At 40.5% G+C, this 72,089-nt stretch overlaps 1 protein-coding gene across 2 annotated transcripts; it reads left to right on the plus strand.

The window, feature by feature from the left end:
* The first annotated feature begins 775 nt into the window (after positions 1–775).
* On the plus strand, positions 776–40,680 carry PUM3 (pumilio RNA binding family member 3). 2 transcript variants are annotated; one of them, XM_068974371.1, is made up of 18 exons: positions 776–796; positions 4,987–5,078; positions 5,824–6,042; positions 9,136–9,271; positions 9,845–9,920; positions 14,022–14,115; positions 14,367–14,433; positions 15,586–15,760; positions 16,701–16,804; positions 17,732–17,810; positions 20,019–20,117; positions 21,218–21,271; positions 24,051–24,131; positions 32,207–32,349; positions 32,970–33,192; positions 35,409–35,496; positions 37,774–37,864; positions 40,467–40,680. In XM_068974371.1, exons 2-18 carry the CDS (start codon positions 4,997–4,999, stop codon positions 40,597–40,599), a joined length of 1,944 nt encoding a protein of 647 aa, XP_068830472.1. In that variant the 5' UTR covers positions 776–796; positions 4,987–4,996; the 3' UTR covers positions 40,600–40,680. The 2 variants fall into 2 exon arrangements, with proteins under 2 accessions (XP_068830472.1, XP_068830473.1); XM_068974372.1 differs by having other exon boundaries at positions 777–871.
* The last annotated feature ends 31,409 nt before the right edge of the window (positions 40,681–72,089 follow it).

The raw sequence follows: 72,089 nt of genomic DNA on the forward strand, positions 1-72,089 counted from the left end.
TCTGATTTCCTAAAGCCTTAAGTGGGGTAAATACCGTCTGGAGGAACTCGCAGCGGTTTAAAATGGCAAGCATTTCTTGAACGGTTGCTCACATCATTTATTGTGCCAGGCGCTTTCCATGTATGACTTAGCCATCTATAATTTATTGATCAGGAAACCAAGGCTCAGAGAAATTGAGTGATTTGCCCAAAGCCATCCAGCTAAGAAACGGAAACCAGATCGCAATCCTAGCCAACTACCGAGATGTCCCTTTAATGCTCCCTGCTACCCTGATGGTGGGGAAGAGTGAAGGCAAAAGGAGAAGGGGACGACAGAGGATGAGATGCTTAGATAGCATCACCGACTCAACTGAACAAACTCCAGGAGATCGCGGAGGACAGAGGAGCCTGGCGTGCTGCAGTTCATGGTATCACAGTCAGACACGGCTTAGCGACTGAAGAACAAGGAGAAGCCCGGCCAACCAAACTTCCACTTCCACAATCGGTCAGCGTCCACCAGAAGCCGCCAGCTCTGCGGCCGGGGAGGGAAAGGGTTAATTACGTCACTTTGAGTAGCCACCATTACGTCACTGACCCACGGATACTTTCTAGGGCCAAAACTCCCGTGGCGCCGCACTCGCGCCTCTAGATGACGTATGACTAGACGCGGACCAGTAGAAATGCCGCATTTCCGTTTTTAACTTAACTCTAGCTCGGCTGAGGAGGAAGAGAAAAGGCTAGGGGGCGGAGCAAGGCGGGGAAGCGGAAGCAGCAGCGGCGGAGCCGGGACCCGCGCCTGCCAGGGCCACACGTGTGCGGTGAGCGAGGGGGACTCCGGCTGCTTCTGGAGGGCCTTGCTCCCTGCCCGGTGCTGGAGTCGGAGGGTTTCTGAGGTAGAGGTTTCGCCCTTGTCACCCGCCGGGCTGCTTTCTGTGGCCGTCTATGTTGTGGGATTTTGGGGATTGACGGGAGCCCGAGGACAAGGGCGGGTGTACAGCTCCTCTCTCTACCGCGCTGCCTAGAGAGTGCTGGGTTAGCTTTTATTACCTTCAGCCTCTAAAGTCCGGGTCCGGGCTAGTTCGCTTTCAGCCTTTCTGTTGTATGTTTGCCACTCACTCACTCTGCGCCCGGTCAGGGCCAGGTGCCCAGTTTGCAATCTGAATATACAGTTGAAAATTGTTAGCGTTAGGAAGAAACGAACTAGGTGCCGAGATAGAGGATAGGGGAGTCCAAAGAACTGATCTTAAGCCGAGACGCAGAGCGTGGCTAGGGGCATCCCTGAAATCTGGAGGCCCAGGGAAAACTACGTTCAGCCAGAGGCAGTGACTTGAGCACTGCAGTGTGGGAGACCTGGGTTCAATCCCTGGGATGGAAAGATCGCCTGGAGGAGGGCATGGCAACCCACTCCAGTATTCGTGGCTGGAGAATCCCCATGGACAGAGGAGCCTGGCGGGCTACAGTCTGTCGGGTCCCAAAGAGTCGGACACAGCTGAGCGACTAAGCACAGCACACAGACTGAGTTTGAAGTTTTTCCTGTAAGCAGTGGGAAACTTCTGAAGGTGTTGGAGCAGGTAAATAACATGGAATAGATGTAATATTGGAAGATTAATCAGGCAGCAGGGAGTGGAATCATAGCAGATTGACTCTAACGGCAGAAAACAATCTGAACAAGAGATGAAGTGTCTGAATAGAGTAATGCAAGGGAAAAAGAGGAGATGATTCCAAGACACTGGAATGTGATGGTTGGGTGTTATGGTACCGGGTCTACAAGCAAATACATTTTGTTACATGAAAGAAGCAAGACCCCAAAGGCCTCTACTGTCTGATTCCATTTATATAACATTTTTGAAAAGTCACAAAGCTAGAGGGTAGAAAGAAAGATCAGGTGTTGCCAAGAGAGCCAGAAGAGGATGATTGCAAAGGGGCTCCACAGGGAACCTCTAGGAGTTGTGGGACAGTTCTGTAAGGTGCTGTGGTGGAGGATACCTGACTGTGGGTTTGTCAAAATCAGCACTGTACACCAAAAAAAATCTTGACCCTAGGCGAATGAAAAGAAAGTCAACTGACATGCCTGGAAATGGAATGCAGACCTAAACAAAATGAATCTAACTAGTACAGATGTATATCCAGTGGTTAAGACTCCAAGCTTCCAATGCAAGGGGGTGCTGAGTTCAGAGTACTGAGTTCCCACATGCTATGCATCGCCTGCTTCCGCCCCCCGCCACCCCGTCCCACCCCTCCAGTGACCTCACTGAAGGAGTGAAGGGAAAAGATTTAACCTAACTAACTTTGAAAAGCAGTGTTTTGAATGGATACTGTTGGGGAAATGACAAACTGTAAATAAACATATTGTAGTTGATAAATTTGGTTTTACCAACTATAACCCTGTGGCACATGTTTAGTGTTCAAGACAGTGGTGTGAACTTAATGATACAGAGATGCAGGTTTCTTTGTACACAAAAGACTAAGGTACATACATATATTACCTAGCCTTGTCTAGTCAAAAGACCAAGAAGCAGTGACACCACAGTGTCAAGCATACCTAGCCCTCAGATCTCAGTAAGAGGAATCAGGGTTCCTTGAAGAATGACTGACTTTAGGACTTGTGCAGGGATAAGGAAAGGTAAACTTGAAAGAAGTGCCAGAAATTAAAGACATGCTAAGAAGAAAAAAGGATGGACCATGGTAAAAGGACACAGAAACTTAGAGATGTCAGAACTGGAATAATTTAACAATAAAATAAAGATACTTTGAGTCCATAACCCAACTAATAAAATGCCTGTGAGACTATACTGATGTAAATAAATGATTAAATAAATGGAGAGAAGGAATAAAGTTTACATACAGAAGAATTCAAAATAATAAAGGTAAAAGTAAGTAGGAAAATAGTCACCATTAAAATACCACAATAATTGCTGCAGGCAGGATCCAGTGGAGAGTGTTAAAAAAAAATCAGTGGAAGATACAGGATATTTGCATGCTCTCAAAATGTATCATCCAAAATATTTATTAATTGCTATGGAGATTTTACTGTATTATTGATTCAAATTCTTTAATACTCCCCACTCTTGGAAGTGGAGCTTAATTCCCCTCCTGTTCAGCTTGGGCTGAATTTAGTAACCTGCTTTTAATAAACAGTATAGAAATGGAAGCAGTAATATTACCATGGAGACACCTGGCAAACCCTACCCTTAACCGAATGATCAAGGTTACTAACACTAGTCACGTCGACATCATGCTTCCCCTAATGTGATGGGCTGAGAAGGGTGCTTCTTTATGGTATTCTTCCCTCAAATCCGTAATATCAGTAGATTCATGGGAAGATGTCAGACCCGCCCCCAGTGTGGGATATTCATTCTGGACAGTGCCAGTCTTGGTCATGAGAAACAAGTGAAAACTGATAAACTGTCACAGATTAGTGGAAATTACAAGAAGACTCAACTCAATGCAAGGTATGGGCTTCCCAGGTGACTCAGTGGTAGACAGTCTATCTGCCAAGCAGGAAAGTAAAGTTCAATCCCTGGGTCAGGAAGATCCCCTGGAGAAGGAAATGCAACCCACTCCAGTATTCATGCCTGGAAAAATCCCATGGACAGAGGAAGCGGGCCCCAGTCCATGGGGTCAAAAAAGAGACGAGTTAGCGATCGAACAACAACGAATTCTGGAATATTAGTGAATTTAGCATTATATTAAGGTTGTTTCTTAGTTTTGGTTAATGCATCATGGTAAGTTGTTCACATTAGGGGTATACTGTAACTTTCTTTGTATCTTTCCCAACTCTTCTTTAAAACTAAACATATCAAAATAGAAAGTTCCTGCATAGAGGAGCTGAGGGATGCAGAAGTGGTTATGAAGGCTTCAGCCAAGTGGCTGGAACCGTGCAGTTACAAATGACTGAAGGAAACTAAGTCAGAGGCCATTCATTTTCCAGAGTGTTCTTTGGGACCCTGCTGGTCCCTTGTGATGTTCCAGGAAAAAGTGGATCAACGTGGTTGGAAAATCATGCTTACTTTAGCTTGTGCTTGGTGATTAATGGCTTAAATTAGCAAATTAAAAGAATCTAAGAATCTGATTTTCCTTAAAGAAGCCTCATTAATTATTTTCATTTAAGTGTTTCCCAAATGCCTTTCACTCCAGAACCTTTCTTCGTGTACCTGTTAATATTTTGAGAAATGTGTTGTTCTTTAATGGACAATTCTTGTCTAGAAATATCTGGAATTGTCAGGGATTCCTAACATCTACCCTAGAGGATCAGCTTTAGATATTTTGAAATGAGTTGAACATGCAACTTTGGAAGGTACAGAAATAGACAAATAACACATAGTAACTTTTGTTCTTGATATATTCTGCTTTCAGGAGCATTGGGCAGCTGAAGGGTTATCTGTTATTTGCCCTGTGCACAGTGGGGTCTCAATCCAGAAATAACCTGCTAGCCAGTTTCCTTTAAAATGAAATATTCCCTATGTCAACAGTCTTATCTTGGAGGTCTTTGAAAATCATCTGTTGCCTCTTAACAAACATTTGAAGTTGCTTTTTGTTTTAGCTACATTGGGTTACATAGGGAACTTTTAGATAATATTTTGTATTATTTCATTAAATTTGAATGTGATTAAGTGTAGTGTATTGTTTGTTCCTGGCTGGGGAAATGGTAATATTGTCAGTTTCTTGTCACAGAAATCCTCGCACTGTTATAAGAAATGCAAACACTGACAGTTGCAGCATGCTTAGTGTAAATAATGATTTATTTGTAACCTTTACTGTCACTATAATGTTGCCTCCAAAACATCACTCACTAGTCAAGGTGTGTGTTCTTAGTTTCTGTATGGGTGTCTAGTTTTACTTTTTCAGTCTTAGAAATAGTGATTGTGTAGTTCCTGGACTCCTCATGGACACAGATAATTTGTCTAGCATCTGTGGTCAAGGAGTAAATGGGGCAGTGACGACTAAGGACCTTTATTGGATGAGAGCAATTTAGTGATCATTTCTGGATTTTGTTTTTGTTTTCCAGAGTTGCTATAATGGAAGTCAAAGGGAAAAAAAAATTAACAGGTAAAGGTACAAAGACATCACAAGAAAAAAGCAAATTTCATAAAAACAATGGTAAGATACTCAAAACATGCTTCCCTTGTGGTGGTTTTGTCTCTTGGAGGGAGGGTTTGGTGGGATGAGAGGGGATGTAGCAGATTCCAATCTATTCATGGGTTTGAGTTAGGATTACAATAGTGGACCAAGTGTCACTGTGTATGAGTGATGAATATGTTTACTGGCAAGCCAGATCTTCAGGGTTACTAATTGTGATGTCTTCACTATTCCATCAGGTGTCAGTATTGCAAACTAGAAAAGTCAGGGACTAATTTCCTAAGCAGTCTTTACGTTTTTTTTCTTTCAGCTAGAAAATTTGAGATATAAACCCTTTGAATTTGTCTATATGATGTACTTTCTAAGTTCTAAATGTTCATTTTATTCTTAGACTCCTATTATGTCATTGACCCCCAAAATACACACACACGAAGACATAAATAATATTTCATCTTGTGATTTGTGCTTAAAACAGAAATACACCTAACTGACAGTAGTGGGTTATCTCTAGAATTATGAGTAGTTTATACTATGTATTTCTATACTTTGCAGGTTTTCTATAGTGAACCTATTTTATAATTTTATAATCAGAGGAAGTTTTTAAATTTTGTTGTAATTTTTTAAGTCCTTCTTTGCTCCATTTTGGGAGAAGGACAAAGTATGTTTCACTAAAAAATGTGTAATTTTCTGTAACAAATACAGCCCAGTGGATAAAAGATCCAGGCCCAGGATCATTGAACTAATAACTGTTTATTATTGTCACTAGATTCAGGTTCTTCAAAGACATTCCCCAAAAAAGTTGTTAAGGAAGGTGGCCCTAAAATCACATCTAAGAACTTTGAGAAAACGGCCACAAAACCTGGGAAAAAAGGTGTGAAGCAGTTCAAGAATAAGCAGCAAGGGGATAGAATACCAAAGAACAAATTCCAGCAGGCAAATAAATTCAACCAGAAGAGGAAATTCCAGCCAGACAGTAAAAGTGATGGTAAGCACTGATTTCTTCAGCGTGGTTTTTGCAGAAGCCTCGGCCTACCTGATGTGAAGGCCTGACTCATTTGAACAGACCCTGATGCTGGGAAAGATTGAGAGCAGGAGGAGAAGGGGATGACAGAGGATGAGATGGTTGGATGGCATCACCGACTCAATGGACATGAGTTTGGGTCGGCTCTGAGAGTTGGTGACAGACAGGGATGCCTGGCATGCTGCAGTTCATGTGGTCGCAGAGTTGGACACAACTGAGTGACTGACCTGAACTGACCTGAACGAACCATTGTGCACAGGGACTCATGAAGTCTGTTAGAGACCTCCTGTTCTTGTTCCGTGACAGGCAGTATCTCTGGTGGAGATGGGAAGGTGGTAGATGGGATTAAATAAACAACAGAAAGCATCTTCTCTATTTTCCAGAGTTGCTACTGGTGTCTTCATTTTTATTTTCCAGAGTTGCTGTTAGTGTCTTATTTATTTTTACAAACTTTTCCTCTAGTGCTTAGAATTTCTAAGCCCTTTCTAAATTCCCCTGGCTGTGGAGTTAGGCTAAGTAGTAATGGGCTTTATACATTGGAATCTCAATGAAGCATTCCTTTCTGTAGGCTAACATTAATGAACTCATTCATTTAGCAAACAAATACTTGACTTTTCTGCACACTGTCATCAAGAGACAGTGAAAAGAAATTAATAACCAGTGAGGGTACAAGCCCCAGGTAATCAGTATGGAAGCCAGCCTTAAATAACCAGTGTCCTGGTGAACGAGAAGCATGTAGATACTGCTCTCACAGAGCTTAGGCCATTCTAAGAGTATCAGCTTATCATATGGCTCAGACCTGGTAAACCGTTCCAGAGAAGGTATATAATATACGTGATAGATTTGACTTGAACTGGTGCAGGCTAGGTTGGTAACTGATTAGAAGTGTTGGCCAGGCTCTTCTTTGTCTGTTGAAAAAAACTACTACTCTCTTCATCATGATGATGTTCAAGGGGTGGTCTCTAACTCAGAGCGTTGCTGTCTGTTGTACAACCTGCCCTTGCTGTGCGTCTTGCTGACCTGCAGGTGCCTTCTGTGCAGCGTCAGGAGACTTTCTCTGCTGTCTTTCATTCCCTTTCTGACACTGCCCTTTTGCTGCCAACTGAGACCACTGCCGAAGGGCCTTCTTAGTCCAGTCCTTAAGCCCTGGTCCTTGCTCTCCACTCTGCCTAGGGTTGCTCACTGGAGGGACAGCAGCCTTAAGACAGAGACGTAGGGAGAGAGGAGAGGAGGGAAATTTTCATTATTTCTCATGAGGCCTGAAGGATTTTTTCGTTGTCTACCCCTTTTCTCTTTTCCGCTTTTCTTCCAGTTTCTGTTGCTTATCTACTCTTACCTTGCTTCTCTCATAGATCCTAATTCTTCCTTTCCACACTGGTATTCTTTTTTTTTTTTGAAATTTTCTAATTTTTTGGCTGTGCTGGGTCTTTATTGTGATGTGCGGGCTTCTCTTGCTGCAGCCCACATTCTAGAGAGCATGAGCTATCCAGTTACAGCTCACAGGCTTAGTTGCCCAACAGCACGTGGGATTCCCTGACCAGGGATCGAACCCATGTTCCTTTCATCAGAAGGAGGATTCTTAACCACTGGACCACCAGGGACGTCCCTACACTGACATTCTTGATAGCTGCATTTTAAGTACACACACATTAAAGAGTGGCTCTTGTTCCTTTTACTATAGGAGATAAGTTCCCCGCATCTCAAAGTGGAACTCTGATTTTCTCATTTTAATACCAGCAACTGAGGGGGACTGGATGCTAGTCATTCCCCAAATTGGTTATATCTACTGCAGCCCAACACGGCATATGTCAAGGGTGCCCAGCTATTTTTACAATTAAATGATCTGTGGATCAGTTACTGTCCTCTGCTGTATAGTACGTGATGTCCTAATATTAATAGTAAATATACCTCTGTTGCCTGTAATCCTCTGTTACTAGATTGGGAATAAGTAAGTGAGCAGTAAGGGGAGTAAAATGCATTGTAGTATATGATATGCCATTAAAAATTACATTCTTGAGGAATATTTAGTTTCATGGAAGAATAGAGTATAATAATGTTTAAGTAAAGATATCAAGGAAATTAATATAAAATATGTGTGGGGGGAGAAGACAAGAAGGAAATGAAATTTTAGTCTCTAGGTTTTAAGATAATAGGAGAATTTTGTTTTTTGAATATATTTTCTAATCAGAGAAGGGGCAATATCTAGAAATAACTAATTCTCCTAAGGGTTCTTTGCAGGGTACTCATGTAAATAATACCCATCTTATTAAGTTGTTCTTTGTTTGGTCTCACTGGGATTTTTTAAAAAATTTAATAAGTTGCTTAGATTGTGAAGATAAAAAAATAAGCAGTAGAAAGATACTTTTATAGCATGACCCTAATTGTAGAGAACTTAGAAAATTTCGCTGTGCATTGTCATGAGTAACAGACAGCAGAGAATAAAGTTTCAGAGCCATATCTGGGTTTACATCCTGTCTCTGCCACTTAGGAGTTACGTGACCTTGGATAGGGAGCTTATCTGCCCAGTATCTTTCTTTCCCTGACATGAGAGGGAATAATAACAATACCCACCTCACAGAGCTGTTGTAAAAATTACTTAATATGTAACAGCACTCAGAATAGTGAATTTGTGACACTACTGTTTTTCCTATGTTAACTTCGACTAATTTCTGTTTTCATTGAGAACTGACTATACCTAACGTCCAGTGATCTTTATGTTCTAGAGTAAAATTTTATTTTTACAATGGAAAAAGATGCTTAAAAATTTTTAATTGCTTTTATAATCCTTTTAGTTTCCTTTTTTTTTTTTTCCTTAATAGGTGTCCTATTAAGAATCAATTTGTTGAGTGAATTAACAGTTGGTGTCAACCAAATTTAAAATGTGTAAACTGCTCGGAAAATGAAATAAAGTTTGAGTTGATAGGGAATGATTTTCCCCCTTCTAGTTCCCACAATGAGTATTGATCTTGATTACTAATTGCCATAGGTACAATTTGCTCTGTGTTTAAGGCACTGAGAATGTTAAGTGTAATTGAAAATAATTTCTGTAATGACTAGAGTCAGCAGCCAAGAAACCCAAATGGGATGAATTCAAAAAAAAGAAGAAAGAACTAAAGCAGAGCAGGCAACTCAGTGATAAAACCAACTATGACATCGTCATTCGGGCAAAGCAGATCTGGGAGATCTTAAGAAGGTAATGACGTCTTTATTGAGCCCTTGGAGATGATGGAGGAGTAACAGTGTACTTTGTAAATAGTGAGATGTCCTAAAATAAATGACATAGCACTTCGGTTATTTAGGGAGTTTTCATAACACTCCAGGAAAGGCATCACTGTCTGGATGTGTGCCCTTTATGGAAATCCGTGGAATCATTAGGATGGCATCAAGATCTGCTTAGGAAACTGTATGAGAGTTAAAATGGATTTGATGTCCTTCCCGAGAAATTTCTGAGAAAATGGAGGATAGTTCTTTTTGTCTAGGTTTTGAAATACTTGAGTATTTGGACTTGTTTTATTATTTGCTTTGCTTTGAAGTTCTGGCTAAGATTTAGATGATGCATGAAATTATACCTTTTGAAATGAGTTTCTGCCTTTGAGAAAATTACTTTTCTCTAGCTGCTCTGGAATAGTAATTTTAACGTCAAAGATTTGCTTTCTTTGAAGGGAAGATCATACTGAACTGTGTGAACGTACCCTGGTATGATTTTTAGTTTTGTGTGTTTAAAATAATGTCTTTACTTAGGCTATGTTCCCTGCCTCTTTTATAGAAAAGATTGTGACAAAGAGAAACGAGTGAAGTTAATGAGTGATTTGCAGAAGTTGATTCAAGGGAAGATTAAAGCTGTAAGTAGGGCGTACTCATAGTTGCAATTTTAAGAACTAAATTGACTCACTCTCAGTAAAGGGTAGTTGATTATTTGTTACAGATGAAATTGTTTCTGTTTTTAATGTATTTGGGTTCAGTTTTCAAATACCTTTTATAATCTCTCTGAAAAATTTAATAGAGACCTTACTGCTGGGAAATTGCAAAAAGACTATCAAATATTTGGCTGTTCATTTTAAAATAATTTATGTAAAATAAATCAGTGTTCTCTTGGCTTGGCTGTTAAAGAATCTGCCTGCAATGCCGGGGACCTGGGTTTGATTTCCTGGATTGGGAAGATCCCCTGGAGAAGGGAAAGGCTACCCACTCCGATATTCTGGCCTGGAGAATTCCCTGGACTATATAGTCCATGGCATCTCCAAGAGTCAGACACAACTGAGTGACTTTCACTCACTCAGTGTTCTTTTAAAGTTATCTCAGGGAATTTATTAGTTCAACAGTGTTTGTTAGAATCTCTTGCTGTGAACTCTGTAAGTTCTAAATGCTGGCTATTTTGAGTGTGCAAAGCAAATATATTACTTTCTTCCTTGCTTTTATAAGCATTGTGCAAAGGATCTTTAAAATATAGTAGATTTGGGAGTTTTAAAGTGATTTTCATTATTGCTGTTTAATCCTATTTTAGAGTAAACTTCTATTGATTCTTGTGTATTTGGATAAATACTTAGTGATATTTGGGCTTCCCTGATGGCTCTCAGACGGTAAAGAATCCAACCTGCCAATGCAGGAGATATGGTTTCAATCCCAGGAGAAGGGAACAGCTACCCACTCCAGTATTCTTGCCTGGAGAAATCCATGGAATGAGGAACTTGATGGGCAGCAGTCCATGGGGTTGCCGAGTTGGAGACGACCAGATGGCTAACACTTTTACACTTTTAGTGATACTCACTTGTAAGCCAACAGACTCAGTATCTTTGGAGACCCTGAGGGCCTGCCTTTGTCATACCATGTACATAGGTCTAAACAAATGGTGTATTGAAATTTGAGGGACTGTCTTCCAATAGCAAGTTTCCAGCTGCTGCTTTCTTAAAGCCAGCAAGATCTTTTTAGGATAGAACTACTCATCTCTAACAGTAACCTCTTATGCTAAATTTATAAATAATGCACGCTTAAGATCCTTCTCATTTACCCTTAGGTTATTGTTGCTACTGATGCCCATGGATTTGGGAGTTAATCTGTGCCTTTAGATAAGACAGCCCATTTCTTCTTTACTGTGGGCCAGCAGTTATGGTAACCAGTGCATACTTTGTATCCTTTAGCTTAGTCTTCATCCCTATTAGACAAGGGATTAGAACTTGTAAACAGTGTACCTGAAGAACTATGGATGGAGGTCCGTAATATTGTACAGGAGGCAGCGAACAAAACCATCCCAAAGCAAAAGAAAAGCAAGACGGCAAAGTGGTCATCTGAGGAGGCCTTACAAATAGCTAAAGAAAGAAGAGAAGCGAGAAGCAAGGGAGAAAGGAAATAGCATATCCAGCTAAACACAGATTTCCAAAAAACAGCACAGAGAGACAAGAACGCCGTCTTCAATGAACCGTACTTGAAACTGGAAGAAAGCAACAGAAGGGGAAAGGCTAGAGATCTCTTCAGGAAAACTGGAAATATCAAAGGAATATTTTGCCCAAAGATGGGCACAATAAACGACAGAAACGGTGGAGACCTAGTAGACATTGAAGAGATCAAGAAGAGATGGAAAGAATACACGGAAGAACGGTACAAAAAGATCTAAGTGAACCAGATTGCTGTGATGATGTGTTCAGTCACCCAGAGCCAGACATTCTGGAGAGCAAAGTCAAGTGGGCCTTAGGAAGCACTGCTGTTAGTAAAGCTAGTGAATATGATGGAATGCCAGTAAAACTATTCAAAACCCTAAAGGATGATGCCATCAAAGTGTTACATTCAATATGTCAGCAAATCTGGAAGACCCAGCAGTGGCCACAGGACTGGAAAAGGTCAATCCTCATCCCAATTCCCAAGAGGATTAATACTTCAGAATGTCCTAACATCAGACAATTGCACTCATCTCCCATGCTAGTAAGGTCATGCTTAAAATCTTGCATGCTAGGCTTCAGCATTATGCGGACCAAGAATTTCCAGATGTCCAAGCAGGGTTTAGAAAAGGAAGAAGAATCAGAGACAAAATTGCCAACATTTGCTGGATCATAGAGATTGGGAATTCCAGAAAAACATCTACCTCTGTTTCATTGACTACGCTGAAGCCTTTGACTGTGTGGGTCATAACAAACTGGAAAGCTCTTAAAGAGATGGGAATACCAGACCATCCTACCTGTCTCCTGAGAGACGTGTATGCAGTATGGAACAAGAAGCAAGTATGGAACAACTAATTGGTTCAAGATTATGAAAGGAGTATGACAGGGCTGTCTGCTGTCACATCATGAGATGTGATATACGCTGAGCACATCATGAGAAATGGCAGGCTGGATGAGTTACAGGCTGGAATCAAGATAGGCGGGAGAAACATCAACAACCTCAGATATGTGGATGATACCACTCTAATGGCAGAAAGCCAGGAGAAGCTAAAGAGCCTCTTGATGAAGGTGAAGGAGGAGAGTGAAAGAACCGGCTTAAAACTAAATATTAAAAAAACTAAGATCGTGGCATCTGGCCCCATTACTGCATGGCAAATGGTGGGGTGGGCAGGGAGTGGAGAACAACAGCATCTGGGCTCAAAGATATTCATTCCAGAGTCGTAAGGATAGCAAGTTTCTTAATTTCACATAAAGTTACTTTAATCTATAAATATCTAATAACACCAACTCACTTTTAAATCCACATCGGAAAAATAATTTAAACCACATACATTGGTTGCATAGTAGGTAGTCAATATATGCACAGAACAGCCTAATTTAAAAAACTAATAAATCTATTTATTTATTTGTTTATGGCTGCACTGGGGTTGCTGTACCTGAGCTTTCTCTAGTTGGGACACACGGGCTACTCTAGTGGTGGGGCAAAGGCTTCTCGTTGCAGTGACTGCTCTCGTTGCAGAGCACAGGCTCTAGGCACATGGGCTTCAGTAGTAGCCCCTCTCAGCTCTAGGACACAGGCTTGGTAGTTATCACACACGGGCCTAGTTGTCCCACAGTGCGTGGGATCTTCCCGGGCCGGGTATTGAACCCATGTCACCTGCATTGGCAAGTGGATTCTTAGCCACTGGACCACCAGGGAAACCTCAGACTGATTTTTAAAAATTATTTTTAAATTTTTTCAAAAATGTCTATACAGATCTCCCTTAAGCAAATTCTTCTGCAATCTGTGACTTTGATGAAGATATACTTTTACCTTCTGATTTGTTGGAATTTAAAAATTTAAAGACAGACTTAGCAACAGGTAATAAGCAGTATTAAAACAGACTAGTATATAAAAAGTAATAGTGCATGACTGATTATCTGTGGTTATTGCTTTAGAAAATTGATCGGAAAGTCCATCAATGAGGATCTAATCCATCCAGTAGTTGTGAGGAGGTTAAGGTTGGAGAATCAGATTTGAAATACTTTTCTAGGAATATAACTGGATGTATATTCAGGAATTATATTGATAATGTGAGAAATGGAGTGATTAGCTCATAATGTAATTGCCAGTGTGTATCTGGATATAATTATTTATGTAGCAAGACTTTGGTTGCCAAAGCCAAACATTCCTAGATCATTTATATTAAAAAAAAATTCATAGCGTAATAGAATTTTTGCACTGGAAAATTCCTCTTTTAGGGAAGGTAACTGTCAGAGAAATGAGAAATACAGTATGTATAATCATTGTACAGATTTGCTTTGGTTTTAATTATAATGATAAAATCTTACAAAATAGTTAAATCCAGTCCTATCTCAATGCCATACAGTAGCCAGCAAAACCAGAGTGCCACTCTGAACAATTAAACTAAGAATTTTACTCCCAAGTAATGTAGATTTGATTAGCCATGAAGACCCTTTTTTTTTTTCACAAGGAGTTGTAAAAGAGGGAGCAATACAACATAAGTAATATGATAGAAACATACATTTTCAGGGAGAATTTGTCTAAAGGCCCCAACTGTTTTCCTACAGATTGCATTTGCACACGATTCAACTCGTGTGATCCAGTGTTACATTCAGTTCGGCAATGAAGAGCAAAGGAAACAGGCTTTTGAAGAACTGCGAGGTATTTCTTATATGTATTTTGTAATCATTGGTATAAAATTGCTTGTTTTCTCTTGAAATACTCAATACTGTGTTGAAAAAGAATTCTGTTGAGGAATAGCAGAGTGTCCTCTGCAGGACCTTTTCTGTTTTTGTTTGTTTTTTGCCTGGGACAAATAAGGAGCTATTTGTTTGTGTTCCCAGGATCGTGTGTTCAGTTCTCTCCTTGTTTCTGGAGGTTACCCAATCATTGTAATGTATTTTGTTTTTCAGGTGATTTGGTTGAGTTAAGTAAAGCTAAATATTCCAGAAATATTGTTAAGAAGTTTCTCATGTATGGGTGAGTTGTTTTATTTATAAAATATTTAAATTAGTTTTTTTTAAGATTTAGATAACCTATTGTGTGCAAATAAATGTTTCCTAAAAATCTGTGACCATAATAGTAGCCTTAGGCAGATGCTGGTAATGTTTGCAAGGAGTATGGTCTTAAAAAGCAGTTATTGAAATAATGTAAAAGGTAGTATTGCCTTCATTGACCTTACAAGTATATCTTGAAGTCCTGGAAGAAGAGAAATGGTTATAATGAGCTTGTAATTAGTCACTAGTTATTTAGAGGTTGGAGTGGTGGGAGGGGCAGGTGAGTAGACCTAATCAGGGTGAGGGGGTTAGGAAATGTCAAGATAGGAGGATTTCCTAAACCAGGTGGAATTAATACTTGTCTTGCCCTCCCAAGTATAATAATGTGCCAAAATATGCTAACCAACAACCAAACAGTCCAGCTGGCAGATTCCTAAAAACTGTATTCCTGACTAGAATTATTGGTCTCTTGATTATTTTAGGATAGAATAGAAATACTTGTGATTAAGTCCTGTTTTAAAAGAGAATCCTGAAATATGTTTTATTCATATTATCCTGCAACTTTGACTTTTACCTTCTCCTTTTCTCCTTCTACCCAACTTCTTTCAAGCTAAGCAATTTCCTGATGGAAACTGACATTTATTGAGCACTTACTATGTGCTGCTTACAGTTCTCAGTGTGTCTTAACTCATTTATCCTCACAGTAACCTTATTCTCTCTATTTTATGACTGAAGAAGTTGAAGCACAGAGCAGTTAAGTATCTTGCTCAGGCACTTTGAGCTGGTCAGCAGAGCCAGGTTTCAAACCTAGGCAGGCTGCCCCCCAAGCCACAAAGAAAATTTGCTGGTGGTCCAGTGGTTAGGAGTCCACGCTTTCACTTCTGAGGGCCTGGGTTCAATCCCGGGTTGGAGAACTAAGATTCCCATAAGCTGCACAGCATGGCCAAAAAGAGGGAAAAAACCAAGGAAATACAAGGTAGAAATACAAGGCAATTTAGTTCTCCTTACAGCGTTTCTCTGGGGTAGCCACTCCCACACATAGTGATGAGCAGCCCCAGGAGAAGTGTTTGTGTTTTGTCGCCACCCAGCTTTCTCCTTGTATCACTTACTTTTCCTGTGGTCACATCGGCTTTAGGAGTAAAGCCCAGATTGCAGAGATAATGCAAAGCTTTAAAGGCCACGTGAGGAAGCTCCTGCGGCACGCAGAAGCGTCTGCCATTGTGGAGTACGCCTACAATGACAAAGCCGTCCTGGAGCAGAGGAACATGCTGACGGAAGAACTCTATGGGAACACGTTCCAGCTTTACAAGGTGATGCCTCCAGACAGGTTTTTCCTCGAGATTTACTTTTCCTTTGTGCTGTTCCTTCCCGTCTAGTGCCCTATATTCAGAGTGTATTTTTCCTTTGGTTGTTCCTTTAAGAGACTGTCTCCTGGCCTTTATCCTCTTGGAGTATTTTGTCTCTGGTGTATTGAGCAAGGGATCATACTTAAATTTCTCTTTCCCAGAGCACGATCTTTAAATCCCCTATAAATTAAAACTGCTTGCGTGACTCCTTTGCAGGTATCCTTGTGTACTGCTTCAGGACTTCTGTTGCCACAGTAGTCAGATAGACCTAGGAAGATTCTTAAAGGAGCTTTGTAAACACCCGCTAACCAGCCCTGGTTGAAGGGCAGTGAGCTCCTTGTTGACTGTGGATGACCCTTCTCCGGGTCCTACGCGGAGAGGACGCAGAGTGGAAAGACCCAGCCCTGGGCGTACTGCAAGGCTAGTGGTGGGACTAGGACAGTTAAGGGATCTAGTTCAGGCCTTAGACACAAGTGCACACATTCATCCCAAGGGAGATGGATTGGTTCCTGGGTTGCTTCTGCCACTTCAGCTCCTGGCTTGAACTTAGTGCTCCCTTGTCACAGTCACTCTAGGAATATCCAGCTAATCACATGGTGGCAAGACTTTGTTAACTGACTACTTGGTCTTGTGAATAGGCACTTGTTAAGTGCTTGGCAGGTCTTTACTGGCTGGCTTGTTGATTTGGTTGGTTATTTAGCCTGTAAGTACAATGGTGTACATCCAATGAGAATTATACAATCAGGAATTACTCTGAGTGTGTCCACAGAGGTGGTTTTATTATGTAAATATGGGAAATCTAAAAATTTAAGTTTATGTAAAATGACTCTAAGTGATTTTCTTTGTTCTAAAGTTGGAGAAACATGATCAAATTTAGAGGGGCTTGATTTTTCTTCTGTTGTAGTCAGCAGATCACCCAACTCTGGACAAAGTATTAGAGGTACAGCCAGAAAAATTAGAGCTTATCATGGAGGAAATGAAACAGATTCTAACTCCAATGGCCCAAAAGTAAGAAAACTTTTTTTGTTTTTTATTAACAAATAGCATTTGAAAGGGGAAAGTTTTATGTAGCCTTTGCATAGGAAAGGTGAATAGTTTGCCAGTTACAGTCTACTATATAAATTGGATTGTGAGACTTAAAAGTCCATGCATGTGGCCTACTTGGCATTGCTCTGAAACCAGACTTCCTGGGTTGTGAATCCTGGTGCTTTCCTCAATTACTGACTCTGTGCCCTTGGGCAACTTCTCTGTGCCTCAGTTTCCCTATCCATATAATTGTAATAATAGTATTTATTTCACAGAGTTTTATGAAAATTAAACGAGTTAATATTTCTAAAGCACTCAGAGCAGTGCTTTGCCATTAAAAACAGTTTATTTTTGCCTTCTACTTGGATATTACATGTGAACTTAAGTTTGGTGCCTGATCATTAACCTACACTGTACATCTGAATTCATCATGTGTCACACTAGGAGGCTTGAATCAATTAGGTGTTGTTGCAATTGCTGATACTGTTTTGATCTGTTTAGGTTTTAACGCCTGAAATGTTTTTGTAAAACGGATACATTATAAAGAAGGCATGACAAAAAGAAAATAGCCATTAAAATATAGTTCACATTGGATTTCTAATCACGTGTCCATTGTTGGGTAAAAGAAAGTTAATGGCTTTATTTTAGAAAATTGAGTGTGTTTTGAACAGTAATTTCATATTTGTTGATTAGGTACTAGAAATTTGTATTCTGGTCTTAGTTGTAGATGGCACTAATATCTTTATAGGTCTGAAGGTTTTTTTCAAGTCTTGGTGTTGCTGAAGATAATCTATGACAAATGACATTTGCTAAAACCATTTCAGTTGTTTTGATTATTTTAGGACAACCAAGGTTACCTGTCTCTGTATTATTATACTACCATTTCTGACTCTTTTTTTCTGTTTTCAGAGAAGCTGTGATTAAGCACTCACTGGTACATAAAGTATTTTTGGACTTTTTCACCTATGCACCCCCAAAGCTAAGATCAGTAAGTTCTTGCTTTTAGTTTTTAAACTGAAACATTGAGTGCTGTGTAAAAATGTGAAATACTTCTTTGATGTATATTGGTTTTTGAAATTTTTAAAGAATTGTTTCCTTATTTAGAAAAGTTAATGCTCTCTACTTCCTTTGAAGAAGTCTACTTCTTCCATTTAGACTTTTTAGTATATGGAATTTAGACTAAATTCCATTTAGAATTTTGCTAGAAAGACAGTAGACCTGATCAGTTCCATTGAATTTTCATATTTTAATTACAATCTAGAGAGTATACTCTAGCTTAACATAATCAGAAAATTAACTAACACATGGAATATTCAGCATTTAAGGAGTTTGAAATTCACCCTTATTGATACCGAAAAAAAAGAAATTATATTGGTATTAAAAGGTGACTGGAGGATACTTAGGTAACTAAATGGACCGTGAAAGACTGGACCTTACATGAGAGTGAAGGTAAATTGCACTGCCCTTCAAGTCAATGATGGGAGTATAGATGAGAATTCATTCAGTCCCTTGAATCTTGCTTGCTTCATCATACTGTGAATTCATTGTCCATTTGTTCTCATTCTAATAATAAGCAATAACCAAATAATGAGATTCACATTTTTTTAAAAAATATGCCAGATTGAACATTCATAGAAATTTTGACCCTCTCAAAATTGACATGCAAAATAGTCTTCCAAGTATAGCCACCTATCTAAGCACATAGTTCAGTGACCGTAGCAGCTGCTGCTTCTCTTTGGAAGGGTCGCTCTCGTTTCCTGCACAGTATTTCACCGTTCTGGATTTTCTGAGGCAGGACTTTATTTTCAGAACTAGAAAATGATCATTTTAATATATTCCATAAAGTCTATCTTTTTAGTGTTGAATGTGTTTTAGTAATAGCCAAAAAAATCACTGGGAACTTAGTGTGAATATAAAGTAAACAGACAAATCTTTGTGGCCCCTGGGGCATTTTCAATAGAGAGATTAAAAAAACAAACCTTTGGAGATGAAAGAAGCATGATTGGTATATATGTGTAACTCCCCAACTGGATAGCTTTTTTTTTTTTCTTTTTCTTTTCCAACTGGATAGCTTTGAAGAGTTTCATAAGTTTAGATATGTAAGCTGAAAGCTTTACTCTTGAAAAGGGTTGTAAGATAGTTATGGGTGGAATTTTTTGTTCCTTATTGATAAAAATAGGCTACTTTTCTCCTTCCTGGCAGGAGACTTTGTGTTTATTTAATATAAATTTTTAAAATTGGGAATGGATTAAACTGGCCCTGCAGCTATTAGCTGGCAGAACTCATCTTGTCCTATATGCTTGTCTTCCAAATATAATTACAAAATACATGTATACATTGAAAATAGAGAATGAAGACTAAAAATAGCTAAAATTACCTCATAATACTTTAATGACTGGCTTTTACTAAAAGGTAAGTGAAGGCCTAGTCTAAAAGTCAGTATAGAGATTAATTTTTCTTAAGAGAAATGTTACTTAAGTGTCTTGAAGGTGAATTAGTAATGTGATTTCCAGAGGTAATCCGTTAATAAACTAAAAAAAGAAAAAACATTTTCAGACAAAATTATTATTTTGACTTTCTGCTCATTATATATGACTTTTTTGGAAGAACGTTTTATTTATTTTATCTGGCTTTTTAAGTTAAAAGCTCTCTTCTTATACCACAGCCAGTTTTTAGATTTCTTTTTTCATGAAAAGTCATTGAGAATATACTATACATACACGGCTAACCCTTGAACAGTATGGGAATTAGGGGTACTGACACTCCTGTCCTCTGTCCCCAGTCAGAAGCCCACCTGTAATCATCCCTATGCCATCAGGGATGGGGATTTACCCAACTACAGATGGTATAGTGCTGTAGTACATATTAGTGAAAAAAATTCCTGTGTAAGTGAACCTTTCTGGTTCAAATCACACTCAGGGGTCCACTGTATACATACTTTTCTGAATAGACTTTGATGAAACTCAGGTATTTTAATAGAAATTGCCTGTGGGCAACGTTTACTGCTCTTGATAGAAAAAGAATGTTTCTAGGAAGCAGTTATATGTATGCATGCCTGTCTACAAAATTAAAAATTAAGTTGTTTGATACCTATACTTCTCTGCCTTTCATTCTCTGTGCATTACTGCTCCTTGCTAGATAGACTGTGAAAAAGCAAAAAGAGTAAAGCAAAGTCCTGACTGCATTTATTCCCCAGGAAATGATTGAAGCCATCCGAGAAGCAGTGGTGTACCTGGCACACACGCACGATGGCGCCAGAGTGGCCATGCACTGCCTCTGGCATGGCACGCCCAAGGTGAGGGTCAGTCAGGAGTTGCCTCTCCTAGACATTTTCGGTCTCCTTGGGGTCTTGCCCTGTTGTGCACAGCATTATCTTTGCAAAGTTGTACCTCAAAGCTTCACAGAAACTGGCTCCTCTTTGAGCCTCTTGTTTCTTCTCTGCTGGAGTCTTCAAGTTTGAAAACCTTGTTGTTGTCATTGTATGGGAAGGGATCTGTCAAGCAAATAAACACAGTATTTGTTGTTTAGTTGCTGAGTCGCATCCGATTCTTTTGTGACCCAGTGGATTGTAGCCTGCCAGGCTTCTCTGTCCAAGGGATTCTCTAGGCAAGAATACTGAAGTGAGTTGCCATTTCTTTCTCCAGGGGATCTTCCCAACCAGGGACTGAACCTGGGTCTCCTGCATTGCAGGCAGTTTCTTTACCACTGAGCCATCAGGGAAGCCCAAACAGTGTTTATGTTCGGGTTTTTAAAAGTTTTGATACCTGTCAGTTTCTTTGATTCGTTATTTAATGATCTTGGTGCTGGGAAGGAAGAGGAAAGAAAAGAAAATGTACAGTCATGCATTGCTCCTCTGGGTCTTAAGTACTTTGAGGGAAATGCTACAGACCCATATTAATTATAGAAGCTTAATAGAAATGATCCTCATTTCCTTAACTGGTATGTTCTTCTTTAAAGGACAATTGTACTTTGTCCAGTTTTTAATACAAATTTAATTTCTGTTCAATAAATAATGTATTGAATGCCATCTATATGCTTGACTTTTATGCATATGAAGACAGCTCAGATATTGAAAGAGGGATCTCAGTTTTTAGTATAAAGGAAGGTAGTTTTACCAGGCTTGCCTTGCAGCTGATAATTTCATGGTTCCATATTTATGTCTCAATGGAATGTCACAAAGAAGTCTAAGATTATAGTATCTCTGAGAGAAATTCTTATAGTATATTGCATTTTTTTGTTCTGGCTAAATAACTGTTTTCACTAATGAAGAGTATGCTATTCCAGTGGAAGTTTAGGATTAGATAAAATTTCTACCTATGAAATACCTTAATCTATATCTATTCTATAACTAAATCTGTAACTGTAAGTTCATTGAGACAATTTTTCTTTTTTAAGGACAGAAAAGTGATTGTGAAAACAATGAAGACTTACGTTGAAAAGGTGGCTAATGTAAGTATAAAAACTGCATATCTCTTTTAATACATTTTAATAGTAAAATGCATTTGTGTCTATTATAGGAAATTAGAAAAATTTAGAAAATTATCAAGAAAATTACTTGTTATTTCATTATAATCTAAATATATGCATATACATGTATTTTTACATATTATTAAATTATACAAAATGAGTTTGTTTTTCATTTGACATTGTACTTTGGCAGTTTTCCATTTTTATTAGATAATTTTGAAGACCTTAATATTTAGTCTCTAGGGAAACTGTGCTTCAGAAACTTGTTACCTGTTTTCATTATCATCAAATACATAACAGAAATTGAAACTTGTCTCTCTTTTTTCTTCAATTAAATCTTTAGTGTGGTCAAAGACAATTTTAGTTCTAAGTTTTATAATTCTTTGAAATCTTTTGGAGATATTTTAACAGCTTTTCAAATGAAATTAGAGGATATAAAATGTGTTTCTTCTGAGGAAATAATTACCTCCAAAAATAATATCTCTGTATTTAAATAAACTAAATCATTTTCCATAGTAATTCTAAAATGTATGTAGGAATAAGCATTAATTTTCAGGTTTTGAATTATTTTTATATTATGTTTTATAGCTTCTAATTTGCAGGTGAACTAAAAATGAGTGATATCAACAACTTTTCCCTGTAAAAAATTCCAGTAAGCACTATTGGCATCTAGTGAATACTTGATATAGTAAATGATAATTCAAACTCAGGTAAATTAGAGCTCTGAGATTATATACATACCTGTCATCTTCTGTAGGGTTCTAGACTAGGAAGAGGGTACAAAACCACGTAGAAGGCAGCCAACTTGCTTGAAACAAAATGGAGTAAGAGATTATCTAGTGAGTTGTTTTCAAAGTGTGAGAAATTTTTATGATTCATCATTAAATCTTTTTGTATAGCATTTTAATTTGAATATTTTGATTTAGAAATGAATAAAAATGGAATGTTACTGGAAAGTTCCCTTATTTGGAGGGGAGTGGATAAATTAGGAGTTCGGGATTAACATATACACACTACTATGTAGAGAATGAATAATCGACAAGGATCTATTACGTAGCACAGAGAACTCCATGTATATATATAACTGAATCACTTTGCTCTACGGCTGAAACTAACACAATGTTGTAAATCAGTTGTACTCCAATATAAAATAAAAATTTAAAAATAAAATGACATCAAAAGAAAAAGAAAGTTATGAAAGGTATTAATAGTAAAAGACAGTCTTCAGTAATAAAGTTAGATTGTTTTCCAATTTTGTTATATCAACAATAATTTTTCTTTGGAGAACCAAATCCCCACAAGGCATTGCAAAGTTAACAAATTAGCAATGCAGTGCCTGTTTTGTCTTAAGGAGTTGCTTCTAAGGGGGTGAGATAAACTAATACTGTCCATGGGTTTGGTCTCTGGGTTATTTGGAAGTGTTTAATTTCCATATATTAGGACATACTCTGTATTATTTCAGTCTTTTAAAATTTATGACTGATTTTATGGCCCAGCATATGGTCTATCTTAATGTCTTGAAAAGAATGTGTAGCTGAGGTCCTCTATAAATGTCAGTTAGATCAAAATGATTGGTAGTGTTTTCAGATCATGGATGTTTTTTTACTGACTTATTTATCACTATCTACTTCTGTCAGTTGCTGAGGAAGTGTCGTAAAACTTACAGCTATAATTGTAGAATTGTCTGTTCCTCACCTGAATTCTGTTCCATCTTCTGTATTCACCCAGTGATATTTTGCACTGCACACACTTCCGTGTGTGGAAGAACCAGAAAACCAGTGGCTGTGTACTATAAGCATAGTGTTCTCTACTTTGTTTCCTTCACTTAATCAATCTCAGGGAGCATTTTGTTTCTATATATATATATATATATATATATCACCAGGGAAACCCATTGGTTGGTAGCAAAAGTCAAATACCTCTAGAGTTTAAAAAAAAAGATTTCATCATCTGGGATAGAAACGAAATATGCCACAAGCTTTGAAAACTCTTCTTTAACATAAAGTAGAAATTCTTTAAATCTTTGGAATACTGTCAGCATTATGAAAATAATTCTGTTATTTAAAGAGTGACAGTTGTGAAAGTCCTAATGTATATTTATGTAGTCTCATGCTGCTGTAATTTTTAAAAGCAATTCACTTTATCTTATTCTCATATGCAGTATATAAGTATATTCTTCTAGTTTTTTTTAGTGTTTCTATTTTAATTATATAAGATTATTTTAAAGCAGTTGTGTAATTTTTCAAAAGAAAGTGAAAAATCATTTGTAATCCTTCAACCCAAAGGTGACAGTATTTTTCCTTCCAGGATTTCTTGTGTGTGTATTATGTATATTTTATATATATTATTTTATTTTTATTTTCATAATTGAAATGCTATACATAGTTTAACATATTATTTTATATTCCTTTTTTCCCTCCCACTTTGACTGTAATTTTCTTTTGAATTTAATTTTAAAGTAGCTATTCATTAACAGGATACCTATTTTTGAGAGGTATCTGGTTAGTTTCAAAAATGAGATTCAGCTATTTGATATTGAAGAATGTGCTCATCTGTTTCTTTCTTTTTGTTGCTCAAGCTAGAATGTAATTAACTAGGTCCTGATAAGAGAGCACTTTTCTTTGAGTGACTTTTACCTATCCCATTTCTATTATGCTGGATAAGTTGTCAGGTTGATAACCTTAATAAAGTAACTCCATGGGTGAAAGAAAAGGGAGAATCTGTGTATCTTTTAACCTTTACTGGTTTCTAATTCCTACAGGGCCAATATTCCCACTTGGTTTTACTTGCGGCCTTTGATTGTATTGATGATACGAAACTTGTGAAACAGATAATCATATCTGTAAGTAATTTGCATGGTCTTGAATTTAAGTTAAATGGATATATCATTTTTAAACATTTAAGTTTGATTTCACACATAGATGTGTAAAGTGTGCTTTCTGTCAGTATTTGTTATTTTTTAGTTGCCTTAGTTAAGCCTAATTTGGGGGTTGCTTTATTCTTGTACAAACCATAATCTTGTTACTTGATATTACTAATTAATATTGCTTTAAACATATAAAAGACTGCTTAAATTAGGATAGCATGACTTTATAGACCATATGATTTTGGGTTAGCCAAAAAGTTTGTTTGGGTTTTTCCATACAGTACTACAGAAAAACTCTAATGAACTCTTTGGCCAACCCTGTAGTAAATGAAAAATCAGCAAAGCAGTGTTTAGATTTGATCAGAAATTTATTTACATAGTAATTCTTCAGTTATTCAGGAACTTATGTTCCCCCAGGCAGAAGATATCCATGACCTTTTTCTCTCTCCCTTTGGAGAAACTACCTCTGCACAACTTATCAATACATCTGTCCTGCCTTATCAATACATTGTCCTGACTAAATTTGCCCTCTGAAAAACTGAATATTCGCTTTAAAAAAAGAAAAAATGAAAAAACCTGCACCAAAGTAGAAACTGCATTATGAAATAATTTTCTTCGTTCTTTAATTACTGCCCACTTTTCTGACTTCTGATCCTGTGATCTGCTTTTATTTTTCCTTCCTTTATTTCTAGCAGACAAGCGGTGTTGGGTCTGTGATACAGGTTTTAGGGGAAGGGATAAGGGAAGGGTTTTAAAACCACATAATCTGTATAGATACCAGTTGTTCATCTGAAGGGTGTTAGACATAGATGGGGTCAGTGCAGACATCTCAGTGACAGAAGCTGCTTCCACACTGTCTGCAGGGAGCAGCATATGAATGTTCAGAAAGAGGATTGCCCTGTTGGCTGTGGTGGTGCTGAGCCCTCTCTTAATCCTATCTGGACCAGTAGAGCTGGGTGATTAGGGAGAATATCCCAACTAGTGAAGGAACAGGAGATTTGTTTTCTTAGAAGCCGCTGTACGTCCCAGTGTGTGAATTTCTCATGCCCTTGCTGTCATTTTCCAGCTTTTCCCTTGATTGTTTTAAGATTGTAATGACTTTCTCTGGAATAGGATTGTGGGAAGAAACAAGTTGGCAAGACTTTCATGTCACTAACTGAGTATTTTGACACGTTCCTTGTGACTTTATTACCCTTTTGACTCCAATAAATAATGCTTGTTTTTCATTCCAGTGACAGAAATGTGAGGCCATAGATTGGCTAATGAATAAAGTTGTTTCATGAAAATGGAAACAGACTGGGCTATTGAATACTTGCTTTTGTTTAATATTTTCATGACAACTGAAATTTGCATAACTGTTCCAAATGGATTTTAAGAGAAACCCAACTTCCTTCAGAATTTGCCACAATTGTCTGCTAGATTTATTTTTTCCAAAGATTTATCCCACTTACAGTTGCTGTTGAAACAGTTTTAATTCCTCGTGCTTATCAGCTTGATTCCCACAACTGTTTAACCCACGTTCCTAGTGACCTTCTCATACTTAGGGCAGCTTACCCTGAAAATGGCCTCATTTGCTGATGTCTTGCCTGTAGCTGACAAAGGCTCACTGGGTTCTGTGTATCATTAAACTCTGTAGCTAGTGATAAAATTCTGGAATGCTAATTGTGCTTGCATTTCCCCCACCCATCCACCACAAAACCTGTGGCAGTATGCAGTGCTTTTTAAAAATACCCAGGAAAGCTTAGTGTTGCTAAGCATTCTGTTTAGGGTAACCAGACTTGCGAAATGTCAGGTTGAAATCACAGCCTGGTTAGCTGAGCCCTCACCTTTCAAAATGGATACTCACTGTTTCCCACCTACTTTGCTTTCCAAAACAAGAAGACTTAAAAATCCAGTTCTGGAATTGTTGGTGTGGTGCAGCTGCTTTGAGAGCAGTGAGTCTCTCGAAAGGAAGTGAGTACACCGACCAGTTGCCCTTCGAGAGTGAATAAATATTGATGCATACTTTTACATGTATTATCTCTAAGATGCCGTACAGTTAGGTATAAAGGATAATAACAGTGAACACCTAGCCTCCTGACTGATTGGGCATGCAGAAGTAAAACTTGCCAAATAGAGTTGAAGTTCAAGACCCTTGTGTCCTTTTTTTTTTTAATATATATATACACCACCCCCCTTCGCATCCTCTCATATTTGTTCTAATGGATTGGTACTTACTATTTGCGTGCATTCCCTTATCCTTTTGCTATATGTAAATGTTTACAGTATTTACATGTTTACAAATTCTATATAAGAGACGTGTGCCTTCTCCTGCAACTTGCTTTTTCCTTTGGGATTATTTGTCACTCATCATCAGGGTCAACAAGCTTTTTTAGTAAATGACCAGATAGTAATTATTTTAGGATTTGTGGCTCATATCTGGTCTCTGTAGCATATTCTTGTTTGCTTTTTTTTTTAACAGCACATTAAAATTTTCAAAAATATATATTCTTAACTCACAGGAAGCACAGGCCATGGTTTACTCACAATTATTCTAAACCGTTCATTTTTCAACGCCAAATAATTTTCTACTATATGAATACACCACAGTTGATTTTTCCATTTTTCTGTTGATGGATGTTTAGGTGGTTTATAGTGTTTAAAGCTTTTAAACACTGTTATTATTTTTTGCTATTGCAAACAGTTCTGTAATCTTGCATGTCTCCTCATTTCTCTGAGGCATTTACTTAGCAGAACTGAGGGTTGCCAGACAGGCTGCCCATATGTTTGTAGAGTCATGTGTCTGTGTTACCGCCCAGCCACTACAAAACCTGTTGCATTATGCAGTGCTTATAAAAATAGCCAAGAAAGCTTAGTGTTGCTAAGCACTCTATTCAGAGTAACTGGTTCTCCTGAAATGTCAGGTTGACATTGTAGCCTAACAAGCACTCCTCCTTTTCTCTTTAAAACCAAGCTCCAGTTTAATCGCCACATAGTGTTCTCTGATCTCCCAACTGGACCTGCTGTCCACATCGTCTCAACTCTTACAGGTTTTTGTCCTTGCCATCTGTTCATTTAGCAGTTAGTTGTGGTCTCACCCAGGGCTGACACACTCAGAAACATTCATTGACCAGGCAGGTAAATGAGTGAGGCAGGCCAAGTTGGAGGGGTGGTAGGGGCGCTGTGAAGAAAATGGGGGGAGTGTCCGTGCCTTGTCCAAGGCGATAGCCACCCCAGCTCCCATCTCTGGGAATGTGAGCCCCATGGAGATAGGTCTTCCAACTTGTTTTTCTTTCTAATTGTGATAAAATTTTCCATCTTAACCATTTTTAAGTGTACAGTTAAGTGATATTAAGTATATTCACGTTGTTCTGCAACCAGTCTCCATAGCATTTCCATCTTACAAAACCAAAACTGTACTTTTAATAACCACATCCCAAGTTTTTGAGTACAGCCCAAAAGTTGGACTTCTGGATATATCACCATATTTTTTAAACAAAACACTCAATCACTGCCAGTGATCTTTCTTTTTACATTTCTGTTTTTAATCATTATTTAAATCCCTTATCTTTAGTTTTAACTTTTTATTGTGTTTTCTTGCCTATTCTGCTAGATTTTAGCTCTTTAAGGTTAAGGCCAGTCTGCATTTCTTTCTGATCCACATACAACCTCCCACGGAAGAATGAGCACCATGGATGGGCATGGATGGGCATTTTGCATTTCTTTCTTCCTTTGAAAATCCATGTGTGCTCTAACCCTGATTCCAGTGTGTACCTTTCATTTTGAGTTTTACCTTTCCTTCTTAAAAGAGGGTGGCAAAACAGGAATGCTAAAGAGTCTGACAAGGGTCCATCACAAGGTCAGAATGGCCACAGGTTTTCACAAGGGAGTTCTTTTGTTCTTCCTTCACTTTTCTTTTGTGTACATACCTTCTTTCACTTCAGTTCAGTTCAGTTGCGCCCGACTCTTTGCAACACCATGGACTGCAGCATGCCAGGCCTCCCTGACCATCACCAACTCCCGAAGCTTGCTCAAACTCATGTCCATCGAGTCGGTGATGCCATCCAACCATTTCATCCTCTGTTGTCCCCTTTTCCTCCTGCCTTCTACCTTTCCCAGCATCAGGGTCTTTTTCAGTGAGTCAGTTCTTCGCATCAGGTAGCCAAAGTATTGGAGCTGGAGCTTCAGCTTCAGCATCAGTCTTTCCAAGGAATATTCAGGACTGATTTCCTTTAGCATGGACTGGTTGGATCTCCTTGCAGTCCAAGGGACTCTCAAGAGTCTTCTCCAACACCACAATTCAAAAGCATCAATTCTTTGGCGCTCAGCTTTCTTTATGGAGAAGGCAATTGCACCCCACTCCACTACTCTTGCCTGGAAAATCCCATGGACGGAGGAACCTGGTAGGCTGCAGTCCATGGGGTCGTTACGAGTCAGACATGACTGAGCGACTTCAATTTTACTTTTCACTTTCATGCTTTGGAGAAGGAAATGGCAACCCACTCCAGTGTTCTTGCCTAGAGAATCCCAGGGACGGCAGAGCCTGGTGGGCTGCCATCTATGGGGTCGCACAGAGTCTGACACAACTGAAGCGACTTAGCAGCAGCAGCTTTCTTTATGGTCTGACTCTCACATCCATACATGACTACTAAAAAAGCCATAGCTTTGACCAGACATATCTTTGTCAGCAAAGTAATGTCTCTGCTTTTTAATATGCTATCTAGGTTTGTCATAGCTTTTCTTCCAAGGAGCAAGCGTCTTTTAATTTCATGGCTACAGTCAACATCTGCAGTGATTTGGGAGCCCAAGAAAACAAAATCTGTCACTGTTTCCATTGTTTCCCCATCTATTTGCCATGAAGTGATGGGACCGGATGCCATAATCTTAGTTTTTTGAATGTTTCAAGCCAGCTTTTTCACTCTCCTCTTTCACTTTCATCTAAAGGCCCCTGAGTTCTCTGCTTTCTGCCATAAGGAATGTCTCATCTGCATATCTGAGGTTATTGATATTTCTCCCGGCAATCTTGATTCCAGCTTGTGCTTCATCCAGCCCAGCATTTCACATGATGTACTCTGCATATAAATTAAATATACTCCTTTCCCATTTTGGAGCCAGCCCGTTGTTCCATGTCCAGTTCTAACTGTTGATTCTTGACCTGCATACAGCTTTCTCAGGAGGGAGGTAGGTGCCCTGATACTCCCATCTGTTAAGAATTTTTCATAGTTTGTTGTGATCCACACAAAGGCTTTGGCATAGTCAGTAAAACAGAAGTCGATGTTTTTCTGGAACTTTCTTGCTTTTTCTGTGATCCAGTGGATGTCGGCAATTTGAACTCTGCCTTTTCTAAATCCAGCTTGAATACCTGGAACTTCTTGTTTCACATACAGTTGAAGGCTCGCTTGGAGAATTTTGAGCATTACTTTGCTAGTGTGTGAGATACCTGCAATTGTGTGGTAGTTTGAGCATTCTTTGGCGTTGCTTTTCTTTGGGCATACTTGCTTTAGAGTAAAATAAATAAGGGAAAGAAGTTACAACAATTAAAATTGTTTTGATTTTCTCTAAGTCAGAGGGAAAGTGAATTGAAAACCTATACATTTAAACCTTTGTTGTTGGAGTTCTCTTTTGAGGATGCCAAACTCATGACTCCATCAGCTTTATTTAGTCTCCATAGTTAAAGGTGCTGTACATTGAGAGGAGGTTTTTTTTTTTTTTTATGAAGAAAATAATATTATAGCACTTCCCAGTTTGCAGAGTGAAGTTTTTGATTTACTCCTGGTAGTGGCCCACAGGTTGGGCAGGTATATCAATATCCTTGTGCACAGAGAAGGGAATTGATGTGTAGGGAGGTTTAAGGTTTTTCCAAAGGCTACACAACTTGAACCCAAAGACCAAATTCAACACAAATCAGCTGCGCTTTATAGCTCCCTCGTCCTGTCTCTGCGTGTTCTGCCACTCGGTGTTCTCCAAGTGATCATCTAGAAATTTCTCTTCTTTGTGTACTCCAGGTTAAATAGAAATGAATTAGAACTCCATAATACAGCATCACTCAGACTGTCTTTTTTTTCCCAAGATAGTAGGAGTTGGGGTAGAATTAAATGACATATTTTTAAGTAAACATTTTTTAGTTTCTTAGGATTGTTAGTTTATAAACATTACACTATTTCAAGAAACAGACCAAGCTGAATGTAGATTCTAAATTCCTTAATTGCAAACTGAAAGGTAGTTAAATTTCAGTGAATTTGGGGGCTAGTCCTTGAATAGTAGTTTTGCATGGGTTTTATATGCATCTTGTGTTAAAGTGAAACCATTTCTGCCGAAGCTAAATACACTGCACTAGCCCTTAAGTGTAGAACCTATAGAGAAGGCCAAGTGCATTGAAGAATACATGCTGGCTTCATACCACCCCACTTTTCTTCCTATACCAAGAGAAAATAGCTCATTAAATAGCAGCCATTTATAGTTCTTCACAGAATACCCCTCCCCACCTTCCCTTTTTGGTTTTTTCCCTTCAAAAAATCAAGTGTTTTAAAGGTATAATATCCCAGAGGGTTTTTTTAAAGACAGCAAAGTTATGGAGATCTTAACAATTGTAGAAATTCACCTAAGCTACATATAATTCTCAGTTTCTTCCTTCAACTGAATTAAAGCGTTTGTTTTCTTTTATGACTTAGTTAAAATTGAAATTGAAAAAGCCACATTAAAGGTAGCCCATATTTGTGGCACTAAATGCTTCTTTATCAGAAATCCATATATTGAGTCTACTTTGAGGCAAGCTTACCTTGAAATTGGAGAAAAGTTCCCATCCCCGTGATAAATTATGTACATTTTTTTTTCTGTCTTCCCCTTTTTTACTGAAATTTTAAGTTCATTTTTTTCTGAGTGGTCTAAATTTGTATTCATTTTGAGGTGGTGATATCTATTGTATGTATTTTCCAGCTTTTTTTTTTCCCCACTAAAATTACTAATCTCATTCTAATTGATAGGCACTTAAGAGAACAGCAGATCTGCGTATAGCGTCTCCTAGAGAATTCCTTTCCTGATGAGGGTACATGTTCTCTTTGAGAGAAACTAGAGTTGGAAAGTCAGGGGACCAAAACTAGTCAGAGCCCTTTTGCTAACATCCCAGCATCGTCCTGTGGCGCCACCCCCCAACCCCCGCCTTTCGGGGTTCCTCATTTCTGTACACATGGGTGGTTGGGCTGGTGTTTTTCTGTGGCCCCAATCAGTTCTGAAGAATCTCTCCGATGTTCAGATGTGTGTGGCTTTGAATATTTATTAGGTTTATTTTATAAGAAATAGGAATGTTAGGGAAAGGCTAATGATTTTTCTGTTGCATATTTAGAATAAAGGTGTTTTTACACAGTGATTTCTCTGTCTTAGTAGACATCACCAAATCTATACGGGAGCTCATTTGGGGTGGGGATGACATTGCCTTTGTTCCTTAAACTCAAACAACTAGAAAAGGAGGTTACTGTTCTTGGTAACTTGATGGGAAATGTCATAGAAAGCAATTATGTGTAACTGCTCCACAGAGTCTTTCTGCAGTTATTTCCCTTCCCCCGTCTTTTTGTTTTCCATGCGATACTTCATTTGCTATGAATAAGTAACCTAACTTTAAAAGCCTTTATCCACTTGTTCTATTTAACAGAGTTTCTTTATCTCCGTTCACATACATCTCAGTGGGGAAATTCTAGGAAGAATGGTCCCGATCAATGCTGATGCTGCATTTAAGTGCAGCTGCAAATTAACTGTATCTGCTCAGTGGCCCCAGCAAGCAGTGTCCCAAGTAATAGCCGCCTAAGAAATATTGGTTACGATGAATGAGTTAGCTCCTGAAGTCCTTGGGCTTGGTCAGTCAGCTATAAATGGATTGTTCAGTAATGCTAGTCCCAGTAGAGAAGCAGTTCTGTGTTCCTTGTGTAAGAAATTTCTTTAGCTTTAATGAGACGATTTCAGAACTAGCTATACATTTTTCATTATTTTGGGGGGAAGTTATGTATCCTTCTTTTCCATTCAGATTCTAAGCATAGTTTAAGTGTATAGTTTCACTTTCTGTTTCTATACTTTTACAGGAAATTATCAATTCCTTGCCGAACATAGTAAATGACAAATATGGAAGGAAGGTCCTATTGTATTTGCTAAGCCCCAGAGATCCTGCCCACACGGTACGAGAGATCATTGAAGTTCTGCAGAAGGGAGACGGTAATGCACACAGGTAAGGGCTTAAGCCCGCTCTGGTTGTTCATTCATTTTGAGTGGCACACGGGTCCACCTTTCATGCTTCCTCCCTCAAACTCCAAATGAATTCCATTTTTAAGCCTGTAGTTGTGGCAGATTCTTAAAAGTTTTTATCCTGAAAAGGAAATGAAAGTATACTGCCAAAAAAATGCCTCTGGGATCCAGCACATAATAGGTGGCTGGGTGTGTGATTTTTTTATGATTTTGCTTTATATTTAAAGCAACCAGTTAGTCAAGTCCTCTAGAGAGCAGAATCCATACTGTAATCTAAACATGTGTTATCTTGTGAGATATTTTGTTGTTGTCTTTACTTGGTTTGAGTTTTCTGTGTGTGTGTGTGTGTGTGTGTGTTACACAAGGCGAGCTTCACTTACTGAGTGCCCGTTCTGTGCCAGGCACTATTCAGATCCTGGGGACCCAAAAATGAAAAATATCCCAGCCTCCAATTGCTTATCCATGGGCACAGCAGAAATCAGACAATTATAGCAGAACAGGACATTAGCTCTTAAAAGCCTTAGAGGTTTCTGTATGAGTAAAGCACCACATTAACTTTGCTATTCATCTTACCTTGATTCTTCATTCATCATGTTCCCACAGTAAGAAAGACACAGAGATCCGCCGACGAGAGCTCTTAGAGTCCATTTCTCCAGCTTTGTTAAGCTACCTGCAGGGACACGCCCAGGAGGTGGTCCTGGATAACTCTGCGTGCGTACTGGTGGCTGACATCCTGGGCACCGCCACGGGAGACGTGCAGCCCGCCATGGACGCTGTCGCCAGCCTGGCAGCAGCAGAGCTACATCCCGGCGGCAAGGACGGAGAGGTGAGATGCCCCCGTGAGACGGGCGAGAAAGCCGCCATGGCCACAGAAACTGCCATCTCTGGGAGCACTGCTAGAAAGAGCCTTTTTATGATTGTTCGCTCACCCCTTACCCACAGTACATTTGGAAATTGTGAATTCAGAGCACCAATGCTGTTAACACTCACTTGAACACTCACTGTCTTTTGATGGCTCTACATTATCTGCAGAGTAAAACCAGACTCCTGTTAATGTTGTCCATGACTGACCCAGGCTGCCTTCCCAGCATTCTCTGTGTTCTTAATTCTGTTCAGAATTTGCTGCGGACTTCTGTACTTCTTCATTTGTATGTACTTCTTTTCTCAGTCGCCCGCGCTGCCCATACTTCCATTTTCCTGCACTCTTCCTGCAGAAACTGCCTTATTCATCCTTCCGCATCCTCAGAATCCTTCTCCATGAAGTCTTTCTTAACTCCCTCTCAAGCAGAAACTTGATGCTCTTTCCTTTCCTTTTCTTTTGAATTATTATTTATTTTTGGCTGTGTTGGGTCTTTGTTGCTGTGTGCAGGCTTTCTCCAGAGCAGCTCCTGCTCGCTGCTCTCTAGTTGCAATGCACAGGCTTTTCATTGTGGTGAGTTCTCCTGTGGCAGAGCACAGGCTGTAGGTGAGTGGGTTTCAGTAGTCATGGTGCACAAGCTTAGTCACCCCATGGACACGTGGTATCTTGGACCCATGTCCCTTGCATAGACAGAGAGACTTTTAACCACTGGACCATCAGGAAAATCCTCTTTGCTCTTTCTGATTGCTCTTGCTTACGTTATTTGGGCCTTTTATTATTCTGTCTTGTATCTCAAGCTTATCGGTTCATGCACCAGTTATGTGCTAGGCAGTGGCCCACACTCCCCCCACCCCCACCTAAAAAAGAGAATGCCATTTGGGGAAACATTATAGTTAAATAAATATGTACACAAATGATTATTTATTATAGAATAGAGATAAGCGGTGTGAAGGAAAACTTTAGGTTCTATGGGATTGTGTAAGAATGGGAACCAGCTTGTCCTCAGAGGACTTCCCAGGGCAGTGAAAGCTAAGCTGAGACCCAGAAGATGGGTAGCTGAGTGAAGGAAGAAGATTCTAGGCAGAGAGAAGAGCCATGTGGGGCCTCCTGGAGGAAGTAAAGAGCTCAGCATGTTTGAGAACAGCAGGCACAGGGGGCTCGAAATCAGTGAGCAGAGGGAAGAGGAAGGCAGAAGCCAAATTCTGCTGGGGCCTCGTCCCATGCAGGGTTGTGAGCTCCTGATGGAAAGACATGTTTGGGGAGCTGGCCGTTGTCTGACATAAGAGATGGGGAAAGAAATGGGCCGGGGGTCTTAGAGATGCCCTGACTCCTGCCATCATGGAGCAGATCCTGTTAAGAAATTGGGATGATGCATGTGTCTTGAAAGTTCCTCTGTAAGGAGATAGAGCTTGTCTCCCACACTGGACACAGAGAGATTGATCTCTATGCGAACGGTTCATGTGGCCCTTGAAAAGGAGGGAGGTTAAGCTGAAAGATGGCTTCTTATCCTGCTCACCAGGCAGTGCTCCTCAGGCACCTGTACTTTAACATCGTGCAACATCAGGTTTCAGTGTTTCTACTGTGTTGCTCCTCAGAACTGCATATGACGATCTGAAAAGTGGTTTGTGTGATCTTAAGACGAGCCTAGTGGTAGAGCTATTCAGTCTGGAGCTCGCGAAGCTGTGTGTGAGCTGTGTTGGTGGCTGTGTTATCTTGAATAACTGTCTTCGTTTTGGTTGGGGTTGGAGTAGGTCTTGTCTTTCCAGGACTAGTAGTCATTCTCAATAAAGACCTCTTAAGTCTTGTGGACAGAGAAGGTGATGGCACCCCACTCCAGTACTTTTGCCTGGAAAATCCTGTGGACAGAGTAGCCTGGTAGGCTGCAGTTCGTGGGGTCGCTAAGAGTTGGACACGACTGAGCAACTTCACTTTGTTTTCACTCTCATGCATTGGAGAAGGAAATGGCAACCCACTCCAGTGTTCTTGCCTTGAGAATCCCAGGGACGGAGGAGCCTGGTGGGCTGCAGTTTATGGGGTCGCACAGAGTCAGACACGACTGAAGCAACTTAGCAGCAGCAGCAAGCCTTGTGGAACTTTCAGCTTGCCTGAGACCTTATCTGTATGTGGTGATATCAGGTGGATGAAGGCAGCTTCTTAATTAATGTGTTCTTGACCTCTCATAGCTTCACATAGCAGAACATCCTGCTGGACATTTGGTTCTGAAGTGGTTAATCGAGCAAGATAAAAAGATGAAAGAACGTGGAAGAGAAGGTAGGCTGTGCAACTTGACCTCCTCTGGTACTGTATGTGAAATTTCAGTAATGTCTGGCATCCTTGAACTTTATGCTGGCCTTTTATGAGCTCAGATGAAAACTTGTTGAGTGTTGAGACATGATAGCTGTAAGAAATGATTTAGTGGTTGCTACTTTTTCCCCTGGAGATTTGTCTCCTTGAATCCTTCCATTTTCTTTCCCTTTCCCACCCTCCCTCCCTCTTCTACTACTTCAGACCTCATAACAGGCTTGTCCAGTGCTTTAAAATGCCATTTTATTCTTTGAGGATGGTGAGAGCTGAGTAGGAGGGCCCGTTTGTGAGTATCATCACCCCAGTTGAAAAACATATTTATCTCTAGTTTTGAGGAAAGGATAACCAGAAGAAGATTACCCTTATCAGAGAATTTTAAACTGATGCCAATTTGGCCTTGGAATGCATATGACCAAAGAGCAAGCCAGTCCTTGGCACTTCTTGGTTTTTCATAAACCTTACAGCTGCTCTGTGGAAACTCAGCTCTCAGGAGGATGACAGCATCTTTTATCTAAGTGAGAAGTTGCATGTCCTTCCCCTGTCAGTCCTGTCTCTTTGACCAGACCTTCTTTTTCTAAATTCAAACTCAATTCAGACTCTATTTTAGCCACTAAAGAGATTTCCTCCCACTGAGTTAAAACAGTTCAGGCTTTCTATTACTGTGTCTGGGAAAAGTGACAGATCATGAATTTATGTCTTGAGGCAAGTTGCAGTGCTGATGGCTAGCAAAGCAATCACTGAAGCAGTAGAGCTGGCACTTCTCACTCTGTCGTTAAGAAGATAGACTTGGCCCTATTTCTCACTGTAATTTTTTTTTAATAAAAAACCTTCTTGTAATAAACTTTAAAGAAAAAATAATATATTGAATCATCTTTTTCATTATTAAAAAGTCGATACATAGTTGAGCTGAGTTTATGTCAGAAGAGTGCTCTTGCTTACTTTTAAAATGTGAAGAATTTTCTAGTGACTTTTCTCCTTATTTCAACTGCACTGGCAACCCTAAAACACATCTGCTTGGACTCGAAGTATCCATCATTTTCATGTAGTGCCGAATGCATGGCTACCAGTCTTGGTTATCTGTTGCTGTGTAACAAGCTGCCTCAAAACCTAGTAGTTTTCAGAACAGCAGTCATTTGGTGGTGTTTGGTGGAGCTCTACCCCAAGTCATCCAGGGCTGCTTGGCTTGGGGTTAGAGTATCCACTTACACCATGACTGGCAGTGGCTAAGTCCAGCAGTCTCAGTCCCCTTCTCTGGTATGCTGAGTTTCCTTACAACATGGTGGTCGAGTTTCAGGACAATGAAGTAGGTACAAGGTACTTCATGATTTAGCCTCAGAAGTGATTTAAGGACCACACTTTCATGTCAGTTACAAAGGGCCACCCAGTTGACAAGAAGATACCAGTTCTACCTCTAGATGGGGAAGTGGCACTATTCTAGAAGCACACGCAGGAAAGGAGATGTTGCTGTGGCCGCCTTTGGAAAACATCATCTGCCTCACCAGTTGGTTTCTGTCCCTCTTGAGCACGAGCCACAAAGAGTGAAATAGCCATAGACCCCTTGGCTTTTAAAGCTTCCTCACTATTGGATATCTTTGAATGAATTATACTTAGGGCCTACCCAAGATATCTGTCTTTAAAATAGGTTGTCCCTACTTCCATGTGTACCAGATCCTGGTATTCAGAGTTTCTCCTTTGTCCTAGAGTTAGTCATGCTTAGATGATCCAGTGAATACGGTAATATACTGTAAAACCTTGGGAATCAGATGTACTGAAATAACAAAAGATGAATGGTATTTTTGATGGAAGAACAAATGTTTAGTTTTGTAGAGAGAAAACAGTTGTGTTCGTGGCACCTTCGGAGTGAGCATTTTCCTTGAGGAGCAACTTGATTTTAACCAAACACTGCTATTACACCTTTACTTCCTGAATAACTTTCAGATTAGGGTTAAATCATTAAATAGTACAACGAAAGGCAAACTTGACCAAGTGAGCATTTCACTGTTTCTCTTGAGTAATTACTGCAAAACATAGCTGGGGATTTGGGTCAGAGTTGAAAGAAATGGCTATATTAAAAACGCGTTATGTCAAGCTGAGCTTAACAATATCGTGTTAAGTGATACTGGGTGAGAACTCTATTAGCTTTCTTATTAAAACATTTTTGCACTCTAAGAGTAGTAGAGAGAGAGTGATTGGGAGTTTAAATATTGGTGTATGACGTTCATAAAGTTTCAGTTTATTTTACAGGTTGTTTTGCAAAAACACTCATAGAATGTGTTGGTGTGAAGAACCTGAAGTCCTGGGCTAGTGTCAATCGAGGAGCCATTATTCTCTCTAGGTATGTAGAGTATGTGCCTTTCCTGCTGAGGCTTCGTATCCAAATGCCTGTTGGTGCAAAACATGGTTCCTTCACATTTATTTCTCGGTTGAAATGTCTGTTTTCAGTAGCCCAGCATTCCTCTCAGTCACCCTTGGTCTTAATTTGCCAAATATTAGAGGGTAAGTGTCACTTTTTCCATAGGCCCTCTTTTGGATATCAAGGATCATAAAATTAGGGCGTTTCCAAGGTATCGTTTGATTGTTTCGCCATATTTTTGGTTTTGAGCACAGTATAATTGTATGCTTTTTTAATGAATTAGTTTTGTTCCTGTGGAATCTGATGAAAGTTGTTTTTTTTAAATCACAGCTGACTTTACATATAATTCTTTGTTTTCAACTATTCTGAAAGGATTCGAGAAGCATTAGCTATTATAGTCTACCTGCTTATCTTCATTTCTAATTAAAATGATAGAAAATTGATGATTTGTGAATTGAGACATATGGTTAACTTGTATATTTTTGCCTGGACATAGGTTGAGTTTATAATGTACAGGGCATTGAAATTGCCATGTATTCTGTTCCCAGATAAAACCCTTCTATTAAGGATATTCACTTTTAAATAGATTCTGTGTTGCTCTAAAGCAATCACAGTTGATTTCTCCCCCTGCTGTGTCATCAGGCTTTGGAAAAAAACAGTTACCAGTTTCAGCTTGAATTTCCCGTAGTATTTCACATGCAAGATCCTCTGCAGTTTAATTTGTATTGTTTATACGTCACAGGGATTTCTTCAGTTTATATTTTGATTTGGTACACGTGTACTCACAAGTATGTACATTCCAAATGGGCATTCTTTTTTTTTTGGTATATCAGTATCTCCAGATGCACAGGTGATATTGATCACTAATTTATTTCTCATTAAAATTAGCTCATTTTCCAGTTGATGTTGAGCAGCTGGAGTCCATTAGTTGAAACATGAACTTTTATGACATAGATTTCTTTACCAGGCATTTGGAGTGTTAACAACCTACTGACATATTCTCTCATTACATACAATTAACTAAAAATTCTGGCAGTGCCATAAAATTAATTTTTTAAGATTGATCATCAATCAGAACTCCCCTTGGGTGGATTTCAAACAAGAGAAGGATACTGTAGGTTTATTATGGAGTACTCCTTAAAACTGAAATATGAAATATCTGAGGTTCTAAGAGAAGTGAAGCTGTAGATAAGTTAATAATTGATTATTATAATTATTTTGTATTTGGTTATAGATTATTGTCAGTCACGTGCTTGACTTGTTTGGCAAGATTCTTTGCTTGTTTATATTTTTCTTTAAACTCATGCAGTACATGTATGTGTTTTTATTTTTGGTTTGTTTGTTTTGCTAAATCTTTTTAGGAGTAAGTGGAAAAGCCTCATTCTGGGTAAAAAAACCAGCCTTGTATGCAGTCTGAACAATAACTCAGGGAAGCATTATTCTCTAGCATTGAAATGCATGGGTTCCATTCCCAGCTCACTGTGTGGCCTTGCACAAATTCGACTTTTCTGAGCCTTAATTTTCTTGGATGTAAAATGAGATTAATAATAATCTTAGGTTGTTGGGAAAACTAAATGAGATAATACGTGATGCTTAGCATTAGGTCTAATGCGTATGTTCAATAAATATTAACCTGTATTACTATTGTGCATGATGTGACTGTGTGTTTAGCCAAGGTTATAAAATAAAAACACCTAGTGAGTCACAAGTCTGTTAAGAGGGCACCTTTCAGCTTTGCAGGTGGCAGGCAGTACCTGTTGCTTGTCTCCCACAAGCATTGGAATGCTGTTGGGGGCTGCTCATTTCCCCTCCTCTCTATGGACATTATGGAATTACTGCAGCCAAGGTCTTTCAAAAGTGCAAAGTGATTACTTTCTAGGATGTATTTCAGTGGTCAGTAAATGTGGTCATGAGGAAGTCAGGGGAGAATAAGAAATTCAGCCCCGATGTTTGACAACAGAGTGCCTATGACCTGGCCCTATCTAGAGAAAGGGGCCTACTTGTTGCCAGCCTGCAGGGCTTCGCTCACCTGGGATAGAGTGCCCCAGCAAGGTCTCAGAGAGCAGAGCTGACCTTATCTTATTCAGTGACTCACATCAATCGAATATGTAACTACGTGTCAGGCTCTGGCTAGGTGCTTTAGGTACGAGATCATGTGAGCCTCAAAAAACAACCCTGTGAGGTAGAAGGTGGATTCTTTTGTTGATTCCATTCTACAGGCCAGGAAATTGCAGTCTTTGCGAATTTTAATGCACACTCTTGGTTGTATAGTTACTAGAGTGACAGAGGCATTTTTCAAATCCGGACAGGTAAGGTATAAGGTAAACCTCTTCACCCCTTCAGTCAGTGTTTTAGCAACAGAGTTCCGCAAGAAGACCATTCATTAACTGCTTACCTTTTATGCTGCCCACCTCCCTACATGTACACCTACTCGCAGGTGTTAACTCAGCTACTCAGTGAGCATTTCTTGACTATCTGCTCTGAATTTTTTACAGTGTGTGGAGGTAGTATTTGCAGACCAGTCTAGGAGGCTTTATGAAATACACTTTTTTGTTGTTGTTTTTTTTCTGTCTTCTCTCTTCAGCCTTCTCCAGAGTTCTGATCAAGAAGTTGCAAATAAAGTCAAAGCTGGACTGAAAAGCCTGATTCCTGCCTTGGAAAAAAGCAAAAACACCAGCAAAGGAATAGAAATGCTACTTGAAAAGCTGACTGCCTAGGTGGAAACAGTTAAGAGCAAGTGGGAGTCATTTTTCTTGTTCTGTTTTCCCAGTACAGGAAAAAAGGGCTAGGGTCCATCTTACTGGTAATTTGGGTCCTCTGTATATGTGTTTCTTCTTTGTATAAGAATCTATTTATAAAATGGTTTCTAAAATTGTCCTTTTTAAGAAAACAGTCTCAGCCTTCTCTTTTATCATATTGAATAGTAAACAAGTCACAATGGAAAAGGTTTGACAGCCATACACAAGGACCAAACAAATTCATACAAGGTAGTTGTATGCATTGATTCAGGGGAAAAGACACCTTCAGTGAACAGTCTGAGAGAGCTTCTTGGAGGGGGAGGAGGAATCAGAGAGCTTCAGATGAGGCCATGTGTGCGTGCTGAGTTGCTCAGTTGTACCACGTCTGACTCTTTGTGACCCCACCTCATGAACCGTAGCCCACCAGGTTCCTCTGTCCCTGGGATTCTTGTGGTGAGAATGCTGGAGTGGGTTGCCGTTTCCTCGTCTAGGGGATCTTCCTGAGGATGTGGTAGATGAGAGCCCTGGGGAGTCCTTGGTGGGCATAGTGCTTCAGGAACCCTTGGGGTCCAGTGGGCACAGGGATGGGGCCTTTCTGCATCTAGGGCGGCTGCATTCCCAGCTGCCTGATAGATTGGACACCATGTTAGATTTTGTTGGAAACAAGTGACTACAGTAAATTAAGATTTGTAGGGGAAAACGTGCGGGGTGAATTAAACGATCACACTGGGTAGCGATGTGAATGTCAGGGCCACAGGGAAAATCTTCCTGTCTTTGAAACTGGGCCTTCCAGCTGTTTGTAATGAGACTCTCTGTTTTGGAACTTTTCCCTAAAGTAGTTGAGGCCTCCAGGGTTTGAGTTAGAAGGAAGGTTATGCGGATTTGTTAATAATGCAGCAATTTGAATTTAAGTACAAGTCGGGTGTTTGAATTTTAAAACTACACTTGACTCCCAAGGAACCAAGTTTGGAAGGATTGGTAGCCCTTGGAAGGATTCGTAGTCAGGCTCTGCTTTTGAAACCAAGCTTCAGTGCTTTGTCTAAGTAGTCTGCTGTGACAGCACAGCCACTTGATTCTGCACCAGGGTTCCACCTGAGAACAGCGGAGCCTTTCCTGCAGACTGCCCACTCCCAGGACTACTTCTAACACAGGAGATGTCACCTGCTGCCCTTTCTGACAGGTGCCTTGAAAAGAGCCCATGCCGGTGGCTCTCTTGTGTAGATTGTCTACCTACCTACGCCCCCATCCCCCTCCCAACTGCCCCTAAGGGTGGAGATGTGAAACTGCTGGGTCTGGGGGTGGGGTGATGAGATACAATGGGGAAGAAGCTTGCTTTTGTTGGACCAGTGTATTGTGAGTCTGTTTTCCATATAATGGGCCCATTTAGAAAGAGATGGGGACAAAACTGCCATTTGTTCCATCTATAAGATTAAAATAAAATAACATCTGCAGTTTTGAAAGTTAAGAGTATTAGGAAGCATATCTCAAAACCGTTAGCCCTACTCCTTTTCACTCTTGGCCTTGTCCTCCCCAGAAGCAACTTTCAGTTCTTTTTTAGCTCTGCTAGGTGTTTAAACAGAAATTTTGAGGTTTTAAAATATATATATGTTTTAAACGTTTTCTTTTAACTTCCTATTATGGCAAAATACACAGTGAGACCTTTCACCACCAGTGTTCCCCTACTTCATTTCTTTCCATTTTCCCAAAAGAATTGCATTATTTTTGAAAAATTGGTGTTCAGTTTATATGATTATGCTGACATCACTTCTTAAAACTGAAGGAAGTAATGAACTGTCATGACATTTCCTTTACTAATTTCTTTTTCCTGGGATTAATAAATTGCCTCATTTATTTTTATTTACTTTCTTTCCTACGTTCCTATTATTTTTCTCAAACTGACCATCAGGATTGTTTAAACTCTTCTCCAGCAGGCCCCATTTCCTCTATTTTTTTCAGCCTGGCAAGGCGCCCATGTCATTTTGGTGTCTACCCTTTTCCCCATGGCTCTGATATGTCCCACCTCATGTGCTTCGGGTGGGTCAGAAATGTGCTGAGATTTTAACAGCTTCAACCCTTAATCCACAAAGCCATTACACACATCTCCTTGATTAGTTCACATCAGTGTTCTTTTGCAAACTAATCCCAGGGGCCCTTCACTTAAGTCAGTGATGAGTTTTAGGAGGGTCTTGACCAATATGCTTCTCAGAGGAGAAGCATATTCCTGGGAAAGTTTCCTTTAGTCTCAGACCCACAAGGAACAGAGTCCCTTTCCTGCCTACTGACTTTAGTATATGCAGGAAGCACACTGGGGATGGTGGAGCAGAAGGTTGAAGAATCTGAAACGTTGATGTTGAACTGCTGAATAATCAACTGCCCTACTACTGAACTTCCTGCTACATGAGAGAATTAACTTTCATTTATCACTTAGGCCATTTCGAGTTGAATCTTTAGAAACTTGCAGCCCAAAGTGTGCTTATCTGTCACTGAATAATAATTTCCACCCTGTCCAGTTCATCAAGTTAACTGGCAGACACCTCTCCTGGAGCCAGCTGGCTTTCATCCTGGGCCTTCCCTTCATGTCTCCTATGGAAAGCCCATTTCCAGGACCCCATGCATTTCATCTTCTTGCTTAACATCCTCTTTTGAATGGGGCACAGTCTCTAGTAGCTTTCTGAGAAAGGATGCATATGTGGTCAGAATTTAAAGTCTGAATGTCTTTATTCTACCCTTTCGCATCTGGGCACCTATTTTAGCTGGTTATAGAATTCTAGTTTGAAATTAATTTTGCTGTGGAATTTTGAAGACATGGGTCAGTATTTCCTTCAGCTTGCAGAGTGACTTTGGAAATTCAGTACCATTATTATTCTCAGTCTTTGTATGTGGCCTGTTTTGGAGGGATGAGAGGGTTTTTTCTGAAAGGTTTCAGGACTTTATCGCCAGCCTCATCCTCGTATTTCAGGATCTTGGCATTGCTATCTATTGTGTGTTATCTGCTCTTCATTATTCATACTGGGTAATTGTTTAGGACTTTCACTGGAGAAGGCAAGCCCTCCCATCCAGGGGCTGTGTTTGTATTATCTCCCTAACCCCCACATCCTCCAACCCTGTTTTTTCTCTTCTTTCTCTTTGAAGCTCCTATTTCGCAGATTTTGAATGCTGATTTGATCCACAAATTTTTTCTTTCAATTCTTTGGCCTTTTGATTTGCTTTCTGGGTGAAATATTTTCTCCACTTTTTCTTTCAGCCCTTCCATTGTCTTTTTAAAAATTTTTATGTCTTTAAACTTTACTGAGGAATAATTGAATAAAATATAATAAAATTATACATATTTAAAGTGATATACATTGCAGAATGATTCCAAGATCAAAATAAGTAACAAATATGGATAAATGGTTTTATTTTACTTGAGTATATGCCGAGGAGTGGACTTGTTGGGTCATATGGTAACTCCACATTTAAGCATTTGAACAACTGCCAGACTTTTTCAATGTGGCTGTTCCATTTTACATGTCCATAGCAGTGTGTGAGGGCTCCAACCCCCCTACATCCTCACCAACAGTTGTTAGTATTTGACTTTTTAATTATTGCTATCCTTATGGGTGTGAAGTATTATCTCTTTGTGTTTTTTATTTGTATTTCCCTTTGACTAGTGAGGTCAAGCATCTTTTCCTGCTCCTATTGGCTGTTATGTTTTCCTTGAAGAAATATCTCTTTAGATCCATTGCTCATTTTTCAATTGAGTTTTTTATGTTTTTATTATTAAGTTGCTAGAGTTTTTTATATATTCTGGATACAAGTCCTTTACCAGATGTATGATTTGCAAATATTATTTACTGTCTTTCTGTCTGTTGTTTTTTCACTTCCATGATAGTGTTCTTTGAGACACAAAGGTTTTAATTTTGATGAAATCTAATTCATTTTTTTCTCTGGTTGCTTGTACTTTTAGAGTCGTATCTAAGAACTCTTGGCCAAATCCAAGGTGTTAAAGATTTACTTCTGTGTTTCCTTCTAAGAGCTTTCTAATTTTAATTCTTATATTTGGGTCTTTGATCCATTTTGTGTTCGTTTTTGTGTATGGTGTAAAATAAGGGTCTCCCACTTTATTCTTTGCACATGGCATCATTTGTTGAAAAGCCATTTATCGCTCTGAGTGATCTTGGCCCCTCTGTTGAAAATCAGCTGACCATAAGCACCTGATTCCATTTCTGGACTTTGAGCTCTTATTCCATTAATGTATACCCTGACGCCAGTACAGCACTGTCTTGATTGGCTGCTGGATATTTGAGGGGTGTGCATGTTTTATGTATTCATACGCTGCTCAGTTCAACTGGGTGCAGTTTTTGTGTTCACTCAGTGTTTCTCACAGACAGAATCACTCCTGTTGTTCTTTAATATGTCGACCAAATTGGAAAACCCTTCCTCCTTCCCTGCGATTGTCTATGCTCAGCACTCCTTGGTCTGTTACCTAAACCAAGAAAAGTGCTAAGAAAAATGGCAGTCAGGACTGGGAGTATGAAGTATAAAAGTGTCTCATGACAGTTGCTAATCCAGTTGACAGACGTTTCTTGCACACTCACTATTTCATAATCTCACTCAACTCTCAGGGTGGGAGGGGCAATACAGGGGCAGGGAATTAAGAGGTATAAACTGTCATGTACAAAATAAGCTACAAGGATATATTGTACAACACAGGGAATACAACCAATATTTTATAGTAACTGCAAGTGGAGTATAATCTTTAAAAATTGTGAATGACTATACTGTACACTTGTAACATATATAATACAACTATACTTCAAAAAAATTATCAAAAGAAAGAGGCTCAGAAAATGTCTATATAATAAGTTCATGGTAAATTACTATGAGAAACTAAGAATGGTTACTCTGTTTCCCTTCAGTTTTAAAGTTTGACTTTTTTCAATTTTAAAATATTAGGAATTTATATATATTTGGTCAGTCCTTCCATTGTCTTCTATTTTCATTTTGTTTTGCTTTGCTTTGTCTCTTTTCTGGTGTCTGCACTTTTTATTTTGGTCTCTCATGTTTGAGACTTTCTGGGAGAGATCTTTGGCTTTACTTTATATACATGTGTGTGGGCCCAACCACTCAGTCATGTCTGACTCTCTGTGACCCCATGAAATGTTCTGTGACCCCATGGACTGTATCCTGCTAGGCTCCTCTGTCCATGGAATTTTCCAGGCAAGAATACTGGAGTGGGTTGTCATTTCCTCCTACAGGGGATCTTCCTGACCCAGGGATCAATCCTGCGTCTCCTCCTTATGTATGTAAAGCCCTCCTTAATATACATAAGACCGCTAAAACTGATCAGAAAAGCAGCAGGACCTTCCTGAGTGTTGACGGTTCATTGCACAGGTGATGAGGTGTGGCTGCTGCTGTTGGACCAGAGTCCTCCATATGTCGGGATCTGTAGGGCTTCTGGTTGGAGCTCTCGGTGCCTCTAGAGGGGTTGCCAGCTAGCAGCCAGAATTCTGGTTGCGCAGCACTGTCAGGTCCTCATTCACCCACCTGTTTTGCATACAGTGCCTATCTGTCATGCTCTCTTGTATCTGGGACCCCATAGCTTGGCGAAACTGAACGCTGGAATCCACAAAATAAACTCAGTCTTTTGCCATTGTGTGGAGTGATAGCCTGTTTTTATTTTAGGGCTTACCCCAGCTCTTTCCAGTACTTAGCACCTCTTCTTGCTGAAATTTTTTTGTAATCACAGAGAGAATTAGCTTGCTTCTCTACATGTACCTGCTATTCAGCTTTCTTGGCCCTGTTACTTTCTCCACAGCTTCCTCTTCTTCCAGATATTTGTTGCTATTGTTCAGTCGCTGATGACTTCTCCCCTGTATCCTCTGTTGTTTCAACTTTATACTATTTGTATTCTTAGCAGAAATCAACAGATGCTTTTAACTACATTGAGAACAACCTACCAGACTGAATGGAGGCTGTATTTTCCATGGAAAAGTTTACTGGATTTGAGAAGTGTTTTTAATTTTAAATTTTAACTTCTGTAGTTTTCAGATTGCACTTCCATCCTTTTCTCAGGGATTTAACAGACTTTGCCTGGAAGAAAGGAGAACCTGTTCCCCTTTCAGTTCTGTTCAGTTGCTCGTCGTGTCTGACTCTTTGTGACCCCATGAACCACAGCACGACAGGCCTCCCTGTCCATCACCAACTCACAAACTCAGCTTCTTCCTCCAGCCAGCGTTTCTCATGATGTACTCTGCATAGAAGTTAAATAAGCAGGGTGACAATATACAGCCTTGACGTACTCCTTTTCCTATTTGGAACCAGTCTGTTGTTCATGTGCATTAGCCTAGTGGAATAAGGCTTCCTGCATGCAAAGGATAGGTTCTTTAAAAAATGTGATGGCACTTCTGTTTCTATTTGCAGTGAAGTTTTAAAAAGGTTACATCTTAATTAAAGCAAGTTAGTCACTCTAAAGAGTGTGTCTTACAAATACAAGAATGTATGTTTATTTTTAAAATAATGGTTAAGAGAGGACAAGGTCTCAGAAAAAGCAGCAACCATTTAACTGAACCACTAATCAAACTATATTAAAATTAATGAACTTGGGACTTCCCTGGTAGTCCAGTGGCTAAGACTCTTCTCTCAATGCAGGGGGCCCAGGTTCAATCTCTGGTCAGGGAACTAGATCCCACGTGCTGCAACTTAACACCCAGTGCAGCATAAATAAGAAAATAAACATTAAAAAAAAAAAGCTAATGGACTTAAGTCAACAAACATAAAAATCTGACTCAACTTTTTTTTTTTCCTCTTCTGAACTGTTTGTTGAACCTTAGGAAACTAGGTTTATAATCCTCTCCATCTGTTAAGGACTGAATTAATTGTGTCCCCTTGAAGTCTGTGTGTAAGAAGCCTAACTGTGCTCCCCCATCCCCACCTCAGAATGTGACTGTATTTGGATATAGGGTCTTTAAAATGGTAATTAGGGTAAAATGAGGTCCCATGAGTGGGCCTTAGTTCAGTATGAGTGGTTATGTCCTTATAAGAAGAGATCGGACACACATAAAGAGAAGGCCGTGTGAAGAGAAAAAAGAGAAAATGTCCTTCCCCAAGCCAGGGACAGAGGACTGTAAATGAAACAAACCCTGCTACACCTTCACCTTGGATTTCCAGCCTTCAGAACCTGTGAGGAGATAAACATCTTGTTTTTTAAGCTTCCCATGGGTGGTAAGTCGCTTCAGTCATGTTTGACTGTTTTCAACCCTGTTGGGGATAGCCTGCCAGTCTCCTCTGTCCATGGGATCCTCCGGGCAAAAATATTGGAGTGGGTTGTCGTTTCCTCCTCCAGGGGATCTTCCTGACCCAGGATGAACCCCATGTCGCCATGTCTCCTGCATTGGCAGGCAAGGTCTTTACCACTAGCGCCATCTGGGAAGCCCCCTAGTCTGTGGTAATTGTTAGGCAGCCCTAGCAAACTAATACGCCATCTTTCCTTTTCTAAATTTAAAACCATTACCACCACAGTGCCCCCAAATTCCCTAACCTTTTTCCCCAGATGAATTCTTAGGGTTGTAAATGCAGTCTTAAGCAGGAGGTATTTACTGTGTTCTTTGGAGCACGTGTCTTTTATGAATAGTAACTAAAACTATTAGAGGCCTCTCTGTTCTGCATCCCAGAGTGTACAAACAGACACTGATTACTCTGTGCATGTTTGTACCCAAAACAGTGACTGGGAAGATGGTGCCAATGTTTTCACTCCCATCCCTGTGAAGGAATGGTGTTTGGAATCTTTCATCAAAATGTTTTCTAGTGTTTAAACATGGACTCATGCTATTGCTAAAGTGGACATAGAAAGCTGCAAAAACATGGTAATGAGAAATTTTGGCCCATGCGTTCTTGTTTTTAGGGAAGTTAATTCTTTCTTACGGGAAGTGATTAGTTCTTCTCCCTGATACGTGACAACACTTAAGTGGAAGGTGATAGAAACCTAGTAAGGTTATGGGAATCGTCTGACTTTGTGCTCTTGATGACTATAATTAAGCATAATGAATAATTTAGATATTTCAAATGACTTCCAGATGCTTGAAAACAAGACTTTCCTTTTACATAGAAATCCTCTTGCATTTAAAACTCATGTTGTTCTTAGTAAACCTTCAGTAAAGACAGACTTACTGCTGTTACATTCAACAGTACACGGTGATAGAATAAACATGATTGATCGAGACCTTCGTAACAGCAAGAAGTGCTTTTAAGGGACTGAACATGTCTTGGGTTTTATTTTTTTCTTGCCAAATCAACTATTCTGTCCTATCTGTTGTTTAACACTTAAGTCTAGTTCTAAATGTAGATTTGTTGGAATCCATTATATTGATATATGCATGTGATACAACCTGGTGGACGTGAGTTTTGGTCTGGCTGGCATCTCTTTGGGGGTTCCCCCCTCCCACATTTCACAGCCATCCTCCCTGAGTAGGGTAAACCCATCATGACCTGCTTTAACCAGATGCATGTGACCCAAGCCTCCCAAATGACACTGAGCAACTAAGCACAGTACTCTTTTTAATAAATAGCATCAAATCAGAATCTGGCATGAGACCAAAAACAGCATTTAGAGCTCTGGGGCTTCTGAGACAACCTGTGAGAGATGGTCTGCCTTTCCCTGGGGTCTCAAGCTCCTTATGCAGGCAGGCAGCACCAGGCGGTAGTTACATTTCATCAGTTCTAAAAATGCACTCCCCACCCCGGCTCATGCCACCTCCCTGCCCACCTGCCAACTGTGTATGTGTGTGCCACCTCCCTGCCCACCCCCTAAATGTGCGTATGTGTGTATGTGTGTCGTGTCCGACTCATGGCCTGTAGCCCTCCCGGCTTCTCTGTCCATGGGATTTCCCAGGCAGGAATACTGGAGTGGATTGCCATTTCTAACCCTCATCTCCTGTGTCTACCGCATTGCAGGTGGATTCTTCTGAGCCACCAGGGAAGCCCATCAAATCTGAAAGGATGCACCTTACAGTCAGTGGCATCTTAGTCTGGTCATTTTCTTAACATCAAGGTGGTGTTACAGTTGGTAAAAAACTGAATCCATCTTTTCCTCTCTTTTTAATGAGCCTGATTTCTCTCCTGTGGTAGCTTTTTACCTCTCTCAGAACTTCATTGCCGAACTCCTAGGTGTCTCCTACCATATATTCACACAAAAATGATACTCCTTAGCAAAATGAACATCATGTAAAATTAGAGGTGGTAGAGGACAGTGTTGGGAGTGCTGGCCAAGCTACAGTCACATTGTGACATGAAGCCTGGCTGTTAACTGGATGGCTGGGCAAGTTATATAGCCTCTCTGCTTCCGTTTCCTCATTTGTAAAAAGATGATACACACTTCAGTTCAGTCTCTCAGTTGTGTCCGACTTTTTGCAACCCCATGGACTGCAGCACAACAGGCCTCCCTGTCCATACCAACTCCTGGAGTTTACTCAAACTCGTGTCCATCAAGTCGGTGATGTCATCCAATCATCTCATCCTCTGTCGTCCCCTTCTCCTCCTGCCCTCAATCTTTCCCAGCATCAGGGTCTTTTCACTTCACTGTGTCACTGTGAGGCTTGAGTCTATATGTGAAAAGGATGGAGAACTGGGCCTGAACACACAGTAGGCCTCACACTTGGCCGGGCTTCCTAGTGGAAGAATCATGGGAGGCTTGGACAAGGCCAGAAAGGCTGCTTTTGTCACACAGCTGTGACTTGGAAGTCAAATAGTAAGTTCCCATTTTTGAGGGTTTTTTTGTTTTTTTTACATCAAACATTTTAGCAACCCTTGCCCCAAAACGCAATATTACATTTGTTCTTTTCAGTTTGTATTGGGTAAGAAATCACCTAATTCAACACTTTTAAATACAGATTTTTACAATTTTAAAACAGCTGAATGCCTTTGAAAGGCTCTTACTCGTTAGTAGCTAGTGCTTGGGGCAAGGTAGTGTTTGCAGGCCCCAGCAGTTTCTTCTGCCTGCAGGTTAGGAAGCAAACGTGAAAGCACTCAGCCCAAATTGGCTCCTTTTCAAATGCAAATAACCCTGGTAGGAACAGCACCTCCACACCTTCCTTCAGAGTCTATCAGCTTGTTCAGGTAGAATGCTGGGAGCTAGGCTGGCTGAAGAGGGAGTTTGTTTCCTTGGGAAGGACTAGGGTAGTTTGAGGTCATTCCCCAGGGCCAGGAAGCCTAGAACCGCAGAGAAGTGCAGGGTTTCAACTTGGGTAGTGGTCAAGGCATCCAGAGGTGGGTGTGAGTCAGCACCTGGAGACACAGTGGGTTGACTCCAGGCGATTGTGTTTTTTAACAAGAAGGTTCACTGCGAATGGGAGGGGGTTCTGAGTGCCTTACCACAGTGAAAAGCACTTGGAGTTTGCTTACTGAAGACCTGGCTTGGAAGCTCCACCCTGACTCTCGACCAGGAATGTGGGTAAGTCACAATCTAGAAATTTCTCTTATTTGTAAAAACGGTTCAGTCGCTCAGTCATGTCCAAGTCTTTGTGACCCCATGGACTGTAACATGCCAGGCTTCCCTGTCCGTCACCAACTCCCAGAGCTTACTCAAACTCATGTCCATCAAGTCGGTGATGCCATCCAACCATTTCATCCTCTATCGTCCCCTTCTCCTGCCCTCAATCTTTCCTAGCATCAGGGTCTTCGCACCCGGTGGCCAAAGTATTGGAGTTGCAGCTTGAGCATCTGCCCTTCCAATGAATATCCAGGACTGATTTCTTTTAAGATTGACTAGTTCGATCTCCTTGCAGTCCAGGGGACTTTGAAGAGTTTGCTCCAACACTGCAGTTCAAAAGCATCAATTCTTCGGCGCTCCTTTCTTTTTAGTCCAGAAAACAGAGATAGTACCTGAAAATTTCAGAGGATTGAACTCAGAATCCAACAAGGTCGTGTATGTGACAGTGCCTCGTAAAACCTTGTAGGTGTTTATGATTCCCTAGATAGATTAGATACTCCTTGCCTTGTTTGGTTCCCAAGTCCCGCAGTTGTAGTGTGCCAGAGACTCGGCCAGAGGTGCTGTGTGGACAGAGAGGAGAAAGAGGGCCGGTAGTTCAAGGAAATAACGTTGGGTGGTTTACTTGGAAGGAGCTCCCAGCCCTCTTCCACCACAGTTGTGGTGGGACAGGCAGACATGTCCTGATTTCCCTTGTGCTGTGACTTTACAAGTTCAACAAGTCTTGCATTTGGAATTAGGTGAGAGCTCAGCAAAATGCTTTTGAGGGCTGGCCTAGAAATCAGTATAATTACGGTTGAATGAAAAGGGCATTGGATAGATGTGTGCCTGGTGGTTTGGGGATGGGACCCTTTGAGTCCCAGTTTGCCCTGAGATGCCTTGGGAGCAGCAGTGTGGTAGGAGGTGGGGGCAGAGAGAAGGGACTCTTGACCAGCCAGCCACCTGGGCTCCGATGAGAGCAGCTCCACTTAAGAGTTTGGTTTCTTTTTGTAACCAGGTTCTGCTGTTAAAAGCCAAAAAACCGCTGATGGTGTCATCTCCAGCGTCCCTTCTGGATGAAGGAGTCCGTGGTTGCCTAATTGCCATCACCTGAACTGTGTCCTTGATCCCTTGTGCAGTCAGCAAGCAGGGCCAGACGGGAGACAGTAGGCTGCAAGCAGATTTCCTGTGAAACCAGCAGGGTTTAAGCAACAGGGCCCCATGCTTGCTGGGCATTCCAAAAAGCCTGCTACCACATTTTGCCTTTGTAATTTAAGTTTTTTCTTAAGGGGAGATCCTAAATTATACAAGCTTTAGGCCCTATGAATCTTGGATCCTCCCTTGTGTTAGACCCAAGCTTCTTAAGACGTCACTGCAGACCCATCCTAGTGAACTGAAAGTACACCCTTAAGAAAGAACAAACTAGCCATTAGGAATGGGGTGGAGGTTGCTTTGCAAGCTTAACCTTATTAAGTGATGGCAAAAACTAGTGCTGTATTATTCCTGCTAAGGAAGAATGGATATAAAATATTATCACTCATCCCCACCAACATTTGTCAGGGTAGCTAGCATAGCTTTGACGCTAAGCCATGCATACTCTGTAACAATTCCCCATAGAATACGATCATACGATGTAGTTAATACAGTGCCTGGATGTGAAATTTACTCATAAGTTTTAGTTATACTTATCGTTAAGTGATTAGTCGAGATGGACAACTAATTTCCTATCTTGGTACCTCAGAAATAGAACCCAAGTTTTTGGCTGGATGGACTGTGTCCAACTCAAAAACATTTCCTGCCTTCTTCATAGAAAAGTTTTTTTGCCAATGAGATGTAAGAGTAAATGCCGAACTCATTCAGGAAATCACATTAAAGGAGAAAGAATGCCCTCTTCTGGTCTTTTCTGTTACTCCTTTGAACTCAGATGTGATGGCTGGAGCTAAAGCAGCTATACTGGAGCACATAGACAAGGTTTTTTTTACCCTGTGAGTGAAGGTGTGTGAGCAGATAGGAGCTTGTGTCCCTGAAGTTGCTATACTAGCCTTGGACTGCCAGCTCTCACTCTTATAAAGGCAAGGTTCTCACATCATGCGGATGGCTTGTTCAAACTGGATTTCTAGGCCCTATCCCCAATGTCTGATTCAGTAGATAATGGTTTGGAGTCCCAGAGTCTACATTTTTTTTAAAGTTCCCAGTTTGAAAACCAAGGTTTTATGTGTTGCGGGAAATAAACTTCTCTTGTTTAAGCCACTATTGGGGGCTATTTTGTTATTAAAGTTGAGTCTTATTTAACTTTAGTAACTAATGCTTCTTGCTCTGCTGAGTGAAAGAGCAGCAACATGATTAAAATGCCACTCAAAGTGAAGCAGAGATTAGATAAATTGCAAATGGAATTTTTGCCCTCTGCGTCTGTCAGATGAGTACTGGGCACCTAGTATGTGCTAAGCATATGCAAAAATAACTAAGACATGGTCTTGATTTAGCAACAGTTACCTCCATGATTTATTTCATTGAATCAGACTCATAACTAGTGTGTGCAAGAGAGTGATGAACTGAGCCAGAGATTCCCCATCAGTCTGGAAATGAGGAGGGGCACAGGGCTGGAGAGAGGGGTCCTTACAGACCGTTGAATGCAGTGGTAGTCCACCTGCATGTTGGAATTCCAAGAAGCTTTAAAATACTGATGCCGGGGACCCATCTCCAGGGATTCTGATTTACTTGATCTGGAGTGGGGCTTGGGTATTGAGTTGTTGAAAGTTCTTGTGATTCTAATGTGAATCCTGGGTTGAAAGAGATTGATCTCAACCAGTCCAGATGCCTGGCTGGCCCTGGAAACCTGCCTGAGGCCAGGCACAAGGCCAGGTTAATTTTCTTTTGCTGGTGAGTAGAATTGTCGGTGACATAGGACGGACGGTTCTGTTAGCATGCTGTCTACTCCCAGCCAGTGACAGAGAACTTTCTATAGCTCATCAGTTTCCCTAACAAGATTTTCCTTGGTGACAGCAAAACAGATCATTTTAATTAGCAGTAGATAATGAGTTTAAATGGCATTGAAGTAGTTCCAAAATCTCCCTTAACTGCCCTAAATAACATCATACAGGAGGTACTCTGGGATTTATTGTTGAAATATCTGCAGTAAGGACACAGCGGACAAGTCCACTTATGTGAGATTATTCTGGTTTTACCTTGAACATGTAGTCGCTTAGAACCAGAAGCTGTCAGAGCTGCAGAGATTGAAATGTCTTCTGAGGTCCTCTTCCCTTATCTGGTGTGTATATCCCCTTGTCCCCGTGAGATGGCTGTGACCTGCTGGTAACAGGGAGTTCTTTCTTAGTCTCCTCCACTCAGAAAGTCCTTCCTTACACTCAGCTAAGAAGGTCCCCTGTAACTTCTCTTGATCTCAATTCTACCCCCTGAGAATTCACTCCCTGCGCCCCCATTGCTGGGGGACAAAGGCATCTCTGGGGGCACAGTAAGGGATTTGAATAGCCGTTGTGTATGGGATGAATACTACCGCTGTTGGCCTGTGACTGAAGCCGCTGGGAAAAGAACACACTGTCCTTTGCACCCTGAGAGCTTGCAAGCAAATTTCCCCTCCCTCTAAATGTCTGTGAAATGGCCAGGGGATATTCTTGATTCACATTTCTCTCAAAGAAAAATCTCGCCAACCTTTAAGCCATTAGGCGTGCGCATCTTCTTAACCATGGTGCTAGTGGTCTCTGGGGTAATCTTCTGATTCAGAAAGATCTCTGGTTTTCTTCCCTAACTGGCCAGACCTCACTTGGACAAGCTGCTCCATCACCAGATCTGAGCTGCTCTCTGGTAACCTGAGTCGGAAGCATGAAATCGCACCAGCCAGAGACTTTGGGTCCAGTTTTCTTGCATCTCTTAAATATGAGTTTCATGATGCAACAGACCATTGCCTAATGGCTTTTCTGTGCACCAAGATGAAAGTGTTAATTTTGTTTAGTCTGTAGTTAAAAAGTAGAATTTGGGGTTTTGGTGTTATTAGGTGCTTATTTTTAGAGGTACTGTACAGTCACATCCCACATTTTAAGTTCCGATTGCTCCGATGCCAGCAGGAATACTGCCATGCACTTTTGACACTAGTCACCAGAGTTAGTGACACGTCTGTAGACTTAAGGGCGTGGTCCCCAACAAGACTACCCTTTCTTCAGGTGCTACCCGCACTCCTGACCACTGGCTACAAATTCAGAAGTTTCCACAACCTCTGAGCTTCAGTAATTCACTAGAAGACTCACACAACTCAGGAAAGCACCACGTTGGGAGTACAGGTTTTTGGGGGAAAGGATACAAATCAGGCCTAGTCCAATGAAGAGATGCTTTGGGCGAGTAGGGAGTGAGTCTCAAATGTGGTGCCTCCATGCTGTCTCCTGGTGGAACACACTCAGTGCAACAATGTATTTTCAACTCAGGGAATTACACTAGCTGATCTCGAGAGTCTTCAGTGGGCGTGATAGATAGAATCGGACTTCCCTCGTGGCTCAGCTGGTAAAGAAACCACCTGCAGTGCAGGAGACCTGGGTTCAGTCCCTGGATTGGGAAGATCCCTGGAGAAAGGAATGGCTACCCACTCCAGTAGTTTTGCTGGGAATTCCATAGACAGAGGAGCCTGGCAGGCTACAGTCCATGAAGTCGCAAACAGTTGGGCACGACCGAGCGACTTCACTCACTAGCCAGTGACTGGGTTAAAGGATATCCTATGATCCAGTTCTGTTCAATGAGATTGGAAAAGAGAGTCTTAGGTGGAATCAGTGGCTATGGGTTTGGACTTAATCTGCAGTCACCCTCCCTTTCTTGGAAGCTGGGCTGGCTCCAAGTCCCCAAATTCTCATCATATGGTCTTTCTGGTAACCGGGCCCCATCCTGACTCATCTCTTAGCATAAACTCAGGTGTGACCCAATAAATTCAAATAAAATGATGCTTCTATTACTTGGGGAATTCTAAGGAGTTAAAGCCTTTCTCTCAGGAACCAGGGACAAAGGCCTGTCAATTTTTTTATTATGCAGCAGGATGATTGAACTAAATGTGATTGTAGAGGAGTGGGAGGGAAGAGTGAGGTGCTGTCAACAGGGTATCCACTGTTACACTTAATCAGTATGTGCCCAAAATGAATGTGAATAAGAGCCTTGAATCAGTCGTGGTTCTGTTGGGTCCCTACACACTTCTCAGGGCTTTTTGTTCGCGCCACAGCTTAAAAGACTATGTGCTTTATTATATTGTACATTTAAAAAAAATTTTTATTGCAGTATAGTTACTTTACAATGTTGTATTATTTTCTGCTTTACAACAAATTGAATCAGCTATACATATACATATATCCCCTCTTTTTAGGGTTTTCATCCTATCTAGGTCACCACAGAGTACTGTGCAGAGTTCCCTGTACTATACAGTGGGTTCTCGTTAGTTAATCTGTTTTATATATAGTAGTGTATATGTCTATCCCAGTCTCTCAATTCGCGCCCCCCCGGTGTTCCCCCTTGATATCCATACGTTTGTTGTCTATGTATGTGTCTCTGTTTCTGCTTTGTGAATAAGCTTATCTCTAAAATTTTTTCTAATTCCACATATATACATTAATATACAATATTTGTTTTTCTCTTTCTGACTTCACTCTGTGTGACAGTATCGAGGTCCATCCACATTTCTGCAAATGGCACAGCTTCATTCCTTTTTATGGCTGAGTAATATTCCATTGTATATATGTACCACACCTTGTTTATCCGTTCCTCTGTCGGTGGACACTTAGGTTGCTTCCATGTCCTGGCTATTGCAAATAGTAGTTATGAACACTGGGGTACATGTATCTGTCGGAATTATAATTTTACATTGTACATTTATATATACATATCACACATACAAACCTATGATCTATATTAACCATTCTATATAGGTAATTTTCAAGGTCAGCTACATGTGGCTTTTGCCTTACTGTCTTTAGACTCTAACCTCCATGTAAAATGCTGTCCCATTATGCAGCATACCAAGCAGGCTGTTCTGTACCTTTCCAGATGTTTGGTCATCCAAGTTCTGCATGAGCATTTCTGATGACAAAGAGTTCCCTGATTTGAGTCAGCCCATCCAGTTGTTGGGTAGCCTTCATGGTTAGAGAGTAGTTTCTTATGCTGAACCAAATCTGTTCCTGGTCCTGCAACTCTGCCCTCAAGAGTCACATGAGACCATCCTGGGTTAGAAGAGGACTTTGAGCCCTTGAAGACAGAGATCCCTGTGTGCTCCTAAGTCTGCTTTCCTCCAAAGCAAACATTTTCTGATTTCTTCAGCCATTGTTAACACATTTTTCTACATATTGATACATGGTTTTAGGACTTTCTTGTGAATATTCAATGTCTCTTGTGAAGTGCAATGTTGAGAACTGAATACAATACTCGGAGTAGTAGTTAAATAATTATAGAATAGTTCTTACAATTCTTGAATTGACACTCTATGCTCATTGATTCTTTCATCCCAAGATTACTTTTTTTTTTAACTGGATTATAATTCCTCAGTCTTTCTTGCATTTAGTGGTTACGCCTTCTTTGGATGCCCAGCATCCGGCTCTCTTTCTTCTGATAACTCCTGATTTGGCCGGCCACTTCAGCATTTTCAATCCCTATACCCAGATACAGGAAAATAACCAGGACTGAACAATCAAAGTACTCTATTCTCTTCATCAAAGTGAGTGGGTCTTTTGTTTAGATTATTGAGGAAAAGGGACTCTCTTTCCACTGGCATTACAATGCCAGAATGATAAAAGCCTTGAGTTACTACTGAATGAAACCAACATGGAGGAAAGCAGAGCAAAGGGCGGGCAGCAGAGGGGGGAGACTGAGTCTTTGTGACATCATTTGAGCAGGTGTCCAACTCCACCCAAGGCTCCAACCTGGACTTTCTAATTCCTTAAACTTGCTGGGGAGTTTTGTTTGTTTGTTTAAAACAATTTTAGCTCTAGTCAAATGAGTCCTGACTATGTATCATTTTCTGTTCAGTGGTGTGGTAGTAAATGTTTAACAACCAGTTCTTCTTGGGAGGGAAAGGGAGGGCCCTGATTTACAGTGCTTGTTAGTTTTCCATAGTTTAAATACCTCACCATGACCAATTACAAGCTAATGTGTCAACCTGCTCACAAATTTTCTAAAAACTTAATGATCTGTGCCCATAAACCAACACATTACAGCTTCTATATCTTTACTCGAGTTATTAATAAAAATTTTGATCAAAAACAAGCCAAAGATCAAGCTCAGAAGTCAACTAGGGAACTCTCTTCTGTTGTCCCAGTTGTCATGGAAACATCAGTCAACACTCTGGGCAAGCCCAACAAGCTACAGATTTAAATCTTCTTGCTAACATTTCAACGCATGTTTCTACTTTGTCTACTCTCATGAGAAAATGTCAGATATTTTGCAATTTGCAAGTCCTCTACATTCTTGCCTTGTCAGTCATTGCAAGAAGTGAAGTCACCTTGTCATGGCTTCCTGAAATGACGCATGCTGCAACCTGAAGATCGCCATTTTCCATTCTAAATGACAAGTTCAGTCCAGTTCAGTCCCTCAGTCATGTCTGACCCTTTGTGGCTCCATGGACTGCAGCACGCCAGGCCTCCCTGTCCATCACCAACCCCTGGAGTTTACTCAAACTCATCTCTATCGAGTCGGTGATGCCATCCAACCATCTTATCCTCTGCTGTCCCCTTCACCTCCCGCCTTCAATCTTTCCCAGCATCAGGGTCTTTTCAAATGAGGTAGTTCTTCACATCAGGTGGCTGAAGTATTGGAGCTTCAGCATCAGTCCTTCCAGTAAACACCCAGGACCAATATCCTTTAGGAGACTGATTGGATCTCCTTGCAGTTAAATAGACTCTCAAGAGTCTTCTCCAACACCACAGTTCAAAAGCATCAGCTCTTCAGCACTCAGCTCTCTTCACAGTCCAACTCTCACATCTGTACATGACCCCTGGAAAAACCATAGCCTTGACTAGACGGACTTTTGTTGGCAAAGTAATGTCTCTGCTTTTTAATATGCTGTCTAGGTTGGTCATAACTTTTCTTCCAAGGAGTAAGCATCTTTTAATTTCATGGCTGCAGTCACCATCTGCAGTGATTTTGGAGCCCCCCAAAATAAAGTCAGTCACTGTTTCTATTGTTTCCCCATCTATTTGCCATGAAGTGATGGGACTGGATGCCATGATCTTAGTTTTCTGGATGTTGAGCTTTAAGCCAACTTTTTCACTCTCCTCTTTCACTTTCATCCAGAAGCTCTTTAGTTTTTCTTCACTTTCTGCCATAAGGGTGGTGTCATCTGCCTATCTGACGTTATTGATATTTCTCCTGGCAGTCTTGATTCCAGCTTGTGCTTCCACCAGCCCAGCATTTCTCATGATGTACTCTGAATAGAAGTTAAATAAGCAGGGTGACAATATACAGCCTTGACATACTCCTTTCTCTATTTGGAAATACTCAAGGCTAGGATTTTTATTTATTACTTGCCAATTGTTTCTGAATTTTAAATACCTCAACTGGAATTCCATCACCTCCACTAGCTTTGTTCGTAGTGATACTTCCTAAGGCCCACTTGACTTCACATTTCAAGATGTCTGGCTCTAGGTGAGTGATCAATGATTATCTGGGTCGTGAACATTTTTTGTACACCTCTTTTGTGTATTCTTGCTACTTTTTCTTAATATCTTCTGTTAGGACCATACCATTTCTGTCCTTTATTGAGCCCATCTTTGCAAGAAATGTTCCCTTGGTATCTCTGATTTTCTTGAAGAGATCTCTACTCTTTCCTATTCTATTGTTTTCCTCTATTTCTTTGCATTGATTGCTGAGGCTTGCTTTCTTATATCTCCTGTTCTTTGGAGCTCTGCATTCAGATGGGTGTATCTTTCCTTTTCTCCTTTGCTTTTCGCTTCCCTTCTTTTCACAGCTATTTGTAAGTCCTCCTCAGACAGCCATTTTGCTTTTTTGCATTTCTTTTTCTTGGGGATGGTCTTGATTCCTGTCTCCTGTACAATGTCACGAACCTCCATCCATAGTTCATCAGGCATCATGGAGGTGATGGAATTCTAGTTGAGCTATTTCAAATCCTAAAAGATGGTGCTGTGAAAGTGCTGCACTCAATATGTCAGCAAATTTAGAAAACTCAGCAGTGGCCATAGGACTGGAAAAGGTCAATTTTCATTCCAATCCCAAAGAAAGGCAATGCCAAAGAATGCTCAAACTACCGCACAATTGGACTCATCTCACATGCTAGTAAAGTAATGCTCAAAATTCTCCAAGCCAGGCTTCAGCAATACATGAACTGTGAACTTCCAGATGTTCAAGCTGGTTTTAGAAAAGGCAGAGGAACCACAGATCAAATTGTCAACATCTGCTGGATCATGGAAAAAGCAAGAGAGTTCCAGAAAAACATCTATTTCTGCTTTATTGACTATGCCAAAGCCTTTGACTGTGTGGATCACAATAGACTGGAAAATTCTGAAGGAGATGGGAATACCAGACCACCTGACCTGCCTCTTGAGAATCCTGTATGCAGGTCAAGAAGCAACAGTTAGAACTGGACATGGAACAACAGACTGGTTCCAAATAGGAAAAGGAGTACATCAAGGCTGTATATTGTCACCCTGCTTATTTAACTTCTATGCAGAGTACATCATGAGAAACCCTGGGCTGGAAGAAGCACAAGCTAGAATCAAGATTGCCAGGAGAAATATCAATAACCTCAGATATGCAGATGACACCACCCTTATGGCAGAAAGTGAAGAACTAAAGAGCTTCTTGATGAAAGGGAAAGAGGAGAGTGAAAAAGCTGGCTTAAAGCTCAACATTCAGAAAACTAAGATCATGGCATCCAGTCCCATCACTTCACGGCAAATAGATGGGGAAACAGTGACTGACTATTTTTTGGGGCTCCAAAATCACTGCAGATGGTGATTGCAGCCATGAAATTAAGACACCTACTCCTTGGAAGGAAAGTTATGACCAACCTAGACAGCATATTAAAAAGCAGAGACATTACTTCATCAACAAAGATCCGTCTAGTCAAAGCTATGGTTTTTCCAGTTGTCATGTATGGATGTGAGAGTTGGACTGTGAAGAAAGCTGAGCACCGAAAACTGATGCTTTTGAACTGTGGTGTTGGAGAAGACTCTTGAGAGTCCCTTGGACTGCAAGGAGGTCCAACCAGTCCATCCTAAAGGAGATCAGTCCTGAGTGTTCATTGGAAGGACTGATGTTGAAGCTGAAACTCGAATCCTTTGGCCACCTGATGCGAAGAGCTGACTCATTTGAGAAGACCCTGATGCTAGGAAAGATTGAGGGAAGGAGGAGAAGGGGATGACAGATGATGAGATGATTGGATGGCATCACCAACTCAGTGGACATGCATTTGGGTAGACTCTGGGAGTTGGTGATGGACAAGGAGGTCTGCGGTTCATGGGGTCACCAAGAGTGGGACACGAGTGAGTGACTGAACTGAATTGTTTCTGGAATCTATCCTTCTCCCCACTTGAAAAACTTGAACATGATCTGCGTCCAGTCTTCCCTTTCACAGATTATTTTGGGTGTATGCCTTGGGTGAAATCAGGTATTGAGAGTTGGAATTTTATCTAACCTCTGTCATTTTTATTTTTGTAATTTTGCCAACATCTATTTTCCCTCCAAAACACGCGCAGTTTCTTATTGATGTATAGGCCTGCCTTATGTAAGGAAACTAGAGTTCTTTTCTCATCTATTCTGCAGTCTTGATGTGTGTCTCTTAATAATGTTTGCTGTGACCTTTTAGATAAGAAGTGTTCTTCTACTGATAGAATTTTGGTTCTCTGTTTTTGTCTCAGCCGCATGCCTTTTACTGTGTCTATTTCAGGTCTGTGGATTTCCAACTAAATCTATACCCTCTTCACATTTCATATGACCTTTCTGATCTTCTACTAAGTATTTCTTTTCAAAGATTCAACTTTTCATGGGGTCATACTTTAGATCCTCAGCCCACATAGTTTCCTTGACACTTGTAAGACTATAGTTCTCTCAGATTAAAATCCACATTTGCTACGATCAGTCCTTGTTTTTTGTACATCGGTATGAAGACATGTGAGGTCATCAGTACCATAGCTGAACCCGTCCTCTGGTTTCCTAGTGGGAATGATTGCCATTTTATCTGGTTGTTTTCCTCTGATGCCTTCATCTTTCAATTTAAAGAACGCTCTTTCAAGTTAGCTCTCATGAGTTGGCAGGTACGTGCTTCCTGCCACGGTGATCTGATGCCCACATCCCTGGCCAGGGACCCAGGACTCTCACGGCATTATCATGGCCACCACAGCTGGTATCCTGTTCCTGGACGTCATGTGCACAGCCAGCGCTTCACTTCCCAAATCCTCTTTACTCCAGCTGACCCCGGGGGAAAAGGACAGCAAAGTAAGAGCTATGCAACCAAGTCCCTCAGCTGTCAAAGTAAGACCTATTCCATCGTTAGCGGGGAATATCGGCTGTGACACTCGAGAGGGAGTCTTTGTTCTTGGGGCTCTAGTCCCACCTTGGCTCGTCACTGACATTGTGACCTTGGACAAGCCACTTTAAGACCTCTGGGCTCTTTTTTTTTTTAATTTTATTTTATAGGTAGTTGCCTGCAGAGCCTATAGCTCAGAGTTATCTTCAGAGTGAAATAAGATGGTATATGTGAAAGTGTTTGTGAACTGAGCATTACACACAAGTGAGCTTCTGTTATTTACATGACCAAGGCTTCTTGTGAGATACAGGATGTGAAATTGAACCAGATTTGTGAAACCTCAACATACTAGTTGAGATACTAGTCCACTAGTATCAGGAGGTCTTCTTTCACTGATACAACGTCACAGTGGCAGGAGAAACAAGGCTAATCCATCTGCTGTACTCTTTAATCTTCCTTTGATCTTAGTTGATGTCTCTACTAGCAGAGGCACTCAGCTATACACAGAGCACAGAACTCTGAGACTAGCAGAACTGGTGTCACTTTTAGACAGGTCTAAATAAAACAGCACCCTCTGATAAGCCCTGCAATTAACTACTTAGCTATCACTTTTAACAAAATTATCTCCCCATTCCTGACCCCTGGGGAGAGGAGGAGGCAGGGGAAAGATAAAAATAGTGGTTTGTTTTCATATTGGTAATTTAATGTCAGTAATTTACAGCTGATAAAATTAATTGCTGCACTTACCAACATGGGGGGATTAGAAGGTTCATGTAGAATCCGTGGGTTGCTCATAAAGTCTCAAGGAACGGAGAGATGCCTTTTTTCCAACCTTGAATCAACAGGTGATAGACTTTCTATCATGTGAACATTTAATGTCTTGAAATCGAGCCTGAGAGCCCATGGGAAGTTTCATGCACAGAGCTAGAAGGCTCTGTGACTTGTTGCTTTGTTTAGCTGTGGAAGTTTCCACCCATACTCAATTTTTAACTATTCACGCTAAATTTCCAGACTCCACATGTTTGTTTTTTTTTTTCCCTAGTTCAGCAATATAGCTATGGACAGCGGTGTTGAACTTTGGGAAAGTTGAATTCTCACTTATATTCAATCAGAGACACCTTCAGTCTGGCAATTTGAAGAAAGGGCCACGAATGAAAGCCACTCAGATACTCTGAGATCAGAGCAGTGGTCTGTCTCCCTTTCATCCACTACCCCAACCCCACCTCATTCGAGAGATGCCCTGAAGTCAGGAGCTCTCTCCAGCAAATAACTGTGAATGTCTGTTTGGCCTCCCCCACCCCCGCCTTCCCCCTCAAAGAGCAGCCACAGAAGTCCTGGGCACTCTGACATACCTTGGCTAATCAAGACTCAAAAGTGGTCCTTTTAGTACTAGTATCACTTGAGACAAACAGCATCCCCCTTCCCAATCCAACCTGAGATGAGAAACTCAAGAGCGACAAACTCAGTCTGCTCTAGGAGCTTCAGAGGCAGCTGAAAAGACGTGATGGACGCTTGGAGATGAAGGCAGCATCTAGAAGTGTGAGTAGCACAACCTCAGTAGGTGTACAACAAAAAACCATCTTCCCATCTTGGCAACCTGCACTGGAATCCTAAAACCTTCAGGGCAAACTTCACAGTTATGCAGGTAAAAAATCTGAGGCCCAAAAAAAGGATCTAGCCCAAGATATTCCAGCAAGTTCTGATTGGAGGTGAGGATTATAATCAGGTTTGTTCTCTCCAGACCAGTTCTCATTCTCCCAGGGGATTTTAGAGCAGGGAATAAGGAAAATGAAAGAAGCAGGAGTGGCTTCATTTTGGTTGTTGAGGAATTATAATTTGAAACTTATGAAAAGATGCAGGAATCAAACTCTTCACCAAGATTTCACCAATTGTTTATATTTGCCCCATGTTCTCATTTTTGTCTATATGTTTGCCTATGTGTATTTTGGAATCATTTGAGAGTAAGTTAGAGATAAGTCCCTTTATCCCTAAATACTTTGGTATATACATCTTTCCTTATACAAGGACATTTTTTCACATAATCATAGTGTTGTCATTTAGTTGCTAAGTCATCTGACTCTTTGCAACCCCATGGACTGTAGCACGCCAGGCTCCTCCATCCTTGAGTATCTCCCAGAGTTTGCTTACAATGATGTCCATTGAGTTGGTGATGCTATCTAGCCATTTTCTCCTCTGCCACCACCTTCTCCTGTTGCCTTCAGTCTTTTCCAGTATGAGGCTTTTCCAATGAATTGGCTGTTCGCATCAGGTGGCTAAAGTATTGAAGCTTCAGCTTTAGCATCAGTCCTTCCAGTAAATATTCAGGGTTGATTTCCTTTAGGATTGACTTGGTTGATCTCCTTGCAGCCCAAGCGACTTGAGTCTGCTCTAGCTCCACAATTTGAAGCATCAATTCTTCAGCACTCAGCCTTCTTTATGGTCTATCTCTCACATCTGTGCATGACTAACTGGAATAAAACATAACTTTAACTATACAGACCTTTGTCAGCAAAGCAATGTCTCTGCTTTTTAATACACTGCCTAGGTTTGTCATAGCCTTCCTTGGGAGCAAGCATCTTTTAATTTCATGGCCGCGGTCACCATCCACAGTGATTTTGGAGCCCAAGGAAAGAAAATCTATAACTTTCTGTTTTTTTCCCTTCTATTTGATGTGAAGTGATGGGACTGGATGCCATGATCTTACTTTTTTGAATGTTGAGTTTTAAGCCAGCTTTTTCACTCTCCTCTTTCACCTTTGTCAAGAGGCTCTCTAGTTCCTCTTCACTTTCTGCCATTAAGGTGGTATCATCTGAGTTGTTGGTATTTTTCCTGGCAATCTTGATTCTAGCTTGTGGTTCATCCAGCCCAGCATTTCACGTGATGTACTCTGCATAAAAATTAAATAAGCAAGTTGGCAGTATATAGCCTTGATGTACTCCTTTCCCAATTTGGAACCAGTCCGTTGTTCCATGTCCAGTTCTAACTATTGCTTCTTGAGGTGTGTCAGGAGACATGTTAGGTGGTCTGGTATTCCCATCTCCTTAAGAATTTTCCAGAGTTTGTTGTGATTCGCACAGTCAAAGGCTTTGGTGTAGTAAACAAAACAGAAGTAGATGTTTTTCTGGAATTCTCTTGCTTTCTCTCTATGATCCAATGAATGTTGTCAATTTGATCGCTGGTTCCCCTGCCTTTTCTAAACTCAACTTGTACATCTGGAAGTTCTCAGATCATATACTGCTGAAGCCTAGCTTAAAGGATTTTGAGCATAACCTTGCTAGCATGTGAAGTGAGCACAATTGTGAGCACTCATTTGAACCCATAATATTAGTTAGAACATTCTTTGGCATTGCCCTTTGATATTGGAGTGAGAACTGACCTTTTCCAGTCGTGTGACCACTGCTGAGTTTTCCAGATATGCTGGTGTATTGAAGGCAGCACTTTAGCAGCATCCTCTTTTAGGATCTGACATAGCTTAGCTGGAATTCCATCACCTCCACTATCTTTGTTCTTAGTAATGCTCCCTAAGGCCCACTTGACTTCACATTCCAGGATGTCTGACTCTAGGTGAGTGACCACACCATCATGGTTATTCAGATCATTTAGACCTCTTTTGTACGGTTCTTCTGTGTATTCTTGTGACCTGTTAATCTTTTTTGCTCCTGTTAGGTCCTTAATGTTTCTGCCCTTTATCATGCCCATCCTTGCATGAAATGTCCCTTGATATCTCCAGTTTTTTTGCAGAGATCTCTAGTCTTTCCCATTCTATTGTCTTCCTCTGTTTCTTTGCATTGTTCATTGAAGAAGGCCTTATCTCTCCTTGTTATTGTCTGGAACTCGGCATTCAGTTCGGTATGTCTCTCTCTCTTCTTTGCCTTTCCTTTTTCTTCCTTCCTCAGATATTTGTTAATCCTTCTCAGACACCATTTTGTGTTCTTGCATTTCTTTTTCAGAGATGGTTTTGATCACTGCCTCCTGTACGATGTTACAAACCTCCATCCTTAAGTTCTCCAGGCACTCTACCAGATCTAATCCCTTGAATCTCTTCCTATCCTCTACTGTATAATCATAAGTGATTTGATTTAGGTCATACCTGAATGGCCTAGTGATTTTCTCTGCTTTCTTCAATTTAAGCCTGAATTTTACAATAAGGAGCTCATGATCTGAACCATAGTCAGCTTCAGGCCTTGTTTTTGCTGACTGTATAGAGCCTCTCCTTCTTTGACTGAAAAGAATATAATCAGTCTGATTTTAGTATTGACCATTTGGTGATTTTCATGTGCAGAGTCATCTCTTGTGTTGTTGGAAGACGGTGTTTACTATGACCAGTGTGTTCTCTTTACAAAACTCTGTTAGCTTTTGCCCTGTTTCATTTTGTACTCCAAGGCCAAACTTGCTTGTTACTCCAGGTATTTCTTGACTTGCTAGTTTTGCATTACAGTCCCCAGTAATGAAAAGGACATCTTTTTTGATGTTACTTCTAGAAGGTCTCATAGGTCTTCATGGAACCACTCAGCTTCAGCTTCTTTGGCATTAATGGTTGGGGCATAGACTTGGATTACTGTGATACTGAATGGTTTGCCTTGGAAATGAACCAAGATCATTCTGTCATTTTTGAGATTTCATCCAAGTACTGCATTTTGGACTTTTAGTTCACTATGAGGGCTACTCTATTTCTTCTAAGGGATTCTTGCCCACAGTATTAGATATAATGGTCATCTGAATTAAATTCGCCCATTCCTATCCATTTTAGTTCACTGATTCCTAAAATGTCGATGCTCATTCTTGCTATCTGCTGCTTGACCCGTGTCCAGTTAACCTTGATTCGTGGACCTAACATTCCAGGTTCCTTTGCAGTAGTGGTCTTAGCAGCATCGGACTTTACCTTCACCACCAGACACATCCACAACTGAGAGTCATTTATGCATTGCCCTACCCACTTCATTCTTTCTGGAACTATTAGTAATTGCCCTCCTCTCTTCCTCAGTAGCATATGAGACACCTTCTGACCTAGGGGGCTCATCATCTGGTGTCATATCTTTTTGTCTTTTCATACTGTTCATGGGTTGTCATGGCAAGAGTAATGGAGGGGTTTGCGATTCCCTCCTCCAGTGGACCATGTTTTGTCAAAACTCTCCAGTAGGACCCATCTGTCTTGGGTGGCCCTGCACAGTGTGACTCTTAGCTTCAATGAGTTATGCAAGCCCGTTCGCCACAACAAGGCTGTGGTCCGTGAAGGGGATAATTATAGTACAATTCTCAATCAGGAAATTTGACAGAGATATAACACTGTTTTCTAATCTACAGTCTATATTCCAGTCTTCTCAATTATCCCAATAAAATCCTTTATGGCTTCTTTTTCTCTGTCCCTGATATAGTCCAGAATCACATATGGTATTTAGCTGTTATGCCTCTCTAATCTCCTTTAATCTGCAGTAGTTCTTCAGCATTCCTTTGCCATCGTTGACTCACATTTTTTAAGAGGACAGAAGAGTTATTCCAGCCTGTCCCTGATTTGCCTGATTTAACGCAGAGTTTGCCATGTCCAGGCAGGAGTAGCACATAAATGATGTTGTGTCCCAGGAACATCAGGAGGCTTCTTCAGTGTGTCCTGTTTTTGGTGGTGGTAACTTTGAGCTACTTCCTCTTTTTAAATTAGTAAGTGATTTGGAGGAATGCATGCTGAGACTATGTAAATACTATGTTTCTTCTCAAACCTTTGCCCTTGGGTTCTGGCATCCACTGATGATTTTCTACTTCATTGTTGGAAAAGTTGGTTCTTTAAGTACAGTCAGATAATATTTAAAATATTCCCTGTATTTTTCCTTCTGGGATTAAGGCCAACACCCCCAGAGGAGGATGGATGCTGGCGACCTTTAAGAACAGAGTAAAATTCTTGACTTAGTGTTCCAAAATGAGCTCTTGAAAGCCACAGCTGTCCATTTTTGGAGACGCATTTTTACGGAAGAGAAATATTCTTCTTCCTCCTTCCCTGCTTTCATTCTCACTTCTTTTTATTTTAAAAGGTTGGCTTTGATTAGTAGTAAAGCCTAACCCTAGTGAATAATTAATTCAGGGAAGAAACTTCAATGGATGCTACAACCTGATGGGGAATTGGCCATTTGTTTGATGCCAAGAATCTGCCTGCAATGCGGGAGAACAAGGATTGATCCTTGGGTTGGGAAGATCTCCTGGAGAAGGGCAGGGCTACCCACTCAAGTATTCTTGCCTGGAGAATCCTCATGGACAGAGGAGCCTAGCAGGTTACAGTCCGTGGGGTTGCAAAGACTTGGACATGACTGTGAACTAAATACACACACACACACACACACACACACACACACACACACCCAAGAATTACATCTCAGATTGCTTATAGATTTCAAATAAAAGAATGAACCTTTGAAGGAGAGGTCTTGCAGTTGTCACTTTATCCAAGTAATCAAAGCTAGTAGCAAGACAACCTGACATTAAATGCCTCCTCCTGTGATACTTTCTCACTGTATTTAAAATGAACATTACCTAAGAAGTATTTTTGCCAAAGTGGTTTAGTCTGAATCTTACCTAGTCTCTAGACTCAATTTCTAATTTATCAGAAATACATGGGAAAGAGGAGCAGGTTACATGATATCACAAGAAAGCTATCAGACAAATTCAGAATGTGAGACCATTTTCCCCATAGCAAAAAGTAAAGGCAAAGGGGTTGTGCTAGATAAAAATATACCAAAGAGACAAAACAACCAAGTATATTGGTTAACCTTGATAGGATTATGTTTTGAATTTGTTAGTTGAGCCATAAAATAGGTTATTGGCATACTTGGAAAAATTTGAATATGGACTGGATATTAATGAGTTGTTGGAGTTCTGACTTAAGAAATCATTGTCAAATTTTTCATTTGTGATGTTATGGTAATTATACATGAGAATTTATTTAGAGCACACATGCCAAGATATTTAGAGGTGTAGAGTCATGACTAGGGGGAGACAGTTCTTGATCAATTTCTGCACAGTCTTGTGAGCAAAGACACTAACAGCTTTTGTGCCAAACAATATTTTCAATGACATTTGACTAGCAGACAACCTTGGAAGATAGAGTGTCTCCAAGTCAAAGGGAAAGGTTTGTTTTTTTTAGAGTGTAGTGTAATAAAAGCAGATTCTCCCTCTCAGGTGAAAGTTAAGGAAGTTTCCTTGCAGCCCATTAGAAAAGATTTGGGCTTCCTGAGGCTGGAGTTCTTCAGTTGTGACACAAACCTACTGTGTGTGCAGTACCTCTCCCCCCAGGCCACTCTGGGTGATCCCACAGGGAACTGAGGGCAAGAGAAGCCGATGTGAGCAAGAAGCTCATGCCACTTGCCGTGCTGTGAGTAGTAAAGTCCTTTGTCTTGACACCAAAATCTTGTATCTTCTACCAACATCTATAAAACTATGGCTGTTAGCTTGCAGCCTGGGGAAAACTCTCTCATATCTGATGAAGGAATTGTATCTAAAATATACAAAGGACTAACACTTAAAAGTCAATAATAAAAAACAAACAGCCCAATTAAAAAGTGAACAAAAGATCTAAAGACATTTCACCAAAAAAGATATACAGATGGTAAATACACATATGACAAAATGTTCCACATCATATGTCACTGGGGAATTGCAAATTAAAACAAGAAAATGCTACCCGTTTCTAGGAATACATGAAGGGGCTTCCCTGGTGGCTCAGCAGTAAAGAATCTGCCTGCAATGCAGAAGCCACAGGAGATGCAGGTTCAATCCCTGGGTTAGGAAGATCCTCTGGAGAAGGAGATGGCAACCCACTCCAGGCTTCTTGCCTGGAGAATTCCATGAAGAGAGGAGCCTGGTGGGCTACCGCCCATGGGGTTGCAAAGAGTTGGACATGACTGAAGCTACTTAGCATGCAGCGTACTACTGCGTACCTATTGGGATGGCCACAGTTCAAAGTACTGTACAACACCCAACTCTGGCAAGGATGCACAGAAATAGGAACTCACGTTCATTGCTGGTAAGAAGGCAAAATGATACGCTACTTTGGAAGACTGTCAGAGGAGAGAGAGGGTGAGCCACTGCTCCAGGTTCTTGAGAAGGACACCCACAGTCTTCTTACCTGATTGGGTTGAAGGGAGTGCGAAACCTCAGATAATTGACCTCTGTAGACAAAATTTCTATCTTCATTTCTAAGAATATTTGAGAGAGACTGCAAGAAAATCCCATGGACAGAGGAGCCTGGTAGGCTGTGGTCCATGGGGTCGCTAAGAGTCAGACACAACTGAGCAACTTCACTTTCACATTTCACTTCGATGCATTGGAGAAGGAAATGGCAGCCCAGTCCAGTGTTCTTGCCTGAAGAATCCCAGGGACACGGGAGCCTGGTGGGCTGCCGTCTCGGGTCGCACAGAGTCGGACACGACTGAAGCGACTTAGCAGCAGCAGCAAGAGTCTTAAGGAGCCCCAGGTATGGGACGCTGGTCACAGCAAAATGGAAACAGCGGCATGCTGAGGCAAGGAGAGCCTTCGATGGCACTCCAGATCTGATCTCCTGTCGTGCTGCTAGGATGACTGCGGGCTGCTTGGGGGCCTTTGTGCGGGCATGGGAAAGGCACAGAACAGCATACATCCACCGCAGGCAGGATGTCTGAGGACAAGAGTACCTGAACAGTGGATTCCTTAGGTTAAGAGACGAGGAGCAAAGAGCAGATGGGTGAGTTACTTCAGTGGAAGATGCCTTCAGAGAAACAACTGTGGCCAGTTGCCCACCCTGCCCCCATCCACCACATCATGAAGTTGCACAACCTCCTGTTGCCTAGTGTGACTTTAGGATGAGAGAGAGGAGGCGAATAATCCATATTTCCACATTTTCCCAATTAAGACTGGATTTAAATCAGAAGTGCACAAGTTACTCAAACCAGCTAGCCAATACAGTGATTAAAGGAAAGTTACATTTTTAGTTACATATTAGCTAGCCCAAATTGTGCAAAAAGATATTATATTTTTTTTAAAACTCTGGACCAGCTTTTGGATTCTCATTGGTCCAGCTTTCTGTGGCCCTCTAGTCAGAAAAATTCTTAAAATGTCTAAAATTTTAAATGATAAGTGAATAAAATAAAATTTTATGCCTACTACTGTTAGTCTGTATAACTCTCATTGAGTAAATGTTTGTCCCCTCCAATTTCATATGTTTAAGCCCTAAGCTCCATTGTGGCTGTACTTGGAGAAAAGAAATATTAAAGTAAAATGAGGAGGTAAGGTTGGGGTCCTGGTCTGATAGGATCAGTGTCCTTTTAAGACTTTAGATGAGGTATTTTGTTGTAGCAGTCCAAGCAGACAAATAAAGTAACTCAAAGCCATCTCTAATTTGGTTCAGAGGCCGTAAGTATATTTTTTTGAGGGAACAGCAAAGGGAGGATACCATATAACACAGCAACAAAACTAAAGGCTTCTTTTGTGTTTTTTCCGTATTCAAAATTCTGCATCTCCTGGTAGGTCCCCAAAGCTCTCTTCCTTTTTTAAACTGCACTAATCAATATAATATTGACTAGCCAGATGTGGCTTTTGAACACTTGA

This window comes from Capricornis sumatraensis, chromosome 6 (assembly GCF_032405125.1).
Source record: "Capricornis sumatraensis isolate serow.1 chromosome 6, serow.2, whole genome shotgun sequence".
Classification (NCBI taxonomy): Eukaryota; Metazoa; Chordata; class Mammalia; order Artiodactyla; family Bovidae; genus Capricornis; species Capricornis sumatraensis.

Bases quoted from the DNA above. Each gene is read 5' to 3' on its own strand.
- PUM3 (XM_068974371.1), top strand. From the start codon at position 4,997: ATGGAAGTCAAAGGGAAAAAAAAATTAACAGGTAAAGGTACAAAGACA. The intron at 24,132-32,206 runs GTAAGTAATTTG...ATACTTTTACAG, and splicing joins TGAAACAGATAATCATATCT to GAAATTATCAATTCCTTGCC. The intron at 35,497-37,773 runs GTAGGCTGTGCA...TTTATTTTACAG, and splicing joins GAAAGAACGTGGAAGAGAAG to GTTGTTTTGCAAAAACACTC.